The 72,089-nt window shown below is 33.9% G+C and overlaps 2 long non-coding RNA genes across 4 annotated transcripts in view; one reads left to right on the top strand and one right to left on the bottom strand.

The window, feature by feature from the left end:
• The first annotated feature begins 22,438 nt into the window (after positions 1–22,438).
• LOC136350079 (uncharacterized) lies at positions 22,439–42,239 on the top strand. 2 transcript variants are annotated; one of them, XR_010734058.1, is made up of 3 exons: positions 22,439–22,603; positions 22,861–23,057; positions 41,940–42,239. It is a non-coding gene; the product is annotated as an uncharacterized lncRNA (long non-coding RNA). The 2 variants fall into 2 exon arrangements; XR_010734059.1 differs by lacking the exon at positions 41,940–42,239 and adding an exon at positions 24,667–26,922.
• Positions 42,240–70,737: 28,498 nt separating this feature from the next.
• The window catches only part of LOC136350078 (uncharacterized), a 1,746-nt gene continuing 394 nt past the window's right edge, over positions 70,738–72,089 (bottom strand). For both annotated transcript variants that reach the window (XR_010734057.1, XR_010734056.1), the window contains 2 exons: positions 71,923–72,051; positions 70,738–71,867 (listed from right to left, as the gene is read on the bottom strand). This is a non-coding gene — a long non-coding RNA (uncharacterized lncRNA). The remainder of the gene's footprint in view (positions 71,868–71,922; positions 72,052–72,089) is intronic.

The raw sequence follows: 72,089 nt of genomic DNA, 5'->3' as shown, positions 1-72,089 counted from the left end.
TTGCTAGACGCTGAATAAGATATTTGGCGTATCGATTGAATAGTTTATATTATTTTTCGATGACGAATCGGGTTGCTAAAAGGGACAGAACTGATTCGGAATTCTTTGCGATCAGACACCTTTGTATTTTTTTTGTTATTAAAATCTCGTTATCGAACCGTTAGTTCCAATTTTAAAAATTACCGAAAATTAAATTTACACACAACATAACTTGCATTCCCTTTTCCATTTTGGTATCTTAAAGAAGTCCTGCTTAAATTTGTGTTTTTCTTAAATAATAATAATAACCATCTTCATTCACCCGGTGAATGGGCTATCGGCCCCTTGGCCTTTCTGCCCAATTGACATGTACAATCTACAAAACGAGAAAAAAAAAAAAAAAACCCGAGGCAACCATAAGTGTGATGAGGATTAGAGAGGAGTGACTGTTCGCTATTGTCGTCCGTCCGCGGTCCGTTGATGGTTGTTGGTAGTGTTCGAGTAGGGTTTCGGAGGGATAAAGGAAGCCGTGTCAAGCAGAGGGGGTTGAGTATTGTCCAGTTATGAGGTTTGTCCTTCCATTTTTTCCGAAGTTGCAGTAGTCTTTCCGTTATTTTCGTCATATTTGTGCGTTCGTATAGCATTTGGGTGGGTGGGTTATGTAAGGGGTTGTCGGGATGTCTTATTTTTGTGATCAGTCTTGAGGCAATTTGTTCAGTTGTTTGTATGTATTTTTTTGTTTTGTCTGTTGCATTCGCCATCAGTACGTGGCCGTAGTCTAATAGAGGTCTGCATATCGCTTTGTATATTTTTGTTGCCGTTTTGGTACTTATGGCTCTGTCTTTGTATGTCAGTGTTCGAAAATGTTTTGTTCGTCGAGTGATTTCTGTCCTCATGTTTTGTAGGTGTTTGGTGAATTTCAGTTTTTTGTCTATTGTAACCCCTAAGTATTTAATTTCGTCAGTTGGTTCTACTGTGTGTCTATCTGCCTGTAATGTTGGGGAGTTGAGTTTAATTTTATGGTTAGAGAGTAGCAGTTGGTTCTTCGCAGCGTTAGGTGTCAGTCTCCATTTGTAGAACCATGTCATTGTGTTGTCCATTAGAATCTGTAGTCTCTCCACGGCTTTTTTCGTTGTTTTGTCATGTGCAATGAGTGCAGTGTCGTCGGCGTATTGTAATATGTAAGGTGTTTCGTTCATTGCGTGTTTGTCTTGCAAGTTGTGGTTGTATATGTCATGGCAGTACACATTGTATAGAAAAGGGGAAAGTGGCGAACCCTGGGGAAGTCCTTGCTCGGGGGAGAAGGAAAAAGAAAGGGTGTTGTCGATTCGTACTTCCAGTCGTCTGTTCTCCAGTAGATTTCTAAGAATGTTTAGTAAGTATTTTGGTGTGTGAAGTTTGTACAGTTTGTAAAGAAGCCCATTGTGCCAGACACTGTCGAAAGCCTTGTTGATGTCCATAAACAGACTTGCGGTTTTCCTGCCGTTTAGGTGTGTTGTCTGTATATTGTTTGTCAGGACAAAAAGTGGGTGAATGGTCGAATGTTTGGATTTAAAGCCAAACTGGTAATTCGGTATGTTGTTCCCAATAAGTTTTTCAAGTCTGCTCTTAATTATGTGTTCGAATAATTTACACAACATCGGTAGTAATGTGATTGGTCGATAGTTTTTAGTTTGTGAGTTGTCTAGTCCGTTTTTTGCAATGGGAATTATTATTCCATTTTTCCACGTCGTAGGTATGGTGTTGTGAGTTATGCAATTATTTAGTTGGTTGCGTATGTGTTCGTGTGTTTCGGGGGTTAAATTTTTCAAAATTTTGCATTTAATTTTGTCTTTTCCCGGTGCTGTGTTTTTTAAACTTGTAAGGCCTTCGTCATATTCCGTGATCGTGATCGGTTCGAATGTATGGTATGAGGGGTCGCTAAAGTAGTTGTCGTACCAGTGGTTTACGTCATTCCAGTTGTTGTTGTCAAAGTTTGGGTTGGTCGATGCACTGAAGGCTCTTTGAAAGCGTCTGGCAAATGCGTCTGCTTTGTCTTTGTCTGTGTAATGTTCCGTTCCGTTTTCGCTAATCGTACCAATATCGTTGTTTTTTTTGTAACGTGTTAGTTTTTTAATTTTTTTCTAATACGATTTCCCGCTGTCATTTTCGATTTCTTGGCATGCCTCTAGCCATTTGTCCTGTTGGTATTCGAATATTAGTGTCTTTACGTTTCGGTTGAGGTTATTAAGTGTTCTTTTTAATTCGCTGTTTTGTGTTTGTGAGTATTGTCTGTATAGTTCTCGCTTTCGTTTAATCAGCCTTAAAATAAATTTTGGTAGAGTGTGTTGGAAGAATGAGTTTTTAAGTCGAGGTGTAAATAATTCGACAGCTAATGATATTTTTTGTTGTAGTGTTTCTATAGAAGTGGATTGTGACCGGGTGTGAATGTAATTGTGAACGTACTGTCTTACTTTGTCCGTGTCAGTTTTTTCCAGGTTTAATTTCCCTTGGTTGTTTTTGTTAGAGAGCTGTTGTGTTTGTCCTGGGTTAAGGTCAAAAGTAATTGCCAGGTGGTCAGATCCCAGTTCATTGGTCAGCCCAACATTGGTTATGCTAGCAGTTAGGTTTGTAGTGTGCAGTAATACGTCCGGTGTTGTGTCTTGGTTTTCTGTCATTAGGAATGTCGGTGGGGTGGGTTGTCTTATAAAGTCCGAGTTTTTCAAGAATGTATTTAATTGTTTTGTTTTGGGCCTGTTGAGGTTTAGGTCGCCAATAATGATGGCGTATTTGTAGAGGCACGCCCTAGTTAGTATGTTTTGTTCAATGTCCGAAAATGGGTGTATGTATACCAGGAAAACGTGTATTTTGTCGTCCAGGTATGAGATGGTAAAGTGAATGCAGTCGTTTAGGGGGTTATTTAGGGAGGGGGGGTTCGCCTTGCCGAGCTTTACTATCGGTTTTAACAAGACTGCAGCACCTCCTCTGGCGTTGTTAATCATGTGACCATGTTTGCTAATGTACTGCCAATCTCTATACGCTGGTGTCTGTTCCAGTTTGGTCTTAGTTTCTACGAACATGCATCCGTCCACGTCATTCCGTTCTATGTAATTGTAAATCAGCTGTTTTTTATAGTTTAGTCCGTTGATGCTGGAGCATATTAGTTTATAAGTCATGTTTGTATGTTCGTCGATGTCTGCCTAATGTGGTTGATGGGGTCAGTTGGAGAGGGTGAGTTGGGGTTAGTTAGGTCGAACATAAGTATATACATCTGATTCCCAAAGAAAGCTGCTGTTGTATCAATCCTTAAGTCTTCAATAAATCGCTGTCTTAATTTTTTGAGTAGTTCTTCTCGGTTTACATCGCTGTTTTTGTTGATACTGCTTTTGTACTTACTAATGATGAAATCGTGAGTTGATATTGGGGCGTGAATCCGATTATTCTTGGTTATTGTTGGTGGAAGTTGAGTTGTAGTTTTGTTAGCGCATTTAATCCTTACATTTGGCATGTTTTGTATTGGTGCCGTAGGTCTGCGGGGACATTTAGTGCTCCACACTGTATGTTCCTCGGATCCGCAGGATGTGCACTTGGAGGACAATGGTGACTTGCATTGGTATGTGTTGTGGGGTCCCATGCACTTGTTACATTTCACCACATTCGGACATTTCTCAGTGGTGTGGTCAAACTTGGAGCATTTTCCGCATGGCGCAGGTATGGGGGTAGGGGGCTTGCTTTCAGTGATACGATAAGATCTGTTGAAGCAGAATACACGCCGTTCCGTCATTAACTTTTCGTAGGTTCCCTGATCGCCCGTAATTAGGCGAAGCATGAGCGTGGGCACTCCTCTTGCCCGTGATATTATCCGCTTGCAATATCTCACTTGGATTCCCATTTTTTTCAGCTGGTTGTGGAACATTTCGTCCGATATTTCCGCTTCCACACCAGTTATTACCGCCGAGTATGTTGGAGTAATTGTTTTTCTCAGAGTTGAGTTTGTTGTTGTGGTTTGCTTGTTGCCCTCAACCTTATGGAAGGCTGTAATTAGGCCTTGGCTTAAGAGAATTTTAAGAGCGGCTGAGGCGGTGTCACTGTTATTGGTTTTTAATAGATATTTATTTTCTTGCTTAATTATTAAATGTTGATTGTTTGAATTGTGTTGTTCCCAACTTGTTGCCAGCTTAATGCGTGATATATTTGGTGGTGTAGATATGGTAAAAGTGTGTTGATATCTGGTAAGCCCAGGCTTCTGAGTAGCCGTTGTTGTTTGTGAGGATGTTGATTGCTGAGATAACGTTGAAGTCCTGCTGTGTATTATTGTTTGTGGGTGTTCTATGTCAGCGTGTACTTTTTTTGATCTACTGTCGGTTTGACTGTCCTCTCTCTTGGGTCTACCCCTTTTTTTCCTGTTGTGTGGGGTTACGAACCCGTCCATGCCAGGCTGGGAGGCGATATCTGATTCAGAGGTCTCCTCTGTCTCCATTTCCCCAACTATTATCTTGGGGCTGTATGTGTGTACTTCACTGTTTGTATATATTTGCGCGTCAGGCTAATAGATTTGTTTATTTACACTCGCACCGGGCATGTCTTGACTGTATCGAGGCTCGCTGCGAACTCTTCTTTTTCTTATTTTATACCGATTAATAAAAAAAATCTAATAGGTATGTATGTATGTAGGCTTTTTCTTAACTTGTCTAGGATTTTATTTCTGAGTTGTTACAATTAGGGGCTTACTAACTTAACTAAGAGGATACTTGCGTTTCTTCACGACACTCCCGACACCTCACCGAATCGTTACCTCGAGAAAAAAGAGAACGTCCCAGTTTCTCCAATACCTTAAATGCTACTTTCTGGAGCAATAAACCAGCGGCGTACCCTAACCAGAGACCGATTCCCGATCCGCCATGTGGCCAGCCATATCTGAACGTCATAAACCATCCTTTGTCAGAACCGTTGTCGACTGCCCTTCGACCCTCTTTCCTGGTTCTAACAAAGAGATGCTCGACTTTCTTTTACTTCATGCGGCTCTCGACCAAGGATAATTACTGGAAAAATTCCAGTAATGCTGCGAACCACATGAACTCAGTGACCATACACCATCACTCTTCATTCCCCTAACCTTTTTTTTTTGTGAAGGCAAAAAAAATGCATTTACGCACTACCCCCGAGTCTTGGTGTTCGGATCGACTCGGGGAGTGTGGGACTCACTCCAGAATACCCACTAAAAAAAAATATCCCTCTGTTTTCTCCGATGAAGGTAGGAATTATCTTTCGACATTACTTCCACCCGCATCTGTCTCCTTCTACATTTCCCGTTCCTCTGTTTCTTTTTGTTTTATAATTTCCACTATTAGTTTCATTATAATTTCGTTTTTTTCTTCCTTTTCAGTTATATGTTCTATGAAATTTTCTGTTGTTAGCTTTTCCCCTATAATTGTTTCCATTTCTCTTCTGTAACCATTCCATCTATCGTAATTAAGTATCGTGTGTTCCGCCGTATCTTGTGAGATACAGTATACACATTTTTCTTCGCTTTTGATCTTAAAACGGTTTAAGTACTCTCTAAAACATCCGTGCCCCGTCAGGTACTGTGTTAGGTAATAATTTGTTTCACTGAATTTACATTTTATCCATTTGTCTAGTTTAGGTATTATTTTTTTTGTTGTTTGTGCTTTGTCTGTTAAATTGTTCCATTTCTGTTGCATTTTTCAAGTAACTTGTTTGTTTCTTCCTCCCTATTTATGTTTTTCTCTTTATATAATTTGTTTCTTAGTTCCACCTGTAGTTCCATTGGGAGTATTTTCGCGACCACACATAGGGCTTCATACGACACGGTTCTGTATGCGCAACAAACACGTAATAATATTTTTCTATGAGCCCTTTGTAGTATGTTAACATTCCTTTTTTGTTTCAGGGCGTCACTCCATACCGGCGCCCCATATAGGATTATGGATTCTATTACCGTTGCTACTAGTTTTCTTTTATATGTTTTGGGACCTTTTACATTTGGTAAGATTCTTGATAGATTGTTGGTCACTCGTTCTGCCTTATTTGCAGCTTCCTGTATATGGTACTTCCAATTCAGATTTTTCCCTATGTAAACACCAAGGTATTTAATGTAGTCTTTGGTTTTAATTTTCACGTTGTTTATATCAAATTCAAATTCTTGTAGATTTCTCCTCGTGCTTGTCAAAACTGCCTCTGTTTTCTCGGGATGTATATTTAATTTATTGTTTCCTGTCCATGTTAAGATTTTTGTTATAATTTTGTCTGTTTTAACTTTCAACTCATGTATGTTCCTGACCCTGATGTTTACTGCTACATCGTCTGCGTAGGCGATAATTTCGGTGCCCTCTACTGTGTCCAGTTGTAGGATTCCGTCATAGAATATATTCCACAATTGTGGCCCTAATACGGAACCCTGTGGTACCCCCCTTGTTACTGGCATCAAACTTCCGTCTCCTAGCTGTATCATTCTTTGTTGTAAATAGTTTTGTATGACCGTAATTAAATATTGACTGATGTTTTTTCTTTTCATTGCAGATACTATTTCCATCCACCCGACCGAATTAAAGGCGTTTTGTACATCTAATGTGATTAATAGGCAATATCTTCTGTGTTGGCATGCTTTTTTTCTTTCTAATTGTGCACTATGTAAAGCCTTATTTATCGCGTCTAGAGTTGAAAATCCTTTTCTAAATCCAAACTGGTTACCGTTTAAGGCCGATTTTTTGTTCAATTCAATATTTATACGATTCAAAATTAAATTTTCAAAAACCTTTTCAAGACTATTAATCAATGAGATGGGTCTGTAGTTGTCCTCGTCGCTCACATTTTTTTTTGTTTTTTTATTAAAACGAGCCTGCTAACTTTCCAATCGTTCGGTATTATGCCTGTATTCAATATTTCGTTATATATTCTTAGAAATAATTTTTTGTTTGTCGATATCAGGGTCTTTATAATTTCTGGCTGTATACAGTCGGGGCCCGGTGCCTTCTTTGTTTTTAGTTTACCGACCGCTTCGATTAATTCTTGTTCCGAAAATTGTATAACATTATTTGCTGTTTCTTTTGCCCACTTGATTACGTTTCCCTCGGGAAATAATTTTCTGTAGATTTCAATCTCTCTTTCTTTCGTTAGTTTTGTCTGGTTTGTTTTTATTTTCCCCCGTACAATCTTATATGCGTGTCCCCATATGTCTTTGTCCAAGTCTCTCAGTAGGTTGTTCCATGCTTGTGTCTTCGCCCTTCCAATTGCCTTCCTTAATTTTTCCCTAATCTCTTTATATGCTTGTGTTACCTTTATCTTTTCTTCCTCTGATATGTTATTTTTTTTATTTATTCTCGTTTTTTCTCTATTTTTCCTTAAACATTCTTTTCTTATCTGTGATATTGTGTCATTCCACCAGTAGATTGCTTTTTTATTAGAACCTTTTGTATTTCTTCTTCTAGTCAGCTCCGAGTTGCATGCTTTAATAATGAGGTCTGTGATATTTTCTGCATTTATATTTTGTTTATTTTTTGATATTATTTTTTTAAATCTGTTATTGAATAAATCCATGTTTACGTTTTCTATTTTCCATCCGCTATTGCTTACCTGTACTTGTGGTTTTAAACTTGCGCAGTGTATTCTGTATGTGATGTATTTGTGTAGACTAAGGCTTTCTTCTTCCAGTACTTGAAAGTCCTGTATTTAATTTATTATATTTTCAGTTGCAAGGGTGATATCTATGATGGAGGTAGACTCGTTTCTCACGAAAGTAGGTTTGTTGCCCCTATTTGCCATTAATAGGTTATATTGTGCCATCCATTCGCTTATACTTCTTCCATTAGCGTCTTCTCTACATTCATTCCATAAGGGGGATTTCGCGTTGAAATCCCCTCCTAGTAATACAGGTTTTTTGTGTGCAATCATAGATCGTCCAATATCGTGTAAGTAATTTTCGTATTGTTGTGTGTTAATGTTTGGTGATATGTAGCAGCTATATATTACTCTGTCTTTGAGTTCCAGCCAGCAGGCACCTTTGCATGCACCCACATTGCTTATTTTAATATTTGTATTTAAAATTATAATTGTAGTATCTCCATTACAGTCTGTTATCCAGTTATGTGTTTTGGCTGTTTTTTTGTTCGGTCCACTAATAAGAATTATGTCTATGTTATTTTCTTTGGTAGTTATGAACATTAGGTCCGTTGCTCTTTTGTCTCTTCCCAAATTTATTTGTGCTATTTTAATATCTATAGTCCCCATTGATAATGTTGTTGTTTTGTTTTGTTGTAAAAAACGCAGTCCTCTCTGTCGCAATTACTTTTTATTATCTAGCTTATCGCTCTTTGTATCCCCGATTGTTCTGTCGTTTTCTCCCCTTTCCTGTCTTTTTTTATCTTCGTTTGTTTCGTTCTGTGTCTGTTCATTTACTATTTCTTTATTTACAGGTTTATTTATTTCCCTCCTACTTCTAGATATCATTCTTCTAAATACTTTGCACCGCATGCCACCCGTAGAATGTCCCGTTACCTCACACGTTACGCAGAATTCCACGTTTTTGCACTCTTTGGAGGAGTATTCTCCTTTTCCGCATTTATAGCATAAACCACTTCTGTCGGGTCCCACGCAATGTCTAGCATTATGTTCGTATCCCCAGCAGCGATAGCAACGATTAATGTCTATCTTTGTTTCTATATTGCACCAAGTGAATCCTATTCTTATCCTTCCCTTAATTTTATCTATGCTGCCCAATGGGCCTAAACAGTTACCGTTTGCGTATTATTCACTGTCGGACGGGTTTCACTAATGTATATTTCTTCTATTTTTTCAATTTGTTCACCTATTGCTTTCCTAATTTCTTCTTTTCTAGTCAGGGTATCTATGCCTCTAATATATACTGTTTTCCTTTTTTGTGTTTCTCCTATGGTTTTTACTTTTGCGTTTATAATTTTTTAATTTATTGTCTCTTTTAGCTCGTTTAATGTTTTTTGATCTTTGTCTGTAATTATTAATAGTTTTCCTTCCCTTGTGCTTCTTATACTGTTAATTTTTTTACTAGCTTCAGTTCCTCGGACGCAGTCCTTTACTGTTTTTAGAACCTCGTTATATATTGTTCCTGCTTGTTCTACAACCAAGGTATAGCTCTTTTTTTCTTTGTTTGATTCAGTACTGTTTGTTTCGTCTTTGCTTGTATATATTACTACGTTTGTTTCAGTTCCTGTAAATATCAATTCTATCATTTTTCTTAACCTTTCTGTGCTAATTTTATTTATGGTGTGCATTGCGATCCATTCGTCTCCTCTAGTTTCTTCTCTAATATCTTCTATTCTGTCATATAAATCTTTTTCCGTCCCGTCGTATTCAATTTTAATTAATTTCCTAACGTTTGCACCTTTGTCTTTATGTGACCTGATAGTTGTTTTTTGTTCCAGTACTTCGAATTTTCCAGTGGCCTCTAAGAGTTCCGGAAAGCGCTCCCTGTAGATCCTCTGTATGCTTTTTTCCATTTTCTTATCTTCAGTGTCCATTATCACTACTTTCGTCACGTTATCCTTTGTTTGTACTGGATTGCCGATTTTAATTTCTGTATTTTTATAAATTATGTTGCTCCATCTTTTATTAACTATTTTGTCGTACGTCTCATAATTGTTATCTCCTTTTATACTTGTTAAATATTCGTTTCCTGGTTGCCCTAACTTTTTTTCTATATTAATTAAATGTTGTTTTAGTTTGTTGTTTTCTTTTTTAAGTTCTTCAATTTCCTCCCTAAGTACCACCATATCCTCATTAATTGCCTCTTCGTTATTTTTATTTAGTTTATTTTCATCCTTCATGGCTTGATTTAGCATTCCACTTATCTTCCCCACTAATGTTTTAATGGGTACATGTACATTTTTGTTATCTTTGATAAAGTTATTCAGTTGATTCATATACGTTTCCATGTTTTTCAGAGTTTTTTCTATTTGTCTCGTTTGTGTTGCGTCTGTTGTTTTATTGTTTTTTGTATTTATTTCCCATTTTCTCTTCTTTTTTGGCATAGAGTCCGGTGTATCTTCCTTGTTTTCCACTGTTGTATCGATATCAAAACTGCTATCCCATTCCAAAGCATCTTGTTTTGGAGTGTGAAATAGATCCTCTTGGCCTTGACTTCTATTTCTATGTGGAGGAGTTCTTTTAATAGAGCTTCTCCTCCTGAAGTTTCCCGTATCGTCCACTGTCTCAAACTCTTGGCCTACTGTCTCTCCCAATGTAGCAGAGTTGTCCCCTCTGTATCCTATGGGGCAGACCTCCTCCAATGAGGAGGTGCGGGATTCCCGGTTTCCCGGACCCGCCCGGAGAAAATTTTCCTTCTGCTTGCTCACCATTCTGGGTGTTTTGGTTTCAGGTGCTCCTCTTCATCCCTTCCGGCTTGGGAGACCCTTCCGGGAAACAAAGTCCCCGCCGGTATGGCATAAAGAATCGCTGCACCCTACTCAGCCTCTACACCACGTCAAGGTACCAACCCCAGTAGAGGTCATTTCCCTAACCTAGCCTCAATTATAGTTACTTTACAATGTACATCCTATTTGCATCTCGATTTGGTCAGACGGCAACAATTATACTTATTAATATTGTATATGATGACAGGTATATAGGTCGAGACGATTTTGAACAGTTGTAGTTGACCCTACAATGACTAATAATGAGAAATAATAATCGAAGACTTGCGCATATTTAAGTTGTTTTTGATATTTCAGATTTCTAATAAATTTAACCTAACGATTTGTGTCAAAAAGAAAACTCCAATTTAAGATTCGCCCTTTATACGAGGAGGGGTTATTCTCACCCAACCTGTCCCTTAAAAGTTTGTTGGTTTGTTGAAATCTAAATGTGATACGAATTTGAAAATTTCCAATAAAGTTCTTTCTACTGTGTTTACTATTTTCTTTTAATGTTTGCAACTTCCTATCATTTCCGGTTTAAACGTGTTAAATAGCTGTCGATCCTGAGTGATATATTTCCTACCTACTCTATTTCGGTATAATATCCCAAACCCGGCGCTTTCGCCATTTTTAGATATTTGATCTGGAATTAAAAACAAGCCTCCGTAATGATCCATTTCAAAATTACTTGTATCTGCAGTCTTGAGTTTACATTTAGTTCCTATTTATGTGGGTTATTATTGCAGTAGTAAGGAATGTCGTTCAACATCAAACTCTTTATAATCTAAATAATTTTCAAAGTAATTCAATTTTTTTTTAAAGTACTAGTTGACATTCGAAAAATAAATAATACGTTACCTATCGCAAATTAAAGTTATTTTTTTTAAATCAAAGTTATTACCAAATTCAAATAATAAAACTTAATTATTTCGAACCATGGTTTGGAACGACATGGGTAACTCTGATGATAAGCTTTGATCGAGAATTAAATTTTCTAGTTACGATTGTTTGAAGTTAAGATGAATGATGTTTCGTTTTAAAAAATTCACTTTTACAACTTCAAAAAATATATATAAATGTTAGGAACGGTACTGCAATACTAAAACCTATAATTGTCAAGAGTGTAAACTAAAGATTATATATTGTATTGACGTTTTGCGAAATGTTTCGTTCGTGTTTACTATACCTGTGGATATTTGCACAAATTGAAAATTGATCGTTACGAAGACACGTTTCTAATTCGAGATTGAATGTTTCAAAAATGATAAGGAATCTAAGTATGGGACTTTATACCGAAAATGTTACGTAGAATTTAAAAACAAATTAATATACTAGAAACCCCATTTGAAATAGGCAAGCCAGGACAACTATTTCTGATCAAACCGGAAGTAACCCGAAGTTGAAAATTTGTATTCAAGTTAACTTAATGTCCAATTTTCAAATTCTGGATCAATTTTGCATTTACATCCTAATAATCTTTTAATGAACGAGTTGGACCTATGACCCTGTGTATACGAAGTTCGCCATTAGTCCGAGCTCGGTTTCTGGTATTTTTGTATCAAATATCCAAATATCGATATGAAAACTTTAGTATTGTACTTCTTTATGTTAGAAAGCTGTGTGATTTAATAATATTTTCGTTAATGTGGGGTGTTCGGTTTTCGCTGAACGGCATAAATTCGTACTTTTTTAAATAGCAACCCATAGTTTTTTATGTCTTTCTAATGTAATATTTAATTCTCTGCCGATTTGCAATAACATTTTTTTTCAAACATTACGGTTTTGGAAGTTATCTTATAATGAACCTTCAGAACTCAAAAAATAATTAGTTTTGTAAAAAAATTATTTTAGATGAAAGTTGACGAAGTAGAAATACGTGGTGACTAATAATGCATAATGACTTGATAAATCGAGTTACTTGTGCTTTTGTTAAATAGAAGCAAAGCCTGCTATAATAAATCTGTCAAGTTATAAAATAATGCCTGCTGTGTTATAATTGATATTTTGTAAATACCTTCTTGGCTATGAATATCAAATGAAAAGATGTCATTGGTAATCGACACAGAATTAAAAACGACTTTACAAATGTTTGGGAAAAATCGTGAGTAAATTAAAATAAAAACAATGAGTTGCGGCTACTTGAAAATTTGCAATCTGGTGCAAAAAAAAGTATGGTGGATTACAAGAATGTTTTAAAGTTTTCGATTACCTCTGACTTTCATTTATAAATTTACAAAAACGAATTTCCAAAGTTCAAGAAACACCAGTTTTGTGATCTTTCTTTCTGAGTCTGCATTTTTCGAGAAATTACTTTGATGTGGCAAATGCTTTTATCGATATAAAATTTGTTTTTATTAAAATGGAATTAGATTAAGAAAATATTTGAGCCTTTATTTTCATATCTAATCGCTATTTGGCGTGATTTATTCTTGTTATTTCACGCTGATTCTGCTTAGAGTCAATTCTCTTAGAGGACGAATAATAATCAGAGTCAGCATCGCCGATTGCCTTTTTAATCATAAGACATTAGTGTTAGTCAGTTCATTTTTACCGCTTCATGTAACCAGAACTTAAAATATAATAAACTCTTTTCGGATCGACTGGTGTTTAAATTAACAGTTTTATGTATTCGTTTTCTAAATTAAGTAAATCGAAACTTCGTCGAATGGCGTGACCGAGAACAGATATAAATGGCGAACCCTCTATATACATACGTGTGACTACCATGAATAATGACTAACATGAACAATGCTTAACCTGGACAATGATTAACCCGGATAATGATTAATCTAAACTATGGCTTGCAGAACACTTTGTTCGAAGATTTGACTGATTGCTTTGATATATAAAAAATATATAAATTGCCAAAGTGATCGATTAATAATTTTAATTAATACTCGGGGTGCTCCTTTTTGTGTTAGATGGTAAAAAATCAAATAGGTTAATCTTGAACTTATTTTGAGATAAAAACTTCTTGTAAAAGCTCGACTTAAGTTACTTCCACTTGGACTTGCGAGATGTTGAAGTTTAATTTCGCTTTTCCCGATTCTCCTTAAGCTTTTTACCATTCTTAAAAAAAAAAGAACATCCTTTATGTGACTTATGTTAATATGCATATAAATGTTTATACGGAGTACTTCCAAAATGACTGACTGTCAAATCTTTTATTCGAGCGTGTTGTACGAGCCAGTTTTACAATATATATATTTTTATCTAATGTACGAGGTATTTAGGTAGGTGGTAGTGTGGGATACTACGTTGGGTGGTATACCAGAGGAGGTCGTTATAAATTAATATGGTGTCGGACGAAAAGGTTGCGACTTTTCTTATTCATAAAATTATACTGCTGCTGCTTTGGAACGAAATTTGACAAGTCTTTTCATCTCGAAAAATGTACAATATAATCTAATGTGATTTTCCTAATTTGTAGTATGGCAATGAGTCAAGTTCAAAAGTCGATGATTTTATCTGAACGCTTGAATGTGTGTTTATTCAAACATCTTATGAACTTCCTTAAATTCGTCTCTTTCTGTTGTTAGAAAATGTCAATAGAGAAATATTTTAGGAACTCTTCATTTTAATACTTTTAAGTACCACCTCCCGGCGCATTCGCCAAAACTTAAACGAGCCATTTATTGTGTTTCCGGATATTCGAGGTTTTTAGATTTTCTTTCTTTTTATAGTTTCTTACCTGCGTGTATATTCGTATATATTCGTGTGTATTCGCTGGAAGTCGTCCCTGCTTATATATGTGTGAACGGGACGAGATTCGAAATGGAGAACCTACGATCGCCAGAATTAATAGAATTACTGTTCCGTGCCGATGGGCGACGGGTCAACGAGAAATAAAACTCACCACCACCACCACCAATGTGTGGACGATTGAAAATGGTGGTTGGTTCTCGTTTCGATCGTTATAAATAATCGATGACATATTTACGAATATTGTCTATACGTTGGAAAATAAATTATTATTTTGTAGTATCCACCCGTTAATATTTATTTAGTGCGAATTATACAAATTTGAATAAAATCCACGTTTGAATTTAATTCCTCTGTTTGTTGTATTACTGACTAGGAAAATCGTGTTTACGAAATTCTCCGTAAATAACGAAGCCTTTTTAGATTTTATGGCGTAAATTATTTAAACAATGTATTCGTACGTCATAAAAAAAACGTTTGCTACAATTTTGTCGTAAAAGGGCTTGTTCCTCTGCACTTCGATAATTTTTGAATGATAACGGGACGATCAATTAAAAAACTCAATTATCGCCAAAACCTGTACCACACACTGGGTATCTGTACAAGTACCATTAGTTTTAAATCGATTCAGAATAAACTCCGTTCGTATCCCGTTCCGTATGCTGCACTACTACTTCCTAGCAAACACCCTGGTGCTTAGTGGAGATAGAAAATTTTCGAACGGACGTAGATACATTAGTTTCGAATCTATGTAACCCTATTTATCCTTATGCAAAGTCCCTTGATTTTTGATATAATAGCCACAGAGGATGATATCTTTTTGAAAATAAAATTAATTAATAGTAGTATTGTTTAAACGAGAACTAACGCTAAGTTTTAAAATAATTAATAATTGTTTAAATTCAATCTCGCTTATCTCCTTGTGAAAAACAAATTAAGAGCAAAAGAACGTTTCGTTTTGTTGTTAGTTTAGTGAACTATAATTTTGTCATAATATACGAAGTATAACATAAGTACGGATTTTCCTTTTAACACGACGTAGATCTAAAAAAACTATGCAATATTTTTATGTGACATTTGTTCAAAATCTCAAAAAAACACGAAATATGCCCAGATGAGTTTTAATACGTTTTTGTATAAAATGTAAATTCGTTCCTGCCTAAAAGAGTAATTCAACATAAAAAAAATAAAATGTCCCATAAAAAATTATCAGCTATAATTGCAAAAACGCAAAAAACATTTAATGTTTTTGCAAATGAGACCAATGGAGACAATTTCGAACACCTTTTGTAGCCAGTCCCAGTCCCGGAATGAGTAGCAGCTAAACTTGTATTACTTATTATAACTTCCTTAGGCACATATTTCGGTTGTTTTTGAAATTTCGAAAAAATGTTATATAAAAATATTGCATTGTTTTTTGAGCTATGTGTCGTGTTAAAAGCAAAACCCCCTACTTATGTTATCACTTGTATAGATCCTTTTACTTTGTATCGTTTGAAAGAGTGTACGTTGGAGAAACTTTTGTTTAAAACATAAGAATAAATTGGAACCGGAGTATTTGAAAACGTTAATTTGTCTACTTCTTCGTTTTAAAAAATGTCTCTGAAAACCGCAAATAGTTGTAGTTAAAAGAAATTAACTTAATTGAATTGACTAATGAAATTATTTCGTATAAAATCACCTAAGGCCAATATTTTAAAAAATGACGAAAATTTGCAAAATAATTTTAAAAAAGACATTGCAGAATAAATTTAGATTATGTGTATTCGAACCTATCCACCGATCTACACTGGTGGCCAAAAGTAAATTAAAAATCCTAAGCTAGGATGGTTCCATTGCTGCTGTGGGTCCCACACTATTCCTATCTTCTAAACCCCATAAACGATGTTATTGATCACAAGGATTACGTTTGCTTAATTTTTCTTTGGTCGTAGGTGGCGGCGCTCAACTTGGCGAAGGCGCCTCCATTTACAATTGTCCAATTGTATGAACGAAAACAAAGTTTTCGACGTTTTCGTTTTGAGCAATATTGAAGAGTAAAAAACTGACGCCGGTTCCCATAAAACTGGTAACTTGCATTTCGCTGGGAACTCAATTTATACTCGATAGAGTTAACTTTATTCAAATGATTTAGTAAGAGTCAGTTGTAACTTGGTCTTCGTTTGGAAATAAATATAATTTTTTTTATCGAATTTTTCAATACACGATTTTTAACTTGAAATATGTTAAATAATTAACAAAAAACAGTTATAAAAAACGCTCGATAGTGTCTTCGAAACAATTGAGGATGATATTGTCAACATTTTTAATTATTTATGGTATGTGTGCCGTGCTATGTTAATTCCGTGATAATTTTTTGATTTCATTAATCGCCCTTAATTTCTTATTTCGGCGGAGATGCGCGATTTGTTTCGTTCTATTTTAAAGTTTTAGGATTGAAGCAAAATAAAATTTCTAGTTTCCAAAAAACAAATCTAAAAGTACAAGAAAATGATTGGTGGTGGTTTTTTATTTGTTGTGTATTATTCGTTAGTTATATGACCATTTCCTCTGTAAAGTAATAACATGTGTTGTCAACAAAAACAATAACACGCTCCAGATTCTACAAACTCAGCGACTTTTTATTATAAAAGTTCAGGGCAATTAGCATTAGATAGTTATTTAGGCATCCTCTTGAAGATAGTGAAAAACGTGTACGAATTAATAAATCGTATTATCAAATTATATTTTTATTTATTTTTTAAAAAGTAAGTTACAAAAGGACCTAACGTAACTCGTTGGGTGATTCGGCAGAGTTGTGATGATGATGCGGCCGGCAATGTGTAATCCCTACGACCTGGGACTTTGGTAAATCATTCTATTTGCTCGCAAAGTAAAATAAAGATGTGGCGTTTTATTTCGTCCAAGTTGTAACGCGAAGCAAAATTTCGTTTTCTCATCGATACTTCCGAAAACCGAAAAGACGTTTATGCGCTTTAAAAGATAGCAATGGTGTGGCCTGTGCTAATTGTGCTGAACCTTGTGTATATAAAATTGGATCTGTTCGTTACATATAATTATTTTATTTTCGTTAGATACTTAGATATTTTAATAATTAGGGATCTTTCTTTTCCCTGTCAAATAAGAAAACAAAAAACTAAAACCTTAATATACAACGAATAAACCCAATAGCGATGTTTACGGTATATAGAAGGGTTTTAATTAGTTAGGTAAGTGTGTATGTGTTACGTGTAAAGTGAAAAATAAATAAATTTTGGAAACTGTGTAGGTGCTTTCACTTGAGGTTTGTATCTTAAAATAAGTCCCAGATTCGCCAACTTAATTTGTTGCCATCCCTTAAAAAAAACACCCTCTATGTACCGTAATGGTACGGACGATCCGTATAAAATATCCCTCTACTATGACTATACAAAATAAAGTACAGGGTCATTTACGCTACACGATACCCCACAGAATGTTTTGTAACCGAAATACGAAGATTTCAAAAAGTTTCAATTTAGTTTAATTGCTAGCTAGTTAGCTAAATTGAACGTTAGAGAGATTAAAGTATTAAAGTTACATTTTTACAAAATGTTATGTTACGTTATTCAAAATTCAATTGATACTTTGATCTGGAAATGAATTTTGAAATTATTGAAAACTTATTGTCAAATGGCGTGAATGATCTTGTACCTAGGGTATCTCTTATCTGTACGTAACGTGAATCGGCTATGAGAAAATCTTCTCCAATTCTTCTTACTTCTACGTTATCCTCGTTATCCTGTATGTTTAACAACGACGATTTCTGTTCTTGTTTAAATCCTTATCCACCGCAAAGTCTCGAAGCTATGTTGCTACGTTGTTGTTGTTTCTTTTGTCTTTGTGCTACTCCTACCGGCGTATCCTCCTCTTTTTTTTATATCCTTTGGTTAATCTAAAAAGGCTTATACCAACATTTGTGCCATTACAAAAAAAAAATGATGTATGTGTACGGAATTATTTCTTACGTCGATGCAAATATTTAAAGGAATGAAGAAGGGAATTAAAATTTTTCTTTATTATAATTATATTTTTTTATGTTTTGGTGATGATGTAGATGATCTTACCTCCAGAATCAAATATGTGTATTTACAGTGTGTTTCCTACATAATAATAGGTGAAAGTTTAGGGGCTGGATTGTTCTCTGAGTAATTTAAAGTATTTTATTCTTCAACAGTTTTAGGAAATTTTAAAATTAATTAATTTTAAATAATCCAGTGGGAAACTGTAGCTGTAGGTTTTGATAAATTTCGTATAAAACATTTATCACCTTGTATGTAGGAAACAAAGCATTTTCCTTACCTTTAGGAAGTACACTGTAAATAAATATTAAAAGAAATATACATGTTGGATGCAACTTAAGTGATGTCATTAATTTTGAAAGATGGTTCCTTGTATTTTATGAAAAATTGGTCATATAAACGTGTGTCCTAACTTGCATTAGTTTTATTAAAAAAAAAAACAGGTTTTATTAATTGTGCGTATTAGCCCAGATTTTTTTTTAATTATAGAGTTCGATAAACTGCACAATTTCTTCGAAAATGGCCTGGTTGATATAAAATTCAAGGTCCGCTACGACAGTTTCTAGGAGCAAAATTTTAATAATATTAGCGATTTATTAAAATTTTGCTCCTAGAAACTGTCGTAGTAGGCCTTGAATTGTACATCAACCAGGCTATTTATTATGAAAATGTGCACTTTATCGAGATCTATAATTTTTAAAATAACCGGACTGAATCGTAAGATTTATAAACTTTTTACAGACTAACCCCAAAACAAATGAGTCACAGTGTATGAATGTGTATGTTTACTAAAAAAATAATAATATACAAGTAAAATTCTCCCTATGTAGAACTTTCTGCTGAAATATAGAACTAACCTGTGGTAAAAAATGATTTTTATTAAAATAGCTATATAAAATGAACAGAGAAGTAACCCTACATATTACAAACACATTACAATTTATTTACACAATAAAAAAATAATATATATTTAAAATGCTAAAAAAAATTAAGAAAAAAATCCATTCTATAAACAACTATAAACAATGCCTTTTATGTCCTAACTATAAAAACGTAGAGTTACAAGAAATTATTAGTTTTATTTTTCTATATTTTACAGTTTTTTACATTCCCTATCAAATAAAAAAAACTGTAAATATGAAGGTATTTTATTGTTAAAATGGAGAAACGCCTAATTTTTGAGTTAAAATATTGAGCTATTAATGTTACACACACTTTGTATTACTGTTGCATTTTGAATTTTTTCTGACTACATTCTAACAATTGATGAAGGACCTGGATAAAGTGACGAGGCCCTTTCTAAATTAGTTCCCTACATAGAGACCCTACTTCTGTATAATAGTAACCCTTTTTATTCTTACCATGTTGGAAATAAGCACTCGATATTCAAATTGAAATCAACTTTCTATGCTTACCTTAGATCTTTTCTTCTCCACCATGTTCCTGCTCCTTTTTACCTTGCTTACAAATTTACTAAATCCCATTTCTACTGCTGAAAAAAAATTACTAACAAATCCCAACTCCCTTTTCCTCCTGAGAGAGTCGATGAAGAAAACTTCGATGCATCCCTGGCCCCTCTTGATCTCGTCAAAGTGAACCATTGTAAAAAACATGTTACATGTAACATGTTTGCTAAAGGGAGCAAATAATGCCCTCCTAGGTCTTTGTTGATAAATGAAGCTCTATTAAGTCAAAGTTCTGATCCAGCTAAACCTACCTACCTACCTACTGAAAATGTGTCAAAGCGTGTCTTTTGTAAATGCTAAATGTGTGAATTGATTAATAAGGAGCAAATTGATGCAAATGTGAAAATTTTTGTCCAAAAATTCCCTGTATCACTTGCTTACTTGCCCATTAAGGGTTCTTTGAGAACCTTAATTCTTGCTAGGTCCCCACGATTGAAGGTGCTTCGCTCTATGAACCCTACGTTTTACCTATTTGAGCGAGTCGCTCACTACCATGTGTAGGTGACACCCTCACTACCTGCAGCCTCGATAACCATATCGAGACACCTCCTATTGATGTCCCACTTTGCTGCTGCTTCCAAGATTTCCTCGTTCGATGCTATGTTAAAGTATGATTTTAGGTTCTTACCTAATATACATTAACGTTCTTTTTGTTGATCCTCCGTCTCGGCCCCCATTTTGAAACCCCTTGTGTAAACGATTCGAAGAGAATTTCATGAATAAACTCCCTTTCTTTCGACGATATCTCGATATATTCTTACTTACTCTGTACATGTTTGAATCTGGATCTTTCGTCTTAAAACAAAAGAATTTATTTTTTTCTGATGCACGAACAAAGAACGAATTAATTATTTCTTTGAGGGAAGGATGGGTGATTCCCGTCAGGGACTTTCCCTTCCGTTAACTTTTCGATTTGTGACAGTCAGCACCCTCTGAGATCGCCCTCTGGAACCGTTCGTTTTTTACGAATCGATACGATTGACACAGATGGAGCCACCTGCGAAGAACCATCCTCTCGCGTCGATATATACTACTAAAATTGATCTAGGCTCCCGCCGTCTTCTCGCTCAGGATTCGGACCAGTTAACGGCAGCGGCATATGTTGCTGTACGTCTTCGGGGAACAGTGTTTTTATTAGTGTTAATTTTGCTAGTTATGACAGTGGCTTGACAACCAGTTCAAGTTCCGCTTCAATAATCTCAGTTAGTATTTTCGGTGTGTTGGGTATATGGGTTGTAGAAAAGAAAAGTTTTATAATTTACTATTATATTCGTATATTATATCTTAAGACCACTCGGAAAGCAAGCCTAGGCAAGACTAAAGAATATAATATCGTGTTTCTTGTCCCTGAGAGTAACCCTTATCACCTAATAGATATATATAAGAAAAGGCACCCTAAAGCCATCAATACCATACTTAAGTTTCACACATGGTATGTGTTATTCTCCAGAAATGTATATGCAATAATGAAAGAAGAAACAACGATGTGCCATTAATAGTTTAGGGTCGACACTTAGGGTTTCGGTGTCCATAATTCAACACGGTGCTCTGTATTTATTTTATTTAGAGATTTTAACGTGTTAATATTATTCAATTCAATTTTTAAAATATGGGACCATGTTCCAGTAATTTTTAGATAAATTGAAATATGATTACTTTTATGTTTTGTATTAAATAACAATTAAAAAGTGTTTGGTATTAATTTCGTTCTAAAATATTAAAATGTTAAATGGTAAATAAATAATGTTAAATGTAATAGTCATAATATTAAGAACGTTGTTAAATGAAGTAAGAAACATTTATTAAGCATATAAAAATTGGCGAAATAAACTATTTACTATTCAATCACAATTCCCCTGTAGAAGCAAGCCGAACTACTAGGGATTAAATTCAAAATATCTAAAAAATAGTGACTTTTAGTAATTTACAACAAGAGTACCTTTTTTAGGAAAAAATAAACAGGGAATCTATTTTGATAAGAAAAAAGTTGTCATAAAGAGGCACAAAAAAGTTATCATCATTTCAACGTTCACTAGTACGTTGCATATGGCGCTTTCTGTAAATTTGACGAAAATTTTAACAAAAATAAGTTCGGCCCTGCGAAAAATCCCATAATATCAAATTTCATGGCTATATTTTGATATTTGCGCGAATTATTAAAGAAAATGAAAAGAAAAAGTTAAATTTGCCATCCTGTATTTCAAAAACTGAGCCGTTTTCAATATATATTTACATAACATTTTCATCTTAAGAAAATATCTATCGACTATTAAAATCCTGTTACTATAAACTGGAAAATTTTATAATCATAAGTTTTCTTAGTTTATTGTGTACTATTTAAATATATGTCGGATCATCAATAGGAAGGTTTTCCATGATGATATAAAGTATTTAGTTCACTTTTAAAAGCAAGAATAGAAAAAGTGCAAAACTAACGAATTCGTTACTACACGAACGCTTCTCGTCAATTGCCAATCTAATCTGCCTGTCCCTTTTCGGTTTCTCGTTTTCCAGATCTCGCGAGTCCTTCGAATCCGAGGGGTAAGGTACTTGCTAGTCCCTGTTTCCCACGAAGGCCCGCACACATGGCCTCTCAATTTCGCCCTTGATGGTGGCGACCTCGTTCGACAGAGCTTTTCCTTAAGGTGGCCCTGTCAGCTTGCCCTTCGTCATATTATCAGCTAGTAATATTACACTTTATCACTTAAGGACTAATAAATCTCCGACATATACATATTTACTAGTACCTAAAAACTACTCTACATCCTAAAGATAAACTAAGGTCGGACAGCGAAAACACTACGACTGTTAACCCGACAAACATATCGAATGACAATTATGACATTTACGTGTCAGTAATCGGACCGGGAAAGTTCGTCGTTTGTTTTTCATTAGCAGAAAAGTGGAAATTGACTTCAACTATTGGATCCGAAATAAAAATATAATCTCATTTAAAACCGAGAAGCAAAAAATAAGAAAGGGTTTCATCCCGATCGATTAAGAGAATATTTAACGAAACAAGAAAGAAGAGGTAAGAAAAAAAATGAAACTCATTCCTAGAGGGTTTTCCAACGATTCCTCGTTTACAAAATGTGTACTCTCCTATTCCCGATATATGGGAACTAATAATAAAATTTCTCTTCCTCCCAACGCAATCAAAACTTATCATTAACATTGTCCTAAAGTAGTAGGTCTTTCATAGAGGACCACATTATTTTCATCGAGCTTCGATTCATCGACTGTTCCCCTGTAATTTGGATTTACCCATAACTATTCCTCTTATTTTAGTGCACAGAAACCACAGCCAAAACATGTGATACTGCCGCGTTCTACCCCGACGAATTTAAAAAGATTCTACTATCCACTAGAGCAAGCAACTATCATTATCCTTCAGAGTCTTTGGGATATAGTGTCGGTTGGGTCCTCAATTTTTGGGATGGTTGAGAAAGTAGGGCTTTTTCCACGGCTCCACGGCTTTCACCAAGGTACGTACAGTCAACTTTGGTCCATCATTTTTATTTGCAATTTAGAATAAGTAAAATTGGACTTTCTTGCGTTTCAAGTGTTAACTGGATGTGCCTGACTTTCTGGTGGTTTGAGCCCTAATCATTTAACAATTTTTTTATTCTTCCAAAAGCAACCACATCTATACTTTCAAAGAGTTCTCATATATTTTGCATTTATTTGGACTGAGAAATTTGCTTTTTTCATCTTAGGGTATTGTTTTATTAACAATGTGAGAAATGTTTATTGGAAGATAATATTTATTTAAGTAAAATTACAATAATTTGTGTTTAAATTTCCATTATATTAAATTAGTTGATACATCTTTATCACGGTTCTCATTTATGTGGCTACTACAATGTATCAACAACGTGTCTTTGAAATAATCCACCAACCTTTTGTTGGTAGTTTAATAATTGAAAATTGTAACATAACAACACATTTTAAATAGTGGCGTAAAAAATAACAGTTATAGATGACAAAACAGTATTAATTAATATACATGTTACGATTTAGTCCAGGAAAAGAAGATAAAAAAAACGCAGAGAATACTACACCAATATTCTATTATAAGTCTAAATATCAAGAAGCTCCTTTAATTAGTAATTCTAACCATTTATATTACAAGTTTGCTGGCTCTGCAATTTCCAAGGAAATATTCGATTTGCAGTTTCGTGGGAAAGGATTCCTATGACACGAATTAAGTTACTTCTTTTCGATTAATGGTTTTTTTAAACGAATTTAAAAACAACTTTATTATCTTGCAAGAAATAACATAAACTTGATCAGACTTACAGCATAACTACTTAACTGAATATTATGACAATAATGAAAATCTTAACTATTCTAAGGGTGGTTTTATACAGTTATCTATCGATGAGGTCTTAATGAGGTCCAATATAAAGTCCAGTGGTATATATTGATAATGTCATTGGATGGGCTAGTGTGGACTACATGACTTCTTCCTTCTTAAGTTCAGAAAACGTGGGTTCCGAGGTTTTCTGAGGTGGTGGCGTTTGTTTCATGAAGCAGTTCAATTTGTGATTTTTGTATAGATATCTTAAACATACAAGAGACGAAACTAATAGACAGATTAGCAAAGAGTTTGTCCATTGGTGGGTGTTTGGTCCCTTCTTGGAATACGTTTCCAATCGTAAGGCGTTGGAAAGCTGATGAAGTCTTTTTAGGTCTTCTAGCTTCACTTTCTTGAGGGTTAACTGAATGTTTTCTGTTATTGTTAATCTTGGTACGTTTACTACCGGGAGCTCTAATATGTATTCTTTTTTGGTGGTTTCTTCCTTCTTGTATGTCTTTCCATTAATTATGATATAACATTTTTTCAAAGTTATAATAGTGGGTTTGGAGATTTTGAGGAATCCATTATTTGCACAGAAAGTTTGTACTGTGTCCGGTATGGTGGGTATGATTAGAACATCACTTCCACTTATCTGCTGAACATGGGTTTTTTCTACTAAGACATGGTCCCAGGAGCATTCCATTTTCCCTCGGCGAACTAGGTTGGCTACGCAGGGTTGTTGTTTGACTAGATAGCTTTGTTGACACATATACCAATCTTCAATTTTGTTACAGTCTTCGGAGGTTATCCAAAAATTCTCGGTGTTGAGTAGTAGATAAGGATGATTTAGGATGATGATTTGGTTTTGGATTGGGACGACGTACATATGGAGGTATCTGTATTGAGACATCGTGATTGGAATATGAATTTTGAATAATATAATTTTTTTTTTACCTCTACTTGTGTTCCAAAATAATTGTAGTAGTTAAGTTTATTTCTGAATTTAATAATTTTCTCAGAGCCATATAGGGCATTTAATTTATATATAGTATATTTTTTAAATTTTTTAGAGGAGGAATAGATGGATGTAAAATATTTATTTTTGTAAAAGTAACTGTATTCTCGATGTTATCAATTATATGCTGAACATTCAGAAGTTGACTAAAACTCATGTCTGCTATATTAAAAATCATGTTGTGTTATTTCTCAATATCCAGTTGTTGCGATATTTGTTTTATTTCCAAATTGAGTTAATCTTGACTTGATTTAATATTTTGAATTTTATTTATATAACTGTCTGACAATGGCTTTAGGAAAGTTTTCTGGTTGTTAAAATCTGGTTCTAGAGTTTTGTTGTTGTTTTTTAGATTATTTAAATAGTTGACAAGGAAGGTTTTATCATCGTTATCTAAAGTTCCAAATAACCATATAGAGGTTTTACCAATGATGTTGAATATACCTCGCTTAATTCGATGTAGTTCTTTAGTGATGTTAAAGATACCGATCCTTTGGGTGAGGTGTTCTAAGAGAATCATGCATTAATCAACCTTACGTCTAGTGTTAACAGTTTTACTTGAAATTTGAGAGTCATTTGAGATTATAGAATGTTTCATAGAATGGTTAATTACATGCCTAATTTGGTGTAGAGTTAATAAAATGTTAGTGGTATTTACATGATAAATGAATGTGTGTTTGGACGTGATTATTTTCGATTACCCTAATGATATGGGAAGGATGGGATTATCTACGGGTTTTAGCTTTAAGATAAATACTGAGGGGAGTATCAGAATCACAGTTATCGTCGTTAGATTCATGATTCTCTTCTCCTGAAACAAATAGTTGGGGTTTCAGATAATTTTTATGATATGCTTTATTTTTTGACTTAATTTTATTGTTTGAAATTTTTATTGGATTTTCTGGTTTTTGGTATCTATCTCTGGTTTTTCTTTCGTTTCTGTTTCTATGCGTTTTTCTGTATAAATCCTTATTGTTATTAATTTTGACGTTTTCTTTTCTGTTTTTATTAGCTTTTTATAAGGATCGTGTTTGTTTGTTTATTAGTTTGTTATTTACGTCTTTTTGTAAGGTCTTAAGGTTTTCAATGCGTTCTAGCATATATTCGTTGATTTTGTCCGCTTCATTTAATTCAAAAGGGTTCTTGTATGATATTTTCTCTCTAACAATTTGGAAAGGTGAATATTATGTCACGGAATGGATAGAATTATTATAAGACAAAAGAGCGTAATTCATTAGTGTTATTACGTTTTCTTTGTTTATTTTTCTTAAGGGTTAAAATTATTTCTGATAAAGTAGAATGAAATCTTTCGACAGGACTGTTGCCTGATAAGTTGTATAATGTGGTGTAATGTATTTCAATATTATGAGTTTTACAAAATTCTTGCACAAGATTATTTTTGAATTCATGATCGTTATCTACAGTGATTTTCCTAGGTATTCCAAAGTGCGTTATATAAATATTACTAATTTGTTGAGGATTTTCACTGCGGAAACGCTGTTTATTGGATAAGCTTGTCTAAATTTAGAAAATTAATCTAGGAATGTTAGGAAATATTGACTATAGGTTTTGTAAACGTCGATATAATATATGTGGTCAAAGGGTTCATCCACCTAAAAGGAGTAGGTTTAAAAATTAACTTATTGGGATGCCTTTCATATTTAAAGCTTTCAGACAAGTTTCACATGTGTTTATGTATTGTCGTACGTTATTGTCAATATTTGGCCAGTATAGGTATTTTTTTATTGCTTTTAAATTTTCCTGAATTCCTCTATGAGATGTTTTTGATTCGCGATATAGTTGAATTTTTATTTTTTGTTCTTCAACGTCTGTTACATCAGTTAAGAAGTTATTATATATAAAAAGTTTAAAGGAATTATTTTTGAAAGACTTAAATTTATGAATTCTAAATCTTTATCCAAGAAGTGCAAGAGCAGTGTGTGATGTTTGGAATTAACCAATTTTTAATCAGATTGCAGATATCCTGTTCCGTACTATTGTGGTTAATAAATATTCTTAATTTTGGTTTATTAAATATTTTTTTCTTTTATAACTTTGAGATTTTTGTTTGTTTGTTTATTATTTATAAATATTAACTGGGTTTGGTGTTGATTGACACATTTTTCTACACATGGTAGTAGTGTGTTATTACCGATTTTGGCTCGCTTCCCCCCACCACTTTACTTCCCCCCAACCACTTTTCTTCCCCCACCACTTTACTTCCCCCCACCACTTTACTTCCCCCCACCACTTTACTTTCCCCCACCACTTTACTTCTCCCCACCACTTTACTTTCCCCCACCACTTTACTTCTCCCCACCACTTTACTTCCCCCCAACTACTTTACTTCCCTCCACAACCATTCTAACTTTTTGTATATATTTTAATCTTTTAAGAGGATTTGCAATAAATATAAGTAAAGTTTTAGTAACATTTCAATATTTTAACTCAAAAAGTAATATAATGCATCTGTGCAATGGATGTAATAAAAGTTTTACACAAAAGTGTAACATGGAACGACACATGAAGCAATCATGTCGTTTTCGATCGTCTTGTTCTAGTGTAGTGAATAAAGCAGAGAAAAGAAAAGTAGATTTTTCCAGTAGTGCTATCAAGAAAGCCAAAATACCAAACCTGCTACTATCCCATTGCAAAGAGTGTAATAACTGGTACAAGAAGAAAAGACTTAGTGCTCATTTACGTTCAAATCTACATAAAAATATAGTGTGTGAAACAAACGATAACAGAACTGTGAAAGTCATAACTTCAGCATTTAAAAATCGTATTATTTCTTTTATGTTGCTTTCGGAAAAGAAACATGTGGATATTGGAGATTTTTTTGGTGATGTGAAGAAATCTTTTATAGAATTGATTTTACAACAACTTAAGAAACATAAATTGGTAAAGGTGAATGTTGAATTGTTTGGACGATACCTTTTACACTCAAAGGAGATTGTAGAACTTAAATCTTTTAATACAAAGAATAAGATTGTTTCTTTATCATCGGATATGGAAACGATCTTTGGTGACTTTTTGAGTGAAATCAAGGAAAAAGTGTCAGTGTTTGCTGAAAATGGATCAGGATGGGCCTTGGAGAAAATAATGCATTTAGAAGTTAACATTAACAAATATAATCCAATTCGAGCTTCCTCATATATTCCTTTACCGAAACAGATCGTTAACAAACACGCCATCATTAATGTGAAGAATAAGGATCAACACTGTTTTGGATGGAGTATTATAAGCGCATTGTTTCCTGTCAAAGCGAACGCTGACAGAACAACTTCATATCCAAATTTTTTTAATATTCTTAACTTTGCAGGAATATCGTTTCCAGTAAAGTTAAGAGACATCAAATTATTTGAATTGCAAAATAACATTTCTGTGAATGTTTATGGTTTAGAGAGTGTTGATTGTGGACGCAAACACGAGATAGTTGGACCGCTTCATTATTCCTCTCAAAAATTTCCCACACATGTAAATTTGTTATTATTGAATCAAGGTAAGAATTATCATTATTGTTGGATAAAGGATATGTCTAGGTTAGTATCTTTTCAAATTAATAAAGTAGGACATAAAAAATATTTTTGTGATGGTTGTTTAATATATTTTAATTCGGAATACCAATTAGATGTACATCAAAAAAATGATTGTAATCATGTGACAACAAAAATTCCTACAACGAAAATTAAAATAAATAAATATGGTCAAAATATTCCTGAAAATATTCTTCAATTTGAAAATTTTCAACGCCAGATAAAAGTTCCTTTTGTAATATATGCAGACTTTGAATGTTTTTTAAAACCTTTAGAGTTTGAAGTACCCAAAAGTTGTGATGAGTCTTATACTAAAAATACTTTTAAACACGAACCGTACGCCTTTGCTTATTTCATTAAATGCTCATTCGATAATTCACTGTCACTATTAGATTATTATTTTGGTGTGGATGCAGCTGAAGTATTTTGCAAACGAATTGAAGAACACATTCACAAAATTTACAATACTCATCTGAAGCATGATGTTAAAATGCTTCCATTAACAGACGAAGAAAAAAATAATTTTGAAAATTCTGTTATTTGCAGTATTTGTGATGAAAAATTTAAACCCGAAGATGATGTGGTTAAAGATCATGACCATATTACCGGATACTACCGTGGAAAGGCTCACAATCTATGTAATTTACATTACAAAATACCAAACTTTATTCCAGTTTTTTTTCACAATCTAAATTATGATTCCCATCTATTTATTAAACAGCTTTGTTGTGAAGGAGATATAATAGATATTCTTCCACAAACAAAAGAAACATATATTTCATTTTCTAAATCAATTTTAGTAGATAAAGTAGCTACAATGGACAATAGAATTAAAAATATTTTCATTAAACTTAGATTTCTAGATTCTTTTCGATTTGTTGCTTCATCGCTTGAATCTTTAGGTGAAAGTTTAGAAACAGAGCAATGTATTGAAATAAAAAAAAATTTTAAAGATCCAAATCAATTTAATGAAATTAGAAAAAAAGGTGTATTCCCATATAATTATATTAATTCAATGGAAAAATTATATGAAATTCAACTACCCGCTATTGATGATTTTTATGATACACTTAATGATAAACCTATAAGTCCCGCAGACTATAACAGAGCTAGAAATATTTGGAATTTATTTAAATGTAAAAATTTATTAGATTATACTAAAACATATTTATTATCTGATGTCCTCATTCTTACTGACTTTTTTGAAGCTTTTCGAAATGTTTCATTTAATATATTTAAATTAGATCCTGCTCATTATTATACATCACCAGGTTTAAGTTGGGATGCTATGTTAAAATACACTAAAGTAAAATTAGAATTATTAACAGATATTGATATGTTGTATTTTTTTAAAAATAACATAAGGGGGGGTATATGTCACTGCAGTGTTCGAAAGATAGAAGCTAATAACAAATTTCTTCAAAATTTTGATTCAACAAAACCGTCATCATATATAATGTATTTAGATGCAACCAACTTGTATGGACATAGTATGAGTCAACCGCTTCCTATTGATAATTTTTCTTGGATGACTATTGAAGAAATAGATTCTCTTAAAATTGAATCACTGAAAGATAATGACGAATATGGTTATGTTTTTGAAATAGATATTAAATATCCTAAAAATTTGCATGAAGAACATAATGAGTTACCCTTTTTAGCTGAAAATATTTGTGCACCTAATTCTAATAAAAAAAAATTAATTTGCACTTTAAATCATAAAGAAAAATATATCATTCATTATCGAAATCTTAAACAGGCTCTTGAGAATGGGTTACAGTTAATTAAAATTCATAGAGGACTTAAATTTAAACAAAAAGCTTTTCTAAAACCATACATTGATTTAAATACTGAAATGAGAAACAAATCGAAATGTAAATTGGAAAAAGATTGTTATAAATTGTTTAATAATGCTATCTATGGTAAATCCTTGGAAAATGTTGATAAACGTGTTGATATAAGATTAGTAACACATTGGAAAAACATTGGACATAAGCAGGGTGCTGAATTTTTAATTGCAAAACCGAATTTCAAGAATTCTTTAGTCTTTAACGAAAATCTTGTTGCTCTACAACTAGAAAGGTTAAAAGTACTATACAACAAACCGGTGTATGTGGGGTTTAGTGTGTTAGAATTATCAAAAACTGTAATTTATAATTTTTATTACCAATATGTAAAACGGAAATATGGTAACAAAGCAATTTTATTATACACCGACACCGATAGTTTAGTGCTTCATATCACAACAGACAATTTTTATGAAGATATGCAAGAAAATTTAGAAAAATTTGATACTTCAAATTATAGTGAAATAAACCCACATAACATCACTAAAAACAAATCGGTTTTGGGTCGTATGAAAGATGAGTTCGCAGGAAGAGCAATCGAAAGTTTTTATGGAACAGGAGCAAAGGCTTACTGTATTAATTTAGAAAATTTGACTGAAAAAAAAGCAAAAGGTGTTAAAAAATATGTCATTCAAAATTCGCTTACTTTAACAGATTATAAAGATGTTATTGAAAAATTCGAAATTAAATATAGAAAAATGAATTTATTTCGATCAATTTTGCATGAAATGTATACACAGTTGAAAAATAAGGTTGCGTTGTCACCTGAAGATGATAAAAGGTATATAATTCGAGATAGTTTCAGAACTTTAGCGTGGGGTCATAAGGATATAGATATTTTAGAAACCAAAACCAATAATGAAGATGAATCAGTAAACAATCTTATTATAACTTTACGAGATTTAGTGCATAGTAAATATAAATAAAAAAATGTAATTAGTGTAAAAAATGAATAAAAATATATTTATTTTAAACATTTGTTTTATTATCCAGCATTTTAGTCTCAATCTTCTTACGGTATGGAAGTGATCAAAAATATAGTATTATACTCTGTATTGGGGAGTACATTATACGTATTCAACCCCACAAATTCCCATTATCAATATATCTGTTTAAATGATAGCAAAATTGAAACATATCCACACTGTTATAAAGCTATGAATTTTTCTAGAATAAATAATGTTGATGTATTTTCATACAATTTAAATTCCTCCATTCCTATTACATTTAATAATACATTTTTCAAAATCTTGTTTGTATATCTTAATGGATCTCAAGTAGTCTCAACATGGAATGTAATTACTCAATGTTCTAATTCTTATTTTAATAAACACAATAATAACATAAAAAGCGACGAATTTGAAAATACCTGTTCACATACATCATCCTATATAGCATTTAGTATTTTACTACTTATAGTTTTTCCTACCATTTCAACAATACTTTATTGTTACTTAAAAAATCGATTTAAATTTTGCATCCACTATCCCCCCACTACTAACCCCCCCAACACCACTAATAATCCCAACCACAATTTCTTGATTATTTAAACAATCACGTTAAGTCCACAAATAGTCAGAATTAAGCGTTAGTTTAAATCTAGCAATAAAATGTATAAATCTCATAAAAATCAATTCTCCAAGAATACGGAAGATTTTAAAGTAACCCGCGCCGGTATTGTTATAAATGAAATAATTTACTACATAAACAAATCAAAATCTAAATGGATTAGTGTTGGTTTGTCTTTGGAGAGAGAATACAACGCAGTTATTAAACTAGGAGGTGCAAAGAATAATCAATACGTTATTTTCAATGAAGAACAATGGATTTCTTTTTTGAACAACCAAGGAATTATGATGAGCTTCGTGCATTCTACCAACCAAGGATGGTTACCTATGCAGGGGGATGGATACGAAATACATTTTACGTTTATTGGTGATTCAAGAATAATTAAGATCGTTCAAGATGGTGGAAATGAAATTTTTCTCGGAGGTGATACTATAAGTGTACTAACAAGTTTAGTGAATTTAATAAAATATCGGTTTGATACGTTGAAATCGCAAGAATTTCCATTGTACTATAACACTCTTTTAGAAGGAGTATCACAAAAAAACGGTGACTTGATTACAAATATGTATACTATTATTTCTCCATTGAAAAACAGTTATAATGTGTGTTGTGTGTTAGAATTATTAGAATTTCACAAAAACTGTCTTGTAGAGGATGTTGAAATAATTGCTTGCAATGAATTTGTAAAAAGTTGTCTTGAAAAATAAAATTATTGATGTAAAACTTTTGATTTTGTAGTGAGAAATTTCAAATAAATCCATTTATTAGAAAGCATGTATTTTGATGATATAGAAATACTGTTTATACATATTTGATTATTAATAAATAAGAAAAACTATAACACACTTGATAATACCATGGAAAAAACAGTATCTTTTAATGACAAGAACGAAGTCTTCAAACTGGTTGCATGGAGTTTTGCTTATAGAGAGGCTAGAAAAAATGACCATCTAACTTTGCATATTAATAGACTCCACTTTCAAAGAAGAATTCGGTTGTGTGAAGAAATAATTGCTCAAATATGTTCAAATCCACACAGGATGAAAATTTATAATGAAAGATTTAATGTTACAACTATTGGAGATTAATTAAAAGAAAATTTTAGTAAATGAAAAGTAAATTTATTACAGAATATCTTTTTTCAAAATCCAGGAATTGATTGAGTTACTAAAACCAAGCCATTTAACATAAACTTTATCCCCTTTTTGTTTTAAAATTTTTTCAACCAAGTAAACGTCAGGATATTTAACTTTCTGCAATTCTTCTTTATAGAATCCTCCCTGAACATCTTCATTTTTGTAATCTTTCAATAAGTATGTTGTGGGATTGGTCAACTGAACCTTTTGTATTTGGAATATTTCGCTAGACCAATTCGGTGTGTAACCTTTATCGAAAGCTTCTCTGTGTTTGGAAATCCTCACAAAATCATTCAATTTCAATTTTGACCTTTTGGGATCCACCGTTTTCAAATGGGTGTAGGAGTTTGATAAAATTTCCTCAGCATTCTTATTATTGACACTGTTAGGTTTGTAACCAGTAGTTCGATGAATTGTGTTATTGTATTTTTGTACAATTTTTTCTAAAATATCAATCCATTTATAATTTCCTTGAATTGAGAATTGTTGCCACATAATGTTCTTCAACGTGCGATTTACTCTTTCAACGATGCTTGCTTTTAAATTAGAAAATGTACTGTAATGATTAATTTCATATTTTTTCATAAGTTTATTAAAATCCCGGTTGTAGAATTCGGTACCAAGATCTGTATGCAAATTTTTCGGGGGATTAGATCTTCTTAAAATTGCTTCAAATGCTAAAGTAACATCTTTACTTTTTTTACTTTTTAATGGCATTACCCAAACATATTTTGAAAAGGCGTTTATAACTACCAGGATATAACGAAACCCCTTATTTAATTTGGCATACGGTTGCATTTCTACGAGATCCGCTTGCCATAAGTCATGCAACCCTTTAATGATTACCCTACGTCTTTTATAATTTTTCCTTGTAGGTTTATGTAGCTCGCGAGCCACAGTTTCCTTTGGAGTGAATGACATAATTAAACTACACTATCGCTTCCTTTTAGTAGTTGTTTGTTTTAAAACGTTTGCCTCAATCTGCAAAACTCTTTGTATTATCGAATTAGTGTTATAATTTAATGACTTATAGACTTTCTCCAGAAAGTCATCTATTTGCTTCAGCTTATCTTTTACTTCTGCAAGTGTTTGTGTGAATAAGGTTAGTTTTTCTCTTAGCTCTTGACTTGAAACGTTATTCCTATCATCCATATTTTTTATAGTATCATTTATCTCTTTTTTCAGTAAAGCTGCAGCTTTGTGAACTTCATTGGGTATCATATTTTTTATCAACAGTAGTTCGTTAGTCATTTTTTCTCCAATGTTCTTCGATTTGTCACTTTTAACAAAATGTTTTTCCAAATGATCACCAATTGTTTTATTTGAAATGTGTCGACCAAACTTATCAACAGTCATCTTGAAAATATAATACAAATGAAAAAGGTTGTGGTTTTATACAATAACATCTGCTTCCCTAAGTTCTTCTATAATAGAAATTATTTCATTATTATGACCTGTATGACCTGCTGACGTAGAAGCCATAAGTAAACGAAGCCTGTCAACGAGTTCATTCAAATCATCCCAATATACATAATCCGTTTGTGATTTGTGATTTTTTAAAATTAATCCTCCACCCTTTTTCATTCTAAGTCTACTGCGTGGAGGGGAAGGTTTACGAAAACTTGTTGAGTGTATATTTCTAGTTTTCGTTATACCTTTTTCTTGCAAATATGGTGCTATTATTGTAATATATTTAGATGATTTAGCGCCTTGAACTTGTTCATTGGGATCATAATTCCGTCTATAAGCGTTAGTCCTTTTCAATATATCCATGTAATTATCCAAATCCTCTTTTTTATAGCCAAGTGGATTTACTTTAAATAATAGTTCATATAATCCAACTGTACCAGGATATGTTAATCCTGCAACTTTTACATCTTTACCAATAATTTCGAGAGGTTCTCGGGTTAAGCTTAAAAAGAACTTATCTGATTCAATATCATGAATTATACCAAATTGATGATCGAAACTGTGTTTTTTGTCCTTTATATTATTATCAATATAATTTCTTGGTAGTTCATGGAAGGTTTCTAACTACTCGTTATAAGCAGGAGCACTAACTATTGGTTGTATTGCTAGCTTTGATCGTTCTAAAATATCCGATAAATTCAATGCTTCATCGCTAGATTCTTCTTGAAGTGGTGTACTTTCACCAATCTCCACTGAACGTAAAAAAGAAGGAAATTGACTTTTTGACGTTAAGCTTTCATCAAAGAAGGAGGGTATCTTTAAAGGTAAAAGTGGGGTTTTCCCAGTTCTCATTTTTTTTTCTTTTCTTGGGGTTGAAGTTGCAGATGCTGCATTTTCGATATTAAAAGATTTTTCTTCTTCCTTTTTTCCTTCGGTTATGATATCCGGTGGTTTACTCTCACCATGAACAGCTGAAATTAATTGTTTTAAAGGTTGTGTTAGTGGTTTGTAGGTTTGCTCTAGTCTAGCTTGCGTCTCAAATTCTGCATTTTTTAGACTCTGATATTTTTCTCTCACTGCTTTCCTCGATTTAACAAGCTCTCTCTTTAAACGTGCATCATCCATGTTGTAGGATATAATAGTGAAGTGACATTACTTTGAAAACTTTTATAAGTAAATAAATATATCAAATCCCTTTCGGTATCTACCACACTTTAAATTTGAATCTTTATCCACCACTAAAAATCCATACGGTTCTTTCCAACAAAGCGAACATAATTTCTGAAACTGGTTAAATGTCATATCGACATTGATATGGTTTTGATAAATATGTTTTAAATTTGTGATATCTTGTTGAAATATGATAAGTAGGTTCGCATTATCCCTTATTAATTGTTTAGGTATAGACGAATATGTCTGACACAAATAAAAACAATCAATGTTTTTATGTCTTCCAAAGCAAAAATAATCCTTAACAATTTTTTGATCACAACAAACAATATCATCGAAAATAATCAAAGAATTAGGTTCAATTTCTCTTGGATCAACAATATTCTCAGCACTATCTGACTCATAGAAACCAATTTGTTTAAGAGGTTTCATAAGTGTCCTCAAATACTCATACTTTGGTTGATACAATGACTTGGAATAAATATACAAATTTTTAAATCGTAGCCCATTGCGATCTTCAATTAAAGAAATTATAACATTAGTTTTTCCGCATCCTGATGGGCCAATAATTAAGCCCCTTTTACTACTTCCCTGAAATAAGTCACCATGTTTTCTGAAAGTATTTTTTCTCAATTCGTAAGCTTTAATGTTTATCGTGTGTAGCTGTTTTTCAAGACGCATCTTTTAGGTACTTAAAGTACATAAAAAGTGAATGTCTACCAGTTGTTGGATAACCTTATATATAAAATGATTAACTTTCACAATGATCCCATCATTCATACAAAAACTCCCAAAAAAAGAGGAACTGGTATTATCAATACTTTGATAAACAAATTACCTGTTGAATTGCATGTTCCAGGATACAACTTCTGTGGTCCAGGAACCAAGTTGAAAGAAAGATTATCCAGAGGTGATACAGGTGTAAATCTTTTAGATGAAGCTTGTAAAGAGCACGACATAGCATACAACGAGAGGAAAGATTTACAAAGTAGACACGAAGCGGATAAAATCTTAGCATCAAAAGCACTAGCACGGTTCAAGGCAAGTGATTCGGGAATTGGTGAAAAAATTGCAGCTTTAGGTATTAGTGGAGCTATGAATGTGAAAACAAAGTTAGGAATGGGATTGCGAAAAAAAAGGAAAACAGGTCGAGGCTTAAAAGGAGGTAGTAAAAAGAAAACTCTAAACAAAACAATTTTAAACGTAAAAAAGGGACTTATTGGACAAAAGTTTAAAAACTTAAAATCTAGCGCCAAGTATGCTCTAACACTTGCAAAAAGGGGTGGAAAAATTTTACCTCCAAAAAAGAGAGTTATTCCTATTCCTAAATCTGGCGGATTTTTACCTTTGATACCCCTGTTTGCTGGTTTATCAGCATTAGGTGCATTAGGGGGTGGAGCTGCCGGTATTGCAAAAGCGGTAAATGATGCGAAAGCAGCATCTCAAAAATTAGAAGAAGCGAAAAGACACAATGAGACAATGGAAGCTATAGCACTTGGTAAAAAAGGAAGCGGATTATATCTAAAGCCATACAAATCAGGATGTGGACTCTACTTAAAACCATATTCAAAAAACTGCTAAGTGAAATACCTCGAAAATCACTAACAAATTTTCAGTTATTAAAATATATAAAAAAATTGCAAATTCCACATTTCCGAGGTATTTTCATGAGAAATAAATTACCAAAGAAAATTAAAGAGAACGAGCATGGTATAGTGAACCTGGATGATTCAACCAACAAAGGAACTCATTGGACCTGTTATGCTAAAAAAGGAAAAAGAATTATATATTTCGATAGTTATGGAAACTTAAAACCGCCAATAGAGTTAGTGAAGTATTTCATTAGTGATGGTCTCAAGAACGATATAAAGTATAATTAAACGAGATATCAAACCGAAAAGCAAGTAAATTGTGGTCAGCTCTGTCTAGAATTTCTTTATAATGAAGTGTATAAAACTCAATAAATTTACTTCTAATTTCAGTATTGACAAGACATGTCTTATAGTTTTGTTCTTAATGGTAAGTCTTCAACACTCACTGCGAAATTTAATCCTCCTATACATCTTGATGACAATTTCGAATACGTAATCGGTTTAGTCAATTTTGAAACATTCAACTCAATTCCAAATGTTGAGAAAGGATCTAATTTGTTTATTATTGGTGGAGAGTATATTACAATACCACCGGGTTGCTATGAAATAGAAGATATTTCTAAATATTTAAAAAAAGAAATTGAAGAAAATACGACACTTGAGTTAACTGCAAACAACAACACTCTTAGAACACATCTTATTTCATCTGCAGACGTTAAATTTGAAGAAGGAACTATAGCAAAACTTTTGGGGTTCGAGTATAAGGTTATACCAGCTAATACTTTGGCAGTGTCTGATCGCCCCGCAAACATTTTTAAGGTAAATGCTATAAATATCGATTGCAGTATAGCTGAAGGGTCTTTTTTAAATGGTACACCAGTTCATGTAATACATCAGTTTTTTCCCAGTGTACCACCCGGTTTTAAAATAATTGAAACTCCCCAGAATGTCATTTATTTTCCCGTAATTGTGAATATTATAGATAAAATAACTGTAAAACTAGTTGATCAAGAAGGTAATTTGATTAATTTTCAAGAAGAATCCGTGACGTTAAGACTTCATCTTAAACGCTTGGACTCGGGATGGTAATTTTGTATAATAGAACACCAAACCTAGATTTTGGCAGAACGCTTAATATCCTCGGTAAACAACAAAACTCTGATAGTACAAAAAAATACACAAGAGGGTTAACACCTTTGAATAAACGGTTTCTTATTTCCCTGGGATTTACATTAAAAAATGGAACATATAAACGTTCAAGAAAAAGTTCTTATTGATGATTCAATTTTGAGTTGGGAAGTGCTCTCTTTTGAACCATTCAATCCCACTAAATTGGGGTTGAATGATGAAATTAGAATATCTTTACAACAAACCGGGAAATATCCTTTACCATGCAAAAGTGAACTTTACCTCGAATTAAAGGTTACTAAAGAGGATGGTATGCCACTTACAAATACATACTTGATAAATAATGCCGCTGCGTTTTTATTCAAAGAGTTGAGATATGTTTTAAATGGAGTGACAATTGACTCAGTGCGAGATATTGGTATAACATCAACCATGAAAGGTTATTTATCATATAATTTAAATGAAAGCGTTAAGCTTCAAAATGCTGGATGGTATCCAGCGGAAAAAAAAGAAAAAATCATTATGGTAGACTCTAATGGAAATGTTTCTTTATGTATTCCTCTCAAGATGTACTCTGGTTTCTTTGAAGATTACAAGAAAATAATTTTAAATTCACACCAAGAATTAATTCTAGTTAGAGCCAACGACGATTCCAATGCATTGGTGCAAACAGCAGAATCTACAGAAAAACCGAGACTTACGATAACAAAACTCTGTTGGAGAGTTCCACACTTGACAGTAGCAATTCCACAGGAATTAGCACTTACAAAAATTATTGACAAAAATATTGACATCCTACTAACTTTTCGAAGTTGGGAATTAGTTGAATATCCGGAGTTATTAGAAACCACCAGACATAATTGGCCGGTAAAGACATCAACCAAAATTGAAACTCCTCGCCATGTTATACTTGCATTTCAAAAAGATAAAAGAGACAATCTTAAAAAGGATATGAGCAAATTTGATCACTGTGACCTACGAAATGTAAATGTCTATTTAAATTCTGAAAGATATCCGTATGGTGATTTGCAACTGGATTTTAAAAACAATAAATTTGCAACGCTGTATGAAATGTTTTCTGAATTTCGTCAGGTTTACTATAATAACACACAAGAATCGATTTTCACTCCATCAGAATTCAAAGATAAAGCACCCCTTGTTTATATCAATTGCACCCATCAAAGAGATTTACTTCAAACTGGACCAGTCACTATGAGAGTGGAATTTGAAACTGCAGAAAAAATGTCTGATAAAACGACGGCCTATTGTCTCATTATTCATGACAAAATATTTAGTTACAATCCACTTACAAAAATTGTAAAACAGCTTTAAATTCCCACCACAAATGACTATGTATATTAGGTATTAGAAAAAATATTGGGTTTAATTGAAAGATTGTTTATAAAAATACTACAAGTCATTTTGAGCATTTTGGTAAATAGACTTGAATCCTTTTTAGAAAATCCATGAAATCTTAAATGTTGGATTAGAGAATATTCTATCATGAAATCTACTTTCCTAAAGTTTGAACAATTAAAAATGTGATGACAGTTTTGAATATTCGAAGATGTAAAGATAACAAAAAGTGTTAAAGAACTTTAATGGGCATGCTTGCTAACAGCTATAAAATGGAGGATAATTCCGCAATACATATCAAAATGTTTTCAGAATTCAAAGTGAATTTGTCTATTTACATAGAAAATTTACAAAAATTAAAGCAACAAATTAAAAACTATACCAACAAAAAAACAATGTTTAAAAAGTTTGAAGAATTAAAAGTATGAAAGTATTGGTGATTGATGTGCAAGGGTTTTTAGTGGAAAATAAATTTATTCCCAAAGAACTAGCAGCCTACGATGGAGAAAAAATATGTCACTATATTTTTAAACCACCACACAAAATATCTCTCCTATCACCTGAGTGCTATAAACAAGCGGTTTGGTTAATGAGGAATCACCATCGGCTTCCATGGGATCAAGGATATACCCCCATTCATGAGTTTTCCAAGATAATAAGAAGTTTAACAGAAAAAGCAAATCATGTGTATGTAAAGGGGAAGGAAAAAGCTGATTATGTTAGAAAGTACTCATTCAAGCCGGTTTTAGAACTCGAAGAAGGATTGAAAATTCAACATGCAGAAGCTAGATGTTTGTATCATATTAAATCTACATGTATTTGTGCATTATCTAATGTTTATTTTTTATATGAAAACTATTTAAATATTTGAATAAAACCAATTTATTTAATAATTCTTTAATATCTTTTATACATTTTATCCTTCATTTCCTGGTTTCTTTTGGTATAAACTTTAATACTTCATCTAAAGAATCTTTTAATCCTAAATCTTCTAACGTTGTTAAAAAGGTTCTTAAATCAGATGTATGCAAAAACATATTACAGGCTTGTACTGCGTTTCGATATTTTTCACCGATTTCTTTACATTCTTCATATGTATATAATTTTTCCATTCCATATATGGCTTCATGTTCTGCATCAAACTCCAAATCTCTAAAATGTTGGGCTAAGTTTTCTATTGATGAAACCAAATTAAAGGCTGGTTTTTCTTGAACATAAGCTGACCACATCTTAATCGATACTGAAATACTGTAATACGTGCAGCGTATTATGTTGTCAAATGATATTACCATATTTTGTTAACTATAATCACTTAGATAGAGGAAGTCATTGTGATGGAATCTCAATAAGATATTATTCCTTTTAAAAGATAAAGTTTTTTATTATTACGTTATTATTGAATGCAAAAAACAGAAAATTAATATCAAAAAGTTCCCATGTGATTACCATAAAAGCAATTAAAAAACCCAAAATTGGTTAAACACCTTATTTGGGATGGTATAAGATATTATTTCTTTTAAAAAATAAAGTTTTTTATTATTTTTTATATGTCGGTGCTGAAATAAATACGATCGGATCGAGCACTCCTTCATCATTTTAGTTTCATCAACCAAACATAGTAAGTGTAAAATTTATTTAATACTTCTATTATAACATGTGTAGCAAACCAAACGTTTATTTCTTAAAATCACTATGTGAAGAGGGTCCAGCTAATATACATCATCAAGTGGTGATTGGAAAAAAATCCAACCAACAACCAATTGTGACACTTCTTCAGGGGGCAAAACAAATTCCAAATTCACCAATATTAGTGGATGATGAGTTGGATGGTAAGGAGGAGGAGGAGGAAGAGGAGCTACACAAAATATTATCTGAAGGTACAACAAATCCTTCTAATGATTCAAAAACTATTCAAAACCTTGCACAATCACCACTAATATTGGATGAAATAGAAGAGGCCATAAGCAATTTAAATAATTCTTTACGTTGTAATGAAAGCACTGAAGCTCAAAAATGGGTGTTTGAAAAAAGTAATCCAGAGGAAATTATAATGGATGAAAAAAAACAGCAGGACACGAGAGCATCTCGTTGGGAAAAACATCAAAAACGTTTGACTTTGCTCGAACAATCCATGGATGCAACCAAAGATAAAATAAAGGATCTTTAAACACTAATAAAGCTTCAACAAATAAGAAAAAGAAAGTTAATCGAACTTTATTCGAATATAAATGAAGAAGAAACACTTCGAGAAAAAATCAACAAAAGAAAATTGTAAACAAAATTTTTAACTTTTATTTTTGTGAAACAGATATGGACAACAAATCAGAGATGTTTCAAGAACCTCTTTCGAACCAAGTAAATGATGTGAACCAGGATGTAGAGGCAAGTCGATCACACGATGAGAAGCGGGATGGTCAATCAACTTCCAACCCTTTAGTTGATGAGAGCTGGGACATAGAAGAAACCCCAACATACAATCCAGAATTATATGTTCTCAACAATCCAATCATTCGAACTATAAGAGGAAAAACAAAAAAATTAAGAAAACAGTTTATTTTAAGTGAGCGAGAAAGGTGGATGAAATTTAAATAAACCATATATTATTTAATACTGCCTTTTTATTACCTAATCACAATCGGAATCAAACATTCGAATGAAAATTTTAATAACCCCTATAAGAATATATTCATGAAGAACAGGTAAACCACCATGTTAATATTCATCGTTGAATAAGACACACACACACACTTGTTATATGATTAAAAATATAAATATCCACTTTATTATTCACTAGTGTTTATTAAGTCACTTTACACATAGTTAAATAATAATATAATGTGTGTATACTTTATTACAAAAATAACACTTTTCTTGAGAGTCTGGGGGTCCATCAACATGTGTTCTCCATTCTGGTCGATTATAATGAACAAAACATGGTAACTTCACTTGAAGGGTAAAGTTTGTCTTATATTCCGTTGCAAGTTTTCCCCAAATATCCAACAATTCGAAAGAATTTGCATATTGTATTAGATAATCTATGGGTAAAGATTTAAGTTCTTCTTGACTAAAATTTCTCAGTGACTTTTCTCCACTCATATGTGTCATCATAACAGATACTGAAGGACAACAATTCATGATTTCGAACAAGATGTTTCGAGTTACTAATTATTCTGTGACATGTCAAAAATAGTTTATGGAGAAGTAAAGAGGTGGGGGAATTAAAGTGGTGGGGGAAGTAAAGTGGTGGGGAGAAGTAAAGTGGTGGGGGGAAGTAAAGTGGTGGGGGAAGAAAAGTGGTTGGGGGGAAGTAAAGTGGTGGGGGGAAGAAAAGTGGTTGGGGGGAAGTAAAGTGGTGGGGGAAGAAAAGTGGTTGGGGGGAAGTAAAGTGGTGGGGGGAAGCGAGCCAAAATCGGTAATAACACACTACTCATGGTGCTCTTATTATAGGCTGTTCTACGCTTGGATGTACAGTATTGCTATCTTCTTCTTGGTCATTGGTGTTATGTACCGTTGATCCGTTCGTCAATCGTTCGTTGTTTGAGGTTAGTTGTACGCCTGGTGGAGCTGTGGCTTCCTTATTAATGTCTTTACTCCAGGAGTCGATTATTTCATTTATGTCATCTGCATCTAAATGAGGTTCTAACTCGTCGTTATTAAGACCAAGATTTACTAATAGGGAGATGTCGTCTGGGTAGTTTTCTGGGATAGTGTTTTCTTCTGCATGATTGATGTGTATTCGGGATAATGCATCAGCGTTGGTGTTTAGTTTTCTTTTTTTGTATACTATTTCGTAATCATATTTTTCTAGTTTTAGTCTCCATCTTACAAGTTTGGAATTGGGTTCTTTAAGGGAGAATAACCATTATAGAGGTTTATGGTCACTGATGATCCTGAATCTTTTCCCAAACAAATAGGGTCTGAAGTATTTTACAGCCCACACAATTGCCAGTAGTTCTTTTTCAATAGTGCTATAGTTGGTCTCTGCGGAATTTAAGGTACGAGAAACATATGCTATAGGTAGATCGCTACCCACTGGCCCCTGGGATAAAACCTATAGCATCTATGGCATAGTTTGAGGCATCTGTTGTCAAGTTAAATGGTTTCTCAAAATCTGGATACTGTAATATAGGGTCGTTCATTAGGACGTTTTTGCAAGTTTCAAAACCATTCACGAATTCTGGACTATGAACGATCCTTTCATTTTTCTTTAGGCATCGTGTCATTGGTTTTGTTAGTTTTGCAAAATCCTTAATGAATTTTCTATAATATCCTATTAGTTCCAAAAATGATTTGATTTTTTTACTCGTTTTAGGAATCGGATAGTTCTTTATTGTATTTATTTTGTTCGGATTTGGTTTTATGCCTTCTGGAGTTATTATCTGCCCCAATTCCATGTTTTTACGCAGAAACTCTGATTTGTCCAATTGAATTTTCATTCCAGTTTTTTTAGGCATTTAAAGATTAGTTTTAAGTTATTGATGTGCTCTTGTAGAGACGTGGAAAATTTTATGATATCATCCATATATACAAGACATTGTCCATCACCCTTTGGAAGGTTGCCGGCGCATTTTTTAGTCCGAACGGCATACGGATATATTCATAGTGTCCGTTCTTTACACTGAATGCTGTTTTTTCCATTGAATTCGGGTGCATCTCGATTTTTGTGGAACCCGGAAGCCAAATCTAGGGCGGTGAAGTAACTACAACGTCCAAAATATCTGATATTTTTGGTATTGGGTGCCTATCGTCTATGGTTTTTTCATTTACTTTCCGGTAATCTATTATGAGACTCTCCATTTTTGTTTTTTACTGGCATCCATTTTCTTTGGTACTATCCATATCGGGGATGACCAAGGAGATTGTGATGGTATTATGATTTCGTCTTTCAGCATCTTGGAAATTTTATTTTGAATTTCGTCTATGTGAGAGGATGCACATGTAACTTAAATATAATTATTTTCGGAATTTCATCAGATAGTTTTCTTTAAAAAATGCCATTTAAAGAAATCCATTATAGGTGAATACTAAACACTTTAACGTTTGGCGAATTCTTCCTAAGAATTGTCGTTACCTCGCTTTGTATCAGTCGTTGCGGCGACGTTGCCATTTTCCTCACTTTCCGAAAATTGAAATAATTTTCACCTTCTTTTGTTATAACAAACGTTTATTTTTATTTATACGGGGAGCGGCTCATATTAGGAGGCGCCAATTTGCCATTGGGGAAAATGTTTCTTCAATTTTTTTTCGTTTTTTTTTTTTTTTAAACGAGAAGCGCTTTAAACTAATTACACAGAGATATATACGAATATGATTTTGAAGTTGTTAAAACTAAAATTACTTTGTTAATAACTCGAGCATTTCTCTACCACTTGCTTAATGAAATTTATTAATGTATGATAATCGATTTACAGGTAAAAATTATAACAAAAGAAGGTGATGAGAGAGATGGTCAATTGTTGCTATTATTTATCAATTTTCTACGACATTGAGTACAAAGGAGATGATGAGGGGATGTTCGAAGGGTTAATTTACGTTTATTTGTTAATGTAAATTAACCCTCCAGCATCCATTAAAGTCGGCCTCTGGACCGACCTCTTTTTGGGGGTCTTCACACCCTATTTTTAGATCCGGAAAAATGACAACGACAAGACATATCGGAGTCATCCCCCCAGATAACGGGGACAAACGGAGGAATCATAAATGGGGCACCAGCACCGATGAGGCCTTAGAGGTCAGCGTTGCCTTTTAGGGTTTAGATGTCCGTAATAACTCAATAATTCTGAAACCGATTATGCGTGTATGATTTCTTGCGGTAGCGGCGTTGCCATTTTGTTTTCTTTCTGACAATTTAATAATTTTCAGCTTAGGGAATTAGTGAATTTATATTAGGAGGTATACACGTTCGAAAAGATAGAGGTTTAGCGTTCTAGGGTTCAGTTTTCATTTCATCTCATCGAACTGAGAAAATTATCCCAGAATAAGGACAGAGCTTCGGAAATAAATTAAACTTTTTCTGCGATATATCAGGGGGGACATTTTCGCATAAGGCACAAAACTGACATTTGACGCACATACAGGGTGTCCTCGAATTACGTGGCCAAAATAATACCGCAGATTGTTTGAGTGAAAATAAGTCGATTTAACTAAACTTCCCTCAGTCCAAAAGTTGATAATTATGGAGCTACAGGGTGTTAAAGTTGAAAAAAAAATCACATTTTCTTTAATATCTTTCGATTTCTTTGAGTTAATTTCACGAAATTTCATATTTGAGGGTGTTTTAGGATACGAAATTCAAATTTATTAACGATTTAGTTGTTTCTTGCGCTAGGGGGCGCCACAAGCGACCATTAGGACACATTTAAATCTCTGTAACTTTTTCGTGCCACGGTGTATATTATTTTGGTATTTAAAAACCTTTTTCCCTACCTTTTATACTTAGAAAAGGTATACTTTATTGACGTCGCTAGAAGCAACGGTTTTGGAGAAAAAATGCATCTAAGCCTGATGATGCATGCAAATTACCTTAAAATTATTTTCCGTTAAAAAAAATTAAGTTTTTCAAAAATAATTATTAGTAAAGGTATAACAATAAGTTTTCAAAATCAGATATTATTAAATAGAAAACAAAAATAATAATTAACAAAGAAACAACAACAAGCGAGAATAACACTTACTAATTAATTAAATTAACTTATGTAAATTGTTGGTTTAATTTTTTTTCATTTAATCTGCTATCATAACAAATGTTCAAAGTGTTTACCATTTTCCTGTATGCATAAGTTCATCCTTTTTAAGAAATTACATTGTACTTTAAACAATATTTCAGGGGTATTCTTCAATAATTCCACTTCATGAATTATTCTTGCTTCCAATTCTTGTCGCGTATGAACTGGAGATGCATAAACTTTTGATTTCAAGGCACCCCATAAAAAAAAATCACAGGGTTTCAAGTCTGATGATCGAGCCGGCCAATTCACAGGTTCATCACCTCCTCTTCCAATCCAACGTTGTGGGTATTCCTCATTTAAATGTTGCCTTACATTTAAAGTAAAATGAGGAGGTGCGCCATCATGCATAAACCAAAGAACACGACGAAGGAGTAAAGGCAAATCTTCTAATAAGATAGGTAGAGTTTGTACTAAAAAGTTCAAGTAGTTATCACCATTCAGCGTATCTGGCATTACAAAGGGACCAACAATAAAATTATCTACTATTCCAGCCCAGACATTTGCTTTAAATCGATGCTGATAATGAGTCACTGTTGTCTCGTGAGGATTTTCATAAGCATAAACATGTTCATTATGCATATTAAAAATACCGTATCTAGTAAAAACAGCTTCATCTGCGAACAAAATTTTCTTACTAAAATTTGGATTTTCGATTCTTTTGTGGATTATGAACCGACAAAAATTTAAACGTTGAGCAGAATCCACGGGCAATTGTAGGTCTTGAACTTTTTGAATATGATAGGGGTGCAACAATTGTTCTTGAAAAACTTTATGAACTGGTGATTTCGAAACTCCCAATTGCAGTCCTACACCTCGTGTACTGGCCTTTGGATTTCTTTGAACAGCATCCAAAACCTCTTCTTCCATTTCTACTGTACTTATTGTTCGTCCGCGTCCAGAATCTGCATGCCTAGGTTCAAACTTGCCATTTTCGCGGAGACGCCTTTCAATATTAACAAAAGTTTTCCGATTTGGAATTCTACGGGAAGGATATTTTTCCTTGTAAACTCGTACACTTTTTTGACTATTACAACGGCAAAGTCCGTAAACTAACAGCATATCCACCATTTCAGAATAAGTGAATTTATTGGCCATACTTATGGATATTTACAGGAACAAGAAGCGAAACTGACAAGAAAAACTGAGGGCTAAATAAAAAAACTAACATTTGAGAAACAAATTCAAGTGTTAAAATGTCAATTGAAAACATAGCCAACTGAGTTATTTACTTAAAAGTGCTAACGCAAATATGCAGCGCATTAGAATTATGCGTTTTTCTCCAAAACCGTTGCTTCTAGCGACGTCAATAAAGTATACCTTTTCTAAGTATAAAAGGTAGGGAAAAATATATATTTTTAAATACCAAAATAATATACACCGTGGCACGAAAAAGTTACAGAGATTTAAATGTGTCCTAATGGTCGCTTGTGGCGCCCCCTAGAAGAAACAACTAAATCGTTAATAAATTTGAATTTCGTATCCTAAAACACCCTCAAATATGAAATTTCGTGAAATTAACTCAAAGAAATCGAAAGATATTAAAGAAAATGTGATTTTTTTTCAATTTTAACACCCTGTAGCTCCATAATTATCAACTTTTGGACTGAGGGAAGTTTAGTTAAATCGACTTATTTTCACTCAAACAATCTGCGGTATTATTTTGGCCACGTAATTCGAGGACACCCTGTATAATCATTAATATTAGTTAGTTTCGAGCGCCAAGGGGGGACGAAGATTTTTAGGGTTTATGTGATTTTTTTTTTTGGAAAAATCATCGTCATCAACGGATTTGTCGAACGCACAAGTCATACAGTAACAAAGTAAACATTTAATAATAGATAACAAAGAGTGTTGGAGCATTGTTACTATTATTATTCTTATTATTGTTACTGTTATTTTCGGCCGCATCATAAGGAACGTTATTCTGGGCGTTTTCCCACGATCGAATGAAGTTATAGGACGTACGGATCTAGGGAGGTCTGGAGATGCGTAATGGAGTAAAAAGGTAAAATTTTTACTTTGAGATTCTAAGATTAAGTCTCCGCTCGTTACGAAACGAATTCAAAGTATATTTCGAGTTTTCAAAATACATCAAGTAGGCCTTATCAAAGGCACAAAATTAATTATCCTTTCAGATAAAGTACCTCGTTGCTGCTTGGATTAAAACCTCATTCCACATTTAATTATATAATTTTCACCATTATTTTTATAATATATATTCTTTGCCTTTCCATTCGAAAAGTGATTTTTATTAAGCTCTTACGCATTTGATGCTACCGTTAATATTTTTGTCAATCGTTGGATAGGAGTGAGTCGAGAGTTCTTTATCTTTAAAGCTTGCCGATTCACAATATTTCACGTATTTATTTTACATGGATCATTTTTAAATTGCCGGAATGGGGTTTTAATAAAAGTAGGCCTAGTTATAAAGGGGGCTCACTTGAATTTTGAGAAATCTTTGAAAATTTTTCAAATTCATTTCATAGAAAAGCAGCAGTTTCATCCCAGAATCTCAAAAAAAAATTTCAAGGTTCTTTGAAATTTAGGATTTTTTGCCCAATCCGGCAACACTGTACGACACCAGGTTTGGCAAAGAAACAGATGCAACGCAAAATTACGTCGAGGAAGAAATCCTCCAGGTAGTTTGACGAGGAGTCGGACTCTCGACCGATCCTTCTTTGCTGGGGGTCTTCGCACTCAATTGTTAGATCCGGTAGAGCGACGATAAGACACGTCGGAGTCATCTCCCAGAGAGCGAGCAAACGGAGGAATTATCAATGAGGCCAACACCGATGAGACCGTTCACGACGCCCCTCGAAGAGGTGCAGCAACATACAGTGGCACAAAAAAGTCTCCGTACGGTTAGTTATCACACAAACTTATGGAGTTTTAGAGGCAACATAAATAGTTTATCAACAAAATATATAACAATCTACAACAAGGAACATTTCTTAGTCCATTAACAATGATAATCAAGAAGTTAGTCAAAGAAATTCCAATTTTAGACGAACTTTTCTTAATATTGGACATATTCTTGCACAAAAAAGTCTCCGTACGATTCAAAGATGTACGCAATAAACTTTTTTGTTGCTAAGGAACGCCGATAAATAAAAATTCCTATGTGGTTAGCTTCGCAATAATATGTATCAGTTACTAAAAACATCTCAAAGAGTACATCATGAATTCAAAAAATCGTGAAATTGATGCCGATTTGAGGCAGTTAATCATTAAATTGTATTGTGAGGGCCATTCAATGGCTAAAGTAGCAAACATGGTAAAGAGATCTAAGTCAACGGTACAATATACAATTGAGCGCTATGGAAAACATGGTATGGTAAAAACAAGACCAAGAACTGGACGCTCAAAAACTCTGAAAGCGCAAGAGGAACGATATATTGTGCGTCACATTAAGAAAAATCCAAAAGTAACCGCCACGCAAATCAATAAAAATTTTAAAAAAGACTTAAACCTAAATTGTAGTGACGAAACGGTTCGAAATGTTCTAAAATGCAACGGTTATAAAGCCAGATCCATCCACAAAAAGCCCTTTATTTCGAAAGCGAACAGGCTAAAACGGTTGAAATATACTAAAGAGCATTTAAATGAGGACCAGGACTTCTGAAACAACATAATTTTTAGCGACGAGAGCAAATTTAACATTCATGGATTGAATGGCAAAGGAAAAGTGTGGAGAAAACCGAATACTGAGTTTGAAATTAAAAATTTATCTGCAACGGTCAAACATGGAGGCGGAAGCGTTATGGTTTGGGATTGCATGTCGGCAGCAGGAATAGGCAATCTGTGTTTTGTTGACGAAATAATGGACAGTAAAGCGTATGTGAACATTTTAAAAACAAATCTTAAAGCTAGTGCGGAAAAGTTGGGCCTTAGTAGATCTTTTATTTTTATGCAAGACAATGATCCAAAACATACCTCGCGTCTAGCAAAAGAATGGCTGTTATATAACGTTAAGAGTATTCTAAATCACTCACCCCAATCGCCTGATCTAAATCCGATTGAGCATCTGTGGGAACACTTGGAGCAAAAAATAAGATCATATACAATTACTAATAAAAATGACTTAAAAGAAGCATTATTAAAAGAATGGTCCAAAATACCGCCTAATGTAACATCAAATTTAGTTAATTCTATGAATCGACGATTACATGCAGTGTTAAAGTCTAAAGGAAACCCCACAAAATATTAAACATTTATTGTTCCAATAATTCAATTAAATTTAGTTAATATTAGTTTAGTCATATGAAATCGTACGGAGACTTTTTTGTGCAAGAATATGTCCAATATTAAGAAAAGTTCGTCTAAAATTGGAATTTCTTTGACTAACTTCTTGATTATCATTGTTAATGGACTAAGGAATGTTCCTTGTTGTAGATTGTTATATATTTTGTTGATAAACTATTTGTGTTGCCTCTAAAACTCCATAAGTTTGTGTGATAACTAACCGTACGGAGACTTTTTTGTGCCACTGTATGCCGCTGCCGTTAACTGGTCCGAATCCTGAGCGAAAAGACGGCGGGAGCCTAGACTAATTTTACTAGTATATATCACCGGATTTAGCGAGAGAATGGTTCTTCGCGGGTGGCTCCATCTGTGTTAATCGTGTCGAATCGTAAAAAACGTACGTTTCCAGAGGGCGATCTCAGAGGGAGCTGATTGTCACAAGTCGAAAAGTTAACAGAAGGGAAAGTCCCAGACGGGAACCACCCATCCTATCGTCAAAGAAATTATTCATTAGTTCTTTGTTCGTGTATCAGGAATGGATCAATCCTTTTGTTTTAAGAGGAAAAATCCACATTCAAACATTTACAGAGTAAGTATGAATATATCTAGATATCATCGAAAGAAAGGCGGTTTATTCACGAAATCCTCCTCGAATCGTTCACACAAAGGGGTTCAAAATGGGGGCCGAGACAGAAGATCGACAAAAAGAACGTTAAGGTATATTAGGTAAGAACCTAAAATCAAACTTTAACATAGCATCAAACGAGGAAATCTTGGAAGCAGCAGCAGCAAGGGGGGACACCAGTAGGAGGTGGTTCGATATGGTTATCGAGGCTGCAGGTAGTGAGGGTGTCATCAACACATGATAATGGGCGACTCGCTCAAATAGGTAAAACGTAGGGTTCATAGAGCGAAGCACCTTCAATTGTGTGAACCTAGAAAGAAGATTACATCACTAAGCTCGTATTTAAGGTTTTAGAAGAACCCTTAACGAGCTAGTAAGCAAGTAGTACAGGGGAATTTTGGTCAAAAATTTCAACATTTGCATTAATTTGCTCCTTATTAATTGATTCACACATCTAGCTTTTACAAAAGACATACTTTAACACATTTTCAGTAGGTAGGTAGGTCTTGCTCAATCAGAACTTTGATTCGAAACAGTCTCAGTTACTAGCAAAGAGGTAAGAGGACATTATTTGCTCCCTTTAGTAAACATGTTACATGTAACATGTTTTTTACAAGGGTTCTCTATGACAAGATCAAGGGGGGCCAGGGATATATCGAAGTTTTCTTTATCGACTCTCTCAGGGGGAACAGGGAGTTGGGATTTGTTAGTAATTTTTTAGTAATTTTTTTTCAGCAGCAGAAATAGCATTTAGTAAATTTGTAAGCAAGGTAAAAAGGAACAGGAACATGGTGGAGAAGAAAAGATCTAAGGTAAGCATAGAAAGTTGATTTCAATTTGAATATCGAGTGCTTATTTCCAACATGGTACGAGTAAAAAGGGTTACTATTATACAGAAGTAGGGTCTCTATGTAAGGAACTAATTTAGAAAGGGCCTCGTCACTTTACCCAGGTCCTTCATCAATTGTTGTTAGAATGTAGTCAGAAAAAATTCACAATACAACAGTAATACAAAGTGTGTGTAACATTAATAGCTCAATATTTTAACCCAAAAATTAGGCGTTCCTCCATTTTAACAATAAAATACCTTCAAATTTACAGACTTTTTTTTATTTTATAGGGAACGTAAGAAACTGTAAAATATAGATAAATAAAACTAATAATTTTTTGTAACTCTAAGTTTTTATAGTTAGGACATAAAACGCATTGTTTATAGTTGTTTGTAGAACGGATTTTTTTCTAAATTTTTTTAGCATTTTAAATATATATTATTTTTTTATTCTTTAAATAAATTGTAATGTGTTTGTAATATGTAGGGTTACTTCTCTGTTTATTTTATATAGCTATTTTAACAAAAATCATTTTTTACCACAGGTTAGTTCTATATTTCAGTTTCTTCACTATATTTCAGCAGAAAGTTCTACATAGGGAGAATTTTATTTGTATATTATTATTTTTTTAGTAAACATACACATTCATACACTGTGACTCATTTGTTTTGGGGTCAGTCTGTAAAAAGTTTATAGATCTTACGATTCAGTCCGGTTATTTTAAAAATTATAGATCTCGATAAAGTGCACATTTTCATAAAAAATGGCCTGGTTGATGTACTATTCAAGGCCTACTACGACAGTTTCTAGGAGCAAAATTTTAATAAATCGCTAATATTATTAAAATTTTGCTCCTAGAAACTGTCGTAGCGGACCTTGAATTTTATATCAATCAGGCCATTTTCGAAGAAATTGTGCAGTTTATCGAGCTCTATAATTAAAAAAAAATCTGGGCTAATACGCACAATTAATAAAACCTGTTTTTTTTTTTTAATAAAACTAATGCAAGTTAGGACACACGTTTATATGACCATTTTTTCATAAAATACAAGGAATCATCTTTCAAAATTAATGACATCACTTAAGTTGCATCCAACATGTATATTTCTTTTAATATTTATTTACAGTGTACTTCCTAAAGGTAAGGAAAATGCTTTGTTTCCTAGATACAAGGTGATAAATGTTTTATACGAAATTTATCAAAACCTACAGCTACAGTTTCCCACTGGATTATTTAAAATTAATTAATTTTAAAATTTCCTAAAACTGTTGAAGAATAAAATAATTTAAATTACTCAGAGAACAATCCAGCCCCTAAACTTTCACCTATTATTATGTAGGAAACACACTGTAAATACACATATTTGATTCTGGAGGTAAGATCACCTACATTATTACCAAAACGTTCATTCAAAAAATAATTGTAATAAAGAAAAATTGTAATTCCCTTCCTCATTCCTTTAAATATTTGCTAAAACTGTAAAAAATTATTCCGTCAATATATCACTTATTCTTTGTAATGGCACAAATGTTGGTATAAGCCTTTTTAGGTTAACTAAAGAATAAGAAAAAAGGAGGTGGGTACGACGGTAGGAGTTGCACAAAGACAAAAGAAACAACAACGTACCAACATAGCTTCGAGACTTTGCGGTGGATAAGGATTTAAACAAGAACAGAAATCGTCGTTGTTAAACATACAGAAGGGTAACAAGGATAACGTAGAAGTAAGAAAAACTGGAAAAGATTTTCTCACAGCCGATTCACGTTACGTACAGATAAGAGATACCCTAGGTACAAGATCATTCACGCCATTTGACAATAAGTTTTCAATAATTTCAAAATTCATTTCCAGATCAAAGCATCAATTTAATTTTGAATAACGTAACATAACATTTTGTAAAAATGTAACTTTAATACTTTAATGTCTCTAACGTTCAAGTTAGCTAACTAGCTAGCAATTAAACTAAATTGGAACTTTTTGAAATCTTCGTATTTCGGTTACAAAACATTCTATGGTGTATCGTATAGCCTGAATGGCCCTGTACTTTATTTTGTATAGTTATATTGGAGGGATATTTTTTACGGATGATCCGTTCCATTACGGTACATAGAAGGTGTTTTTTTTTGAAGGGATGGCAACAAATTAAATTGGCGAATCTGGGACTTATTTTAAGATACAAACCTCAAGTGAAAGCACCTACACAGTTTCCAAAATTTATTTATTTTTCACTTTTCATGTAACACATGCACACTTACCTAACTAATTAAAACCCTTCTATATACCGTAAACATCGCTATTGGGTTTCTTCGTTGTATATTAAGGTTTTAGTTTTTTGTTTTCTGATTTGACAGAGAAAAGAAAGATCCCTAATTATTAAAATATCTAAGTATCTAACGAAAATAAAATAATTATATGCAACGAACAAATCCAATTTTATATGCACAAGGTTTGGCACAATTAGCATAGACCTCACCATTGCTATCTTTTAAAGCACGTAAACGTCGTTTCGGTTTTCGGAAGTATCGGTGAGAAAACGAAATTTTGCTTCACGTTGCAACTTGGACGAAATAAAACGCCACATCTTTACTTTACTTTGCGTGCAAATAGAATGATTTACCAAAGTCCCAGGTCGTAGGGATTACACATTGCCGGTCGCATTATCATCACAACTCGGCTGAATAATTTTATTAACTTTTTATTTTAAGTTAAAAAAAATATATTTATTTCGAAAATACAAAATCATAGGTTCATGCAGCACTCGAAAGCAGAGACTAAAATGACTAATTATGCTAATCGGGATTCTCCTTATATAATTAAAAAGTAGCTGACCTAAACTTAAAGCTAGAAGAATGGCCATTTCATGTGTGGCTCGTGTTATTATTATTATAACTCCGCGTGTAAATAATAAAATATATAAATACAGGGTGGTCATTTAGTGCGGTCTCGGAAGATTACGGCTAAACAATTTAATATTTTGAATTTATTTTTTTTGCGTTATATAGAACTCGATTATGGGCACATTCTAAAATTGTTTTCGTTTTATATGGGGTGTTCTAAATAAGTGAAAAATATCAGTTATATTTTTTTAAATAGGACACCTCATATATTAATATCGTTTTAGATTTCTTGAGAAAAATAAATGTAAGTTTCATTAAGGCTTACTTGTCCCAAATCTTAAGGATTTCGAAATAATTAAGTTGGTTGCATTTTGACATTGTTGTTGCTGCCGAAGAAGTCCTTATACCATTCATTTACAAGGTTGAAATTGTTGTTGTCAAATTTGGGGTTAGTCGAAGAACCGAAAGCCCTCCGATAGTGTCTGGCAAATGCGTCAGCCTTGTCTTTATCCGTCAAGAGTTCGTTTCCGTTTTCGTTTATGTTAGTAATAGGGTTGTTTTTTTTGTATATATATACAATCTTTATTCTATAATATACCTATAATATACCATAGAACAGGCCATTGACCTTCATGGTCCTTCAGCCCTATGCTATAACACAATATAATACATATGTCCATTCACACTACCGCTAATTTATCCTAAGTTGTTCCGTCTCTCGACTCAAGTTTCCAGTAACGTCTGTTTAGGGTGTCTGTATCGTGATTCGTGTGTCAGCCTTGTCAAACATAGAAGTTTTAACATTTTCCAGTTCTCCTCGTTGTCGATCCATTTTTGCTGTGTTGACTGCATTCTGTCCGTAATTTTCTGTATTCCAACTCGTTCGTAGAGTAAACATGTACTGGGATTGTGTAGAGGATTAGTGGGATGTCTGATTCTAGTGATTGTCCTTAGAACTATTTGTTCAGTAGTTTGTATGTATCGTTTAGTTTTTTCTGTTGCGTTTGCAAGTAGGATACAGCTGTAGTCTAGTAATGGTCGACAAATAGTTTTATATATGTGAGTTGCTGTTCTCGTACTCACCCCCACGTCCTTGTACGTAAGCACTCGGAAGTGCTTGGCTCGTTTCATCATTTCTGTTCTCATGAGCTGCTCATGTTTTGTAAATTTTAGTTTATTGTCCAAATGCACTCCCAGGTACTTCACGCTCAGACTGGGCCTCGCCACCTGTTCGTCCGCTGTAATTGTAGGGGAGTTGTGTTTGATTTGGTGGTGAGGTATTAGTAGCTGATTTTTGTTAGCATTTGGTTTTAGTCTCCATTTATACAGCCAGGTCATTGTTTGGTCTGTCAGCGTTTGTAATGTCTTCACGGCTCCACTTGTACTTTTGTCATGGGTGACCAGAGCTGTATCGTCGGCGTACTGCAAAATGTATGATTTCCTGTCAAGGAGACCCGGTTGCAGTATACTGTGGTTATTGATGTCGTAGCAATACACATTATATAGCAAGGGGGACAGGGGGGATCCTTGTGGTAGGCCCTGCCGCGGAGAGAAAGGAGAAGAAAGGGTTTGCTTAATTCGTACTTCAATTTCTCGGTCATGAAGTAAGTTTCTTATGGTATGCATCATGTACTCGGGAATACCCATGCAAAATAGCTTGAACAGCAGTCCCGCATGCCACACCGAGTCGTAAGCTTTATTTATGTCCAAAAGTAGTACTGCTGATCGACCGTTCTGTAAATGTGTAGTCTGTATGTTGTTTACCAGAGTGTATAGTGGATGTGTCGTTGAGCTTTTTACTTTAAATCCGAACTGGTAATCTGGTATATGCTTTTTTGTTAATTTTTGGAGTCTGTTTTTAATTATTTGTTCGAAAAGTTTGCTAATGGTGGGCTGCAGCGTAATAGGTCTATAGTTCTCCATTTTAGTATTGTCAGTTCTATTTTTAGGTATTGGAATTACTATGCCGGTCTTCCATGCCTGCGGTATTATGTTTTTTTTAATGCATTTATTCATTTGGTCTGTGATAATTTTGTGGGAGACGGCGGATAAATTTTTAAGTATGTTAGCTCTAATATTGTCCTTTCCTGGTGCGGTATTTTTTAATTTAGTCAGTGCCTCGTCAAACTCAAAGGTGCTAATTTTTTCGTATGTCCAGTTCCTGCTGTCGTAGTTGCCAAAGTAGTTGTCATACCATTGATTTACCGCCATCCAGTTTTGTGCATCAAATTTAGCGTCTTGGGCTATCGTAAACACTTTCTGGTAGTGCTTGGCAAATGCCTCGGCCTTGTCCTTGTCGGTCTGCAGATCTTTCCCGTTTATGTTAATTGCGCCTGTAATGTTTGTTTTCTTGTACTTGGATAACTTTTTAATTTTCGTCCAGTAAGTTCGACCACAGTCATTTTCAATTTCTCGGCAAGCCTCCCACCACTTGCTCTCCCTGTACTGCCATACCATTTTCTTAATATCTCTATTGAGGTTGTTCATTTTTGGTTTTAAAGTACGTTCCTATGTTTGTTTGTATGTTCGGTATAGTTCCCTTTTAATTTTGATTAATCTTAGTATGTATTTTGACAGTCTATGTTGGTAAAATGTGCTTTTACGCTTTGGAGAATATTTCTCAATAGCTTTCGTGATTTCGTTCTGTAACTCGGTTATGGTACACTTATGCCCTGCGGCCATTACGTAATTGTCGATATAGTCCCTAACCTTTGCTACGTTAGTTTTGTTGATGTTCATCACTGTCTTACTCAGTTGTTCCGTGTTCGACTGCTTTGTAGGTTCCAGTTTTAAGTCAAACGCCATGGCCAGATGGTCCGACCCTAGTTCGTTTGTCAAGTCCACCTTGCCCAGGTTGTTCGTGAGGTTACGTGTGTGTAGGAGTATGTCTGGAGTTGAGTCCTCATTCTCGGGCATTAGGAATGTCGGTGGCGTCTGTTTTCTCACAAAGTCAGAGTTTTTTAGAAAATCGTCTAACTGTTTGCTTTTATGTTTGTTTAGGTTAAAGTCTCCTACTATAATAACATATTTATACAGACATGCTTTTATGAAAATATTCAATTCCAAGTCCGAGAGTGGATGGATGTATGTTAAAAATATATGTATTTTGTCGTTAAGGTAGGGTATTGTAAAGTGTAGGCATTCGTTTAAAGGATTGTTTAATGCTGGGGGATTTGCTTTGCCTAACCTCGCTTGGGGCTTAAAGAGAGTCAGAGCACCCCCTCTAGCGTTGTGTATTGCCTGATCGTGTTTGCATACATACAGCCAATCCCTGTAACCTGGTTCTTGGTCAACCTTTGTCTTTGTCTCCACAAACATGCACCCACCCACGTCATTTCGTTCCACGTAGTTATATATTATATCTTTCTTCCTATTGATCCCGTTTCCTTGTCAGCCTTGTCTTTATCCGTCAAGAGTTCGTTTCCGTTTTCGTTTATGTTAGTAATAGGGTTGTTTTTTTTGTATTTTGCAAGTTTTTTGATTTTCCGCCAGTATGTCTTTCCTTGATCCCTTTCTATTTCTTGACATGTCTCCAGCCATTTGTTTTGTCTGTATTGATATATCAGTCTTTTGACGTTCTTGTTGAGACTATTGATGTTTTTTTTTTAGGTCGGTGTCTTGTGTGCATGTGTATAATCTATATAGTTCTCTTTTGTGTTTTATAAGATTTAGTACGAATTTGGGTAGCGTATGTGCGTAATAAGATCTTTTCAATTCGGGTGTAAATTTTTGCACTGCAAGAGATATTTGTGCTTGAAGCTGGTCAATAGTAATGGGTTCGGATTGCGATGAAATGTAGTTGTCCATGTAGTTTTTCACCTGGTCTGTGTTGGTCCTGTTTAAGTTTATTGCTTGTGTTCATTGGAGTCTGGGGAGTGTGTTGGATTTGGTTTAAGTCAATATTGAATGTGATGGACAGATGGTCTGATCCCAGTTCGTTGGTTAGGTTTATGTTTTTACCGTTGTCTCTAAGGTTCTTCGTGTGTAGTAGTATGTCAGGTGTGGAGTCAGGGTTTTGTGGCATAAGGAAGGTGGGTGGTGTGTGTCGTTGTTCGAAGTCGGAATTCTCTAGGAAGTTTTTGAGTTGCTGTTTTTTTCGTCGGTTGATGTTGAAGTCTCCCACGATCAAGGCATGTTTGTATAGGCTGGCCTTGGTAAAGATGTTTGGTTCGATGTCGGAGCAGGGGTGAATATATACCACGAATATGTGGATTTTTTCGGTCGAGAAAGGAAGTGTGAAGTGAATGCATTCGTTTAGGTTGTTATTGAGTACTGGAAGGTTTGCCTTGCCCATCCTAAGTGTTGGCTTGCATAATGCTATCGCCCCTCCCCTAGCATTGGACCTTTGGTATCCGTGTTTAATAATGTGTGTCCAGTCACGATAGCTTATTGTTTGGTCTGTCTTGGTTTTAGTTTTAACTAGTAGGCAACCGTCCATGTCCTTTTGTTCGATGTAATTGTATAGTGTGTGTTTTTTTTGGGTTAGTCCGTTGATGTTGGAGTATATTAGTTTATGAGTCATTGTTGTATGTTCGTTGTTGTCTGTCTGATGTGGCTGATGGGATCAGTTGGAGAAGGTGAGTTGAGATTATTTAGGTCGAACATAAGTATATACATTTGATTTCCGAAAAAAACTACGGTCGTATCGATCTTAAAGTCCTCTATGAATCGGTGTCTTAATTTTTTGAGTAGTTCTTCGCGGTTTACCTCACTATTTTTATTGATGCTGTTTTTGTACTTATTAATTATGAAGTCGTGCGTTGTTATTGGGACGTGGATTCGGCTATCCGCAGTTTTTGTTAATGGGAGTTGGGCTGTGGTTTTGTTAGCGCTTTTGATTCTTACATTTGGGATGTCTTGTATCGGCGCCGTGGGTCTGCGGGGGCACTTAGTGCTCCACGCAGCGTGTTCCTCGGATCCGCATGCTGTACATTTTGGTGGCAGTGGAGACTTACATTGATGTGAGTTGTGGGGTCCCAGACATTTGTTACATTTCACCCCATTCGGGCATTTCTCGGTGGTGTGGTCATACTTGGAGCATTTCCCCCATGGTGCAGGGATGGGGTTAGGAGGCTTGCTTTCAGTAATTCGATAAGATCTATTGAAGCAGAAGATAGGTCGTTCAGCCATAAGTTTCTCGTATGTTCCCTGGTCACCCGTGATCAGACGAAGCATGAGCGTCGGCACCCCTCTCGCTCGTGATATTATCCGTTTGCAATATCTAACTTGCAGTCCCATTCTTTTTAATTGATTGTGGAACATTTCATCCGTAATTTCAGTTTCCACGCCCGTCACCACCGCCGAATATGTTGGAGTAATTATTTTGGGCAGAGATGAGTTTGTTGTGGTTTGTTTGTTGTCTTCTAGCCTATAAGGCTGTGATTAACTCTTGGCTCAGAAGTGTCCTAAGAGTAGCTGTGGTGGCATCACTGTTGTTGGTTTTAAGCAGGTATTGATTTTCTTGTTTGATTATTACGTCTTTGTTATTTGGGTTGTGTTGTTCCCATATTGTTGCCAGCTTAATGCGTGATGTATTTGAGGGGGTGGTTATGGCGAATGTGTGTTGGTATCTGATAAACCCAGGTTTCTGGGTAGCTGTTGTTGGTTGGGAGGTTGTTGGTTGTTGGGTTGATGTTGAAGGTCTGTTGGGTATTGTTGTATGTGTAGGATCGACTTCAGTGTGAACTTTCTTTGATCGGTTGTCAGTTTGACTGTCCTGCCTTTTGGGTCTACCCCTTTTTTTTCTGCTGTGTGGTGTTACAAACCCGTCCATGTCAGGCTGGGAGGGGCCTTCTGATTCAGAGGTCCCGTCTGTCTCCATGCCCCCAACTATCACTTTGGCCGATGAATTTTTGTGTATTTTTATGTTCTTTCCTGTTTTGAGCTCTACACTGATAAGAATGTTTATTTTATTCGCACCATACACGTCTTGACTGTATCAAGGCTCGCTCGGTTCTGAATAATTAAGTTTTTTTTTTAAATCATGCAATTTTAAAAACTTTGTTTTGAAGGACTTAAACTGGAGTAAATCGAAATTCATACCAAACCTTAGATATGAGACGTATTTTATGCCAGAATTATTAAAATTGAAATATCTCATACAGTGCGTCCAAAAAATAACATGAAAATTGTATTCTTTTTGAAAGGAAATAACTTGCTTAATTTAAATAGAACACCCCATATTTTATTACTCGAAATAAGAGATAAACATATGACTAATCAAAAATCGTTACACCTTCATGTACCTAAATTACAGGTTTTCTTCGAAAAATAAAATTTAAGAAAAGGTAGCAAAATTAATAACCGCACTATCTATTTTTATTTAATATAAAAGAATTTCTTTTAATAAACCCTTAATTACAAACAATTTTCAATATAACCTCCATTCTGATCAATGCAAGCTTGAAGTCGAGTAACATAGTTAACAAGAGACAATATGAAAATCAGAATCCGCTATGTTTTTGACTCTATTAGAGCAAATAGGGATATTCTGGAAAATGTTACTCGACTTCAAGCTTGCATTGATCAGAATGGAGGATATATTGAAAATTGTTTATAATTAAGTGTTTATTAAAAGAAATTCTTTTATATTAAATAAAAATAGATAGTGCGGTTATTAATTTTGCTACCTTTTCTTAAATTTTATTTTTCAAAGAAAATCTGTACATTTAGGTACTGGAAGGTGTAACGATTTTTGATTAGTCATATGTTTATCTCTTATTTCGACTAATAAAATATGGGGTGTTCTATTTAAATTAAGCAAGTTATTTCCTTTCAAAAAGAATACAATTTTCATGTTATTTTTTGGACGCACTGTATGAGATATTTCAATTTTAATAATTCTGACATAACATACGTTTCATATCTAAGGTTTGGTATGAATTTCGATTTACTCCAGTTTAAGTCCTTCATAACAAAGTTTTAAAAATTGCATGATTTAAAAAAAAAACTTAATTATTTCGAAATCCTTAAGATTTGGGACAAGTAAACCTTAATGAAGCTTACATTTATTTTTCTCAAGAAATCTAAAACGATATTAATACATGGGACGTCCTATTTAAAAAAACATAACTTTGATATTTTTCACTTATTTAGAACACCCTGTATAAAACGAAAACAATTTTAGAATGTGCCCATAATCGAGTTCTCTATAACGCAAAAAAAAGAAATTCAAAATATTAAATTGTTTAGCCGTAATCTTCCGAGACCGCACTAAATGACCACCCTGTATACAGGGTGTCCAAGCGAACATTGGATATAGGAGATTAACATGGGAAATTGGTTTTTATTTTTTTGCGCCTGTACGGATTATCCAATTGAAAAATTTTTATATGGAGGTCATAGTATGCAAGACCGGCTATCTTTCAGTATTTTTTTCAGTCTTCTAGTTACAGCCGTTTTGGCTCAAAACGCCTCCAAAATTCAAAAATTTGAATGTCCCGCGTAACCGTTCGGCGCCATGATTGGTCAGAATTAATGTCAAAACACAATGTCGCCAACAACGTAAGCGTAAACACCCCATTTCAAATTAATTTTCCCTTTTTGCTGATTTCTAACTTATTTAAGAATTAATTCAGGGAAAAATCAATGGAAAACCTGAGGATAATTATTATGTGGTCTGCTTTGATGTCCCTACGGTAAATACGCAAGTTTCTTATTACCCCATAATGATAACACAAAGACATAACCTAACCTTTTATCTCACTTACTAGACAGAATCTTCGCGGGCAATTTTAAATTTAATTCAAAACACACCTTTACTATTATGATCAATTTTGAAAAATGATGTAGAGTGATTTCGAAAATAAAAATACTTTTTATCAAAAAGCTTTCATTTATTGATTGTAAATATCCAACAAATTTATGTTTGACCATCATGGCCAAGATAAAAAATAATTGCAAAAAACAATTGCAAGTTAGGTTTTCGTCCAGGAAAGGGAGATTTTTAAAAAAACGCGAAGCACAATGCACAAGACTACTCTATTCTACGTTTTTAACATAAGAAGCCCTCCTATCTAGCTATTGTAACAATTTATATAGATAGGTTGCTGTCTCTGCACATTTAAAGGAAATACTTGGTTTGCTGTTTCATGGGAAAGGATCCCTATTACAGGTTCCCATCACTCGTTATCATAGAGGATGTACATGTAACTCCTCCATCCTTAGAGTTGGATTCGGGGGTTCACGTCCCGAATTTAGCTGGGTCCTGGTAATCGTCCGTCTTGGGCTGGTTTTTTGCTTAAAACATTTAACAATACATCCTTTAAAATATTTGAATATTAGTACAATTATGACAGCCAGGAAAATTAAATATATAAATATGGTCCAAATATTAATATTGGAATAATTTAACAGTGGTTCTATGTTCATCGTTTCCAAATCTCGTTGTTCTATTTCTAAAATACTTTTTATTTCGCTTAGGGCATTTAGGTTTACTTTATCTAAGCTAAATTTTTGAAAATTAACAATTTCCTTATGTGTTATCTGGTCAAAATGAAATTTGGGTAATACAATATGGCTTACATGTATATTCGGGTTTTCAAAATCCTTTAATACATAATTTTCAATTTTTACAAAACAATTAGGGTTCAGTTCTAATAAGTAGCTTCCATAAGGAAATACATTAGTTCGTTCATTACCGCATTGTTGTATAGCTAAAGTTGGTCTGGGTGTGATAACGATCCATTTATTATTCCCTATTTTCTGAATTTTCACTAAACTTAATGTTGCTGGTACGGGTTGGCAGTTCGATAGGTTGCCGCTGTTCTTCAAAAGTTGTACTTCGCAGGGCGCCTTTTCATTTGACTGTAGGGTGTTGGATTCTTGGCAGATGAACTCTCCAGGAATGATTTCTTTGCATTTGTTATCAAAAGATATATGGTTTTGTTCGTTTATTATTAAGAATTTTGATTGTGGAATTATGACAAGAAAGTTGTTGTTATCTTTTAACATAGGCACTGAATACAAATGGAAATAGTTATACATAGCCTTTTCAACAATTGGAATCTCAAGAATGAATACGATTTGATTGTTGTTGCTGTAACTTTTGATGTTAATCATTTCTTCGAAATGCAATATATTTTCTGGTTTTGGATCAAAAGGTATTTTGTTTTCTGTCAAATATATTGAAATGCCTTTAATTTCGTCCAATAACTCTTTAGGATCGATAATCGAGTTATGAAACGTATTTAATTTTGAAAACGTTATTGCAATTTGAAGTTTTTCGAGAATATCATACATAATTTCTAGTTCGGCAATGATTTGAGATATGGCCAGTTCCACGTAAAAGAACCAGTACGTACTTAGTGAATCGGTTTCCGAAGTATGAATGTATTCTTCTATTTCGTTTACTTGTTTTTCTATTTTTCGTTGATTGTTAGATAAATTTTTTATATTGCTTTGAAACTCGTTTACAGATTTAGTGACCAAAGTTATTTGTTCTTTAACTAGGGTTTTCATACTTTGTTGATTACTAAAAATCGTGTCAATAGCTTTATTGTATTTTACAGCATCATTCTCATCTAGATTACCGGTAATGGTTTTTATAAACGAACCTAATCCATTGATTAATCCACGTTTCGAGCGGAGATGAGTGAGATTTTGGAGGGGGTTGATTTGAAAAATTTCATTTAAAATTTTGTTTTCTAAAAACGTTAATAAACCGTAAGAGTTAAAAAATGCCATCCTGTAGCTTTCACTGATAGTGTCGTTCTTATCGAATGCATGTTTTATACGTTGAGATTGGATCTGTAAATCTTTGAATTTTGTTGTTAAATTGGTTATGTCAAAAACTTGCATAAATGTCCAAGAATCAACTGCATTTTGGGCATTTCCTAATTTTAAAGGTAATAATCCCGGATTTTCCTTTAAGTCATGGAATATTGGTTTATCTGGTCCGCCGTAGACGAAGTTGAAGGTTCTGAAATTAAACGAGGTGGTTGTCTTAATTCTTTAATATGAATAGTTTCTCTTTTGTTGGGGTTACTATTTAATGATATTATTGCTCGGTTTCTTTCTAACAATTCGACTATCGTATAGGGACCTAAAAACTTATTTGTCTTTTTCGAGCGAGATTGAGCATTCTGTTTAAAAACTTTTTGTCCTACTTTGAAATCGATATTTTCGTTTCCTTCATTGTTGTGTTTAGTTGTAATTTTTTCTTTATTTATCTTTAATTTTTCTTTTAAATCATTATATATGAGTTCTAACTTTTTCTTATGATTTGAGGCGTAATCGTTGTAAAATTGTTTTAGCAAAAATGTATCATTTGGATCTCGGGAGTTTGTGTGTCCATAGATTAATTCGAAGGGGGTGTACCCTGTAGCTGAGTGAATAGAACTATTATAAGCTATTACTGCATAAGGTATTAGATTGGTGTCGTTTGGAAATGTTTCCTGTAGTAACCGAAGATGCTCTATCAGGGTCGAATGTAGACGTTCTACAATACTATTTGACTCATGGTGTTGCGGGGTGGTAAAATGAATTTTAATCTTATGAATATTTAGAATTTCTTTTACGGTACTGTTATTGAATTCTAGTCCGTTGTCGCAAACGATTTTTTCTGGTACGCCACAATATGAGAAATATTGAATTAAAGAATTAGTTATACTTATTGCATTTTTACTAAGAATTTTTATGGCTTGCGCGAATTTTGAAAATGCGTCAATAATTGTCAAGTAAGACTGATTGTTGTAGTAGAATATATCGATATGTACGATTTCGAAGGGTTTCGATGCTGTTTCCGTGGTCATCATAGGAAAATAAGGTTTTCTCCGGGCGTATTTTGCTCTTTGACAAATATCGCAGGAATTTATATATTGAGTTACCGATTTTTGCATGTTAATCCAATAATAATTTCGTTTGAGGTACTCTAAAGTTTCATTGATTCCACGATGATTTAACTTGCCTTCGTGATGATTTTTAATTAACGTAATTTGTTCTTCTAAATCTTTTACAGTATTAATTAGTTTGGTACATTTTAATAATTTCGGTCCTTTTTCTGAAAAATGTTGCAGATAGATATTATTGAACTTTAAGTACAAATCAGCGGTATGGAAATAAATATGATAATGTTTTCCTGTAGTAGTATAGTCGCGGAGAAATTCGTATATTAATTTTTCGTTATCAATTCTCGGAATTTTGACAGTGATTATTTTAATGTGCTGATATTGCTCATGTTTTACTTCAAGTTTGTTATGAACGTGAGGAAAAATTAAGATTTGATTAAGTTTGTTATTGACTATGTCATCTAAAATTGGTATGCCTCGATTTGTGGTTTCATTGTATGTTGTATGTTGTGTATTGATATCTGTGTCTGGAGGTTTAATTTGAATATCGGAAATAATTTGAATCGGTCTAGTTTTGCTTTTGTCGCTTTGTGGATTCTGTCTTATATCGGGATCGAGTTGCAAGTAATCTTCGAGATCACTCAAGATTTCGATATCTTCATTCGATCGATCGAATAGGGCGCCTATTCCTTTTAGGTAATCAAGAGCTTCTTCTTGATCTCCAGGGTTATTAATTATGGATTCATTTTCCAAAGCGTTAATTCGTATGCGTGACAGTGCGTCTGCATTTGTGTTGGATTTTCCTTTTTTATACACTATCTGATAGTCAAATTCTTCCAAACGAAGTCGCCATCGCACTAGTTTACTATTTGGTTCCTTTAAATTAAAGAGCCACATCAATGGTCTGTGGTCGGTATATATAATAAATTTCCTGCCAAACAAGTATGGTCTAAAATATTTGCAGGCCCATACTATTGCCAAAAGTTCTTTTTCTATAGCGCTATACTTCGTTTCGGAGTCGTTTAACGTTCGAGAAGCGAATGCAATAGGTTTATCTGAGCCTATTGTTCCTTGGGACAAAATGGCTCCCAGCGCAACATTTGACGCATCTGTTGTTAGGATAAACGGTTTTTTAAAATCCGGATATTGGAGTATTGGAGCATTGATTAATAAATTTTTGCACGTTTCGAAAGCAGAAATAAAACTAGAGTTATGAACAACTTTGGAATTTTTCTTTAAGCACATGGTTAATGGCTTAGTAATCTTTGCAAAGTCATGAATAAATTTCCGGTAATACCCGATTAAACCTAAAAAACCTTTTATTTCTTTTTGAGTCTTTGGAATAGGATAATTTTTTATAACGTTGATTTTGTCAGGGTTTGGTTTAACGCCTTTATTAGTAATTACATGTCCAAGATAACTGATTTCTTTACGGAGAAACTCGGACTTATCTAATTGGACTTTGAAATTCGCGCTTCTTAACCTCTCGAAAACTTTCCTTAGCCGTTCCAAATGTTCTTGTAGTGATGTACTAAATATGACAATATCATCTAGGTACACTAGACATTCTTCATTTTGAATGCCCCTTAAGATACCGTCCATCACGCGTTGAAATGTCGATGGTGCGTTCTTGAGTCCAAAAGGCATTCTTTTAAACTCGTAGTGACCATTTTCGGTGGAAAATGCGGTCTTTTGAACATCACTCGGGTCCATTTGGATTTGGTAGAACCCATTTGCTAGGTCTAGCGTAGAGAAATATTGACATTTGCCTAATTTATCTAATATATCCGTTATATTAGGCAAAGGATATTTGTCGTCAATTGTTCTTTCATTTAGTTTTCGGTAGTCCACTACTAAGCGCCATTTCTTTTTTCCCGAAGCGTCGAGCTTCTTTGGGACAATCCATATCGGACTTGACCATGGGGATACGGAATCCTGGATAATTTCTTGTTCCAACATTTTATTAATTTGGGATTTCACTTCCGATTTGTGAACTTCAGGGTACCTATAAGTTTTAGTATAAATTGGAGATTCGTCTGTTAGATTTATTTTATGGCTGATTTGGTTGCTGAATGTTAACGGAATTTGTTCACAATAAAATATGTCACGGTATTCTAAACATAAGTCTCTAATATAACGTTTCTCTTCAACATTACAGTGGTCTAATTTAAGTGATTTTAAGTTAGCTTTCAACAATTGATCATAGGAGGTCATCGTGTCGTTGTTGATTAAACTATCCGTTTCCATTTTTTCAATGAAATTGATTTCGGTCGTATCTATAGGTTCAATTTCTACTGGAGCTTTTAATTTTATGGTAAAGGGATTTTCACTAGAATTTATTACCGAAGTGATAGCAAAATTGTTTATTATATTAACAATAGCTTGAGGTGTTTCGACTTGATTTGTAAATTTAACATGTTTTATTAATGCAGTTCCATTAGTCATATCGACTGGCAATTTTATTACCTGATTTGTTCTAGCGGGAATTGTTACGGAATAATTTATGTGCGGGGAATCATTATATTTTTTATTTAACTTTTCTTCAGGATTATAGATAATAGGAATTTTGACAAAGGGAGTTTCCAAGAACCTTTGTTCAACGTTTAAAATTGCTTTCAACCGACTTAATAAATCAATGCCTATTAATCCATCGTATTCATCACTGAAATCGAAAACGTAAAATTTGTGTTGTAATTTAGTTTGAAATGTGTCGAAAATTGGTATAAAAATGGCTTGATTATGATAACTTGTCATATGAGCGGTTTTAATTTGGAAATATTCATTGAAAATAAACTTTTTATAATACTTTTTGACGATTTCTTCTGACAGTAAACTCTTAGTACTTCCGGTATCGATAAGTAATTTAGCATTAATTTCGGGAATTTTGATGTAAGGTAGATTTGAAGCGGTGGTATTAATATTTATCAGGTTTTGTTGTTCTCGGCCTCGACCATGGGAAAATTCTGAGAAATACTTGCATCGGGATATATCACTGGGTCATTGTCGTAAGGTCGTTCATCTACTGGCTCGCGTTCGTAACAATTTGCCATCTCAGCATAAAAGCGCGACTCGTTGTAATAGTCCGTGGGTATATCTTCGAATCGTGTGGAATTATTAAAATATTCTTTTTCGAAATTAGGATTTTCATCTTGGTAATATTCAAAGGGTTCGTTATAATAAGTGTTTTCACATTCCTCTATATTTTGTTGATGTAATCCAGCGAAGTTGTATTTTGGATTAGCTTTTGAAGATAATTTAGAATTACCAGACGACGTATCCATCGGTTCGTTAATTTGTGGTAAAGATCGCTGATTAATAAAAGGTCTGTTAGCAGAGTTCATGGTTTGGTTACGACTTATTTGACTTCGATTTGGCACAAATTGTGGGAATCTTTGAGGTCTGAAGTTATTTTGGAATGTATTGGGTTGAAAATTCGTTGGTCTCATCATTGGGGATTGGAAATTTGGTTGATTAAATCTTGGGAAATTATTATTCAAAGCTGGTCTTTGAAAGAAGTTTTGAGAATTACTCGGTGGTTTCATATTAAAGTTATTGGGTCCAAATGAATCATGCTTTTGTTGAACCGAATGTTGAAAGTGTGTGGGAGTTATTCTAACATTGGGATTAAATCTCTGGGTATTCAAGGAATTGCTACGGTGTTGTCCGTACATGAAGTTTTCTTCTTCAATTACAAGTGCCATTGCCCTTTCTAGACTGTCGGGTTGTTTCAAACGGATATTATTCTGTAATTGACCAGTTAAGCCTCTAATAAAAGCTTTTAAAACTAAATCTTCGTAGTCTTCCATTTTTGCTCTACGAGACTCATCACTTAAATTTAGTGTGCTTAATTTTGAAAAAATCAATGAACGAGAATCCTGACATCTCATGCCGAAATTATATGGAGTTTCATTTTTATTAGGACGTAAATCCAACATGTCTTGAATTAAACATTGCAAATCTCTTTGGTCGCCAAAAGTGAGTTCTAAAGCATTTTTGATATCTAGCCACTTGTCTAGCTCGTTTAATCTAGTTCCAATTAAAGTTAAAGCACGGCCGGATAATTTGCCAATTATTGCTCTTACGATAAAATTATTATGGGCTTCATCACCCTGCCTATAGAATGTGTTAATGAGGCTGGTACAGTTATTTAGAAATATTTGCAGTGTATGAGGGTTTCCATCATACGAGGGAATCGTATCAACGTAAAGACGTAGAAGCTGATAGTTAACAGCTGCTGGTGGATTTTGTGTGGGAGTAGCCATATTATGATAATATTCTCGATATTCAGAATTGCTACTAGATCGAGTATGAAGATTTTTACTTTGAGATAAACCGAATTTGTTTATAATTTCAGAAAGTTCTGTCTCTGAATCTGACATTAAGTGTTTAATCACTCAATAACTAAGTTAACTATTTCGATTTATACGAGCTCCTATCTCTAATTATTACTCAAGGAAATTATCTTGTGACAAAAAAAAATGAAAAATCAATTACTTACATTAATATTAAAAGGAAAATATTCATTCCTGAATTATTCGTTCTGCTTCTTCTTAATCTTAGCCCTAAAAGTCCTAGTTCCAAGAGGAGTTGAACGATTTTTCTTCTTCTCCCTGGTTGTTTTCCTTCAGAAGTGGTGCTTATCTTCTTGTTGCTTGTAGTTTTTCAGAAGCGATGCTTGTCTTCTGCCTGGTTGCGTTTCTTCAGAAGCGATGCTTGTCTTCTCTCCTTTTCACGGGACAATCTTGATTCTTAGGATCACCGAATTAACCGTTGAAACGGAACTTTACGCGATTTTTGTCGTAATATCGTTTCGATGAATCCTACCGACTGCGCCAGTTAGGTTTTCGTCCAGGAAAGGGAGATTTTTAAAAAAACGCGAAGCACAATGCACAAGACTACTCTATTCTACGTTTTTAACATAAGAAGCCCTCCTATCTAGCTATTGTAACAATTTATATAGATAGGTTGCTGTCTCTGCACATTTAAAGGAAATACTTGGTTTGCTGTTTCATGGGAAAGGATCCCTATTACAGGTTCCCATCACTCGTTATCATAGAGGATGTACATGTAACTTGCACATTGACATCTATTATCAACTTTTCCTCTTATTCAATTTCTCATTAATTATGAATTTTGAAGAAAAGAAACTAGTTTTAAAGCAATACTGGGCAGGTAATTCCTTTATGCATATTAGAGACACCTTCTCAGCGCTTTTTCCTGACCGCCCAATACCAGCACTAAGCTCTCTCCAAGGTTTGGTTGCTCGATTCGATGAAACTGGGAGTATCAATTCGATGTGTTCTTGTGAACGTAAACGTCGACGTAAAGCTGCTACTCGTCCTGATGAAAACATAGCAAAACTTGTTGTTGCTACTGTAAGTAACGACCCTTTCAAAAGTGTTAGGCAAATCAGCCAAGAAACTGGTGTTGCAAAATCCACTGTACACTATCATTTATGTAAAGAGGGTTACATATCTTTTAAAAAGAGAGTGCACCAAAAACTTTTGCCTGAAGACTTTTTCCATCGTATGGAGCTCTGTGAATTCATCACAGGAAGGCTTATAGTTAGTCCACGATTTGTTAAGAAGATTTGTTTCAGTGACGAATGTTCATTTGGATTGACAGGCAACTCCAATCGTCAAAATGACAGGATTTGGTCATTAGAAAATCCTCATATTGTCAACGATAATCGCGCCCAATGGCGAGCAACAGTAAATGTCTGGATTGGGGTTTTGGGGCGAAACTTGTTGGGACCATTCTTCATCAATGGCAGTTTAAATGCCAACAAGTACAATGAGATGCTCCGCACTGACATTTTGCCTGCAATTCAAGCAGTGGAACCAATCGAAAGAACCTTTTACATGCAGGATGGGGCCCCCAGTCACACAGCTATGCAGACACGGTTATTTTTGAACCAGACATTTCCAGACAGATGGATTGGGAAATTTGGACCAATTAGCTGGCCTCTACGGTCCCCTGACTTAAATCCCTGCGATTATTTTATCTGGGGATTTATCCATGACCGTCTTTATGCAAGGAATAGATGTAAATGTCAATGATTTGAGGTTGGGCATAGAGCAAATATGCCAACAAATCAGTGTTGTGATGCTAGACAACACATGCCGCAACTTTCAGGATCGGTTGGCATATTGTACAGCTGCAGAAAGTGGTCTTTTTGAGCAATTTCTGTAAATATTTTTCATACAATGTTTGATTATAGTTTTTTAGCTTTTTCCCTTACCTGTTTGGTTGAGCTTTAATATGTAGGTAGTTGTTTAATTTATTTGTTTTCATTTCTTTTCTTGTTGCATTTAAATAAAGGTTCTTTTTAGGACCACCAATCCGTGTTTTTTCCTCATCCCTCCCAATCCTATTTCAAAAAAATGATCCTTTATTCATCAACATAAA

The sequence above is a fragment of the Euwallacea fornicatus genome, unplaced genomic scaffold (assembly GCF_040115645.1).
Source record: "Euwallacea fornicatus isolate EFF26 unplaced genomic scaffold, ASM4011564v1 scaffold_105, whole genome shotgun sequence".
NCBI classification, from domain to species: Eukaryota; Metazoa; Arthropoda; class Insecta; order Coleoptera; family Curculionidae; genus Euwallacea; species Euwallacea fornicatus.
The sequence above is the reverse complement of the archived record's forward strand: the minus strand, read 5'-3'. Positions and strand labels throughout refer to the sequence as shown.